Source organism: Sorex araneus, chromosome 7 (assembly GCF_027595985.1).
Source record: "Sorex araneus isolate mSorAra2 chromosome 7, mSorAra2.pri, whole genome shotgun sequence".
Classification (NCBI taxonomy): Eukaryota; Metazoa; Chordata; class Mammalia; order Eulipotyphla; family Soricidae; genus Sorex; species Sorex araneus.
The window spans coordinates 9,172,037-9,243,027 of NC_073308.1; the positions used below are offsets into that span (position 1 = coordinate 9,172,037).

Here is a 70,991-nt window from a genome sequence, read left to right on the forward strand (position 1 = left end):
TGGTCATACCTAGGGATACTCAGGGGTTACTCCTGGCTATGTGCTCAGGAATCACTCCTGGTGCTGCTTGGGGGATCATATGGGATGTGGTGAATCAAACCTGGTCAGCCGCATGCAAGGCAAGCTTCATGCCCCTTGTATTAGCCCTTTGGCTCCTAACTTTGCCATTTGTAAAAAAAAAAATTAATATTTCCTGACCACACATATTTAAATTCCAGAAGGAGAAGAACAGTGAATTAAATTTGTGTTCAATACATTTCTAAATTGTATCTCTGAATCCTACTGAACACAGGCTTGCAGGCTGTGTGAGCCTCAGCCCTGCCACACTCCTTGAGACAGTGTTCCACTCACATCTCCTTCCGAACTCCGGGAGCTGGAGCCACCCACCCGGGGCTGCTGTGGGTCCGTGGGCTCAGACAGGGACACCCTGAAACCCTGCCGTGAGAGAAGACCCTGATGGCCCTGGAATGAACCAGACTAGAGAACAGAGACGGTGGGAGGTACCCATGGTCCGAGTGTCTGTTCTGTCTGTCTGCTCTTCCCCAGGGGCCTGCGGGGAGTGACAAAGGCTGTCTCCTTGGTTTTCCTCCTCCCTTTACTCTAAGAAGCAAAGAGTTTGATGTCAGCCAATATCAAACGCTGAAAGGTAAATCCCTCAATCTCCCTTGAGCTCCAGGGAACCAGGGGCCCCCTGCAGCCTCGGGCAGCTGCACAGTCGCCCTGAAGGGGGGGGGAGGCGGCTTCTTCCCAGGTTTGTGAGCTGCTGAGCTGACATGCAGAGGTGGAGGCTGGTGCTGGCTGGAACTCCAGGGGCCACCCGGTCCCCAGACAGCCCTGAGGATGTGACAGACACTAAGATGCTGAGCAGAAAAGCAGGTGGTCTGTGCACTGCCATGCTGGAACACCGGATTCCCAGAGCTGCTCGCCTTCAGGGAGCTTCCTGGGAGACACCACCCCCTCCCGTGGGAGCCTGGTGAAGGGTGCAGACACCGCACGCTCAACCAGTAGTCGCCAACTGTGAGTTTTGCCGGCCCACTTTGTGTGTGACTGAGGCAGGCAGGGCACTGCCCACAGAGCCCTTTGCTCCTGCAGCCTGGCAGCATCAAGGTGGGGTGGGGGGCGGGGTGGGGGGACGACTCTGCTGCTGCTCTTTGTCCGAGCTGTGTCCCTGTCCTCTCCTTTAGGAGGGTGGGAGGGCTCAGGGGTGTGGTCTGTCCCTCAGAGCTGATGGATGAGGAGAGTGACCAGTTCTTGAAAGGCAGGTGTCCGCACACATGTCCCCCTGCCCGGGACACCACAGCCCCTCTGTCCTCCAGGCTGTGCACTGGAGGTGTGGATGATGGTGGGCTGAAACCAAATGTCCACCTATGCTTGGAACCTGCAGCGCAAAGGTGATGACTGAGCTCAGAAAGGAAGGGACACTCTGTCCACTCCTGCGAGTCCATCAGAGCAGAGAACAGCTCCCAGCCAAAGAACATTCCAGGCACTGCACACTGACTCTGGTGGTGTGGGAGAAGCTGAAATCTTACTGGCCTTTACCTTCTCCTTGGGATTTGCAGGCCTGGGGTAACTGTATCACTGTCATCCCGTTGTTCATCCATTTGCTCAAGCAGGCACCAGTAATGGCTCCATTAGTCCCAGCCCTGAGATTTTATCAGCCTCTCCTTACTCATCCTCCCAACAGTGCCGTATTGGAGGCTCTTTCAGGGGCAGGGGAGTAAGACCTGTCATTGTTACTGCTTTTGGAATATCGAATACACCACAGGGAGCTTGCCAGGCTCTGCTGTGTGCGTGGGATACTCTCCATAGCTTTCCGGCTCTCCGGGAGGGATGGAGAATGTATAGAAGAAAATGCAAGCAAGTATGTTAAAACCAAACACATGTGTGCTGCTTCAGGCACATCAGTGGGCTAGACCCTAAGAGGTTGTGTGCCCGCAAATGCAGCTACGAGCTTCCAGGAGCTTTGTTTTATAGTCTCTGGATCTTGGCCATTGACGAGATTACATGGGGCCGGGGGCAGTTTGTGGGTGTGAGTGCCAAGCTACTGGAAAATGGGGGATCTGGGAGAGGTGGCCAGTCCTGATTCGAGCAGGCTTGGAGATCTCAGCCCTGGGTCCCGCACAGCTGGGATCCTCTGCCGGTTCCTTCATGCGTGATGCTCACTGAGCGTGTGGAGAGGGGCTTTGAGCATGGCTATGGCTGGGTTCTGGAGGGTTTTGGCTGCTGGGGCTCTGTTCGGTTCAGGGAGGGAAACTGAACCCACTCCCCTCCAAGGGGCCCCGGTGAAGACAGCCTGGTGCGGGGGCAGGAGATTCTGCCCCCTCCACATACTCTTGTTCCCAGAGATGCCCCTTCTCTCTGGGGGGGGCAGAAGAGGCCTCAGGGAGATGCATGAAAGGACCTTGGGCTCACAGGTGCTCAGGTCTCTGGTGCCCTGGTATCGTGTGGGCAGTCTTCCTCTGATGTGTCTCTGCAGTGGTGATGTTTGAGACTCGGTCACATCACCTTTTCACATCACCTGTAATGATGGCAGAGATTGAGCTCCTCAGCTAAACCCAGGGCTCTAAGGAGCTCAAGGTTGCCATCCTGAAGGTCAGACGAGAGCACTGCTGAGTGCTGGGGCTCATGTTCCTCCTCTGTGCAAGTTCCTGAGGTGAAATTGCTGGGCTGAGAATTCTGGTCAAATCCTCATGAGGCCATGTGAGGTCACTGCCCTGTCCCTCCCCGCCCACCTAGCATGCAAACCGAGTCCCTCCTGTCTCAGGTTGAGGACTGTATGATGCTGACCCTGGGGCAGGAACCCGGGGGGACTTTCTGGCACCTGACTTCTCATGGAGAAACAATTTCTGTGTTGTTTCTACCCATATAATTTTTACCATAAACTTGTTAAAAGTTTTTGTCACTTTTTTTATTGAATCATTGTGAGGTACAGTTATAAAGCTATCAGGACTTAGTTTCAGTCATAAAATGTTCCAACACCCATCTCTAGACCAGTGTACATTTCCCACCACTGATATCCCCCCATATCCCTCCTGCCACTCCCCTCCCCCCACCCCAGCCTGCCTCTGTGGCAGGCACCTTTCCTCTCGCTCTCTCTCTACTTTGGGGCATTATGGGCTGCAATACAGATACTGAGAGGCCACCGTCATGTTTGGTCCTTTACCCACTCGCAGCCACATCCCCCATCCAGAGCCATCCCTTCCAACCATCACTGTCATCATGGTCCCTTCTCTAGCCCGACTGCCTCTCCCCCGGCCTTGAGGCAGGCTTCCAACCATGGACCAACATTCCTGGCCTTAGCTTTCTACCATAAGCCTTCTCCACACCTGGCCTTCCCCATCCCCTCAATCCCTGGAGCAGGTGGTGCTCAGATGAGAGTGCTCCCGCCAGTTCCCGGGCTCCTCCAGTCTCTAGCTGTGTGTCCTGGGAAGGTCCCAGTGCCTCCCCTGGGTCAGCTGATTTCTCTGAAGGGAAGGCGGGAAAGGATGAACCATACAAGGTTCTTGAAGAGAACATGGGATCTGTCATGTAGAGGCTTTGCTGACGCCTGACTTCCCCAGCACTGTATTAACGGTAATGTTGATTTCTCCCCCGAAAGGCTCTCCCGCCTCCTGCCACAAAGCTCTGTGACCTTTGATGATTCACAAAGGCATCTGGGTGTGGAGAGTCGCTCACTGACTGGGCACAGGCTCTCCACGAAGGTCCTTTTGATTCGATGCCTGGAGCTGTACATTTCCCAGGATCACCAGGACCAACCCCAGCACAGACCAGGGCGTAACCCTGGACACCTGCTGATTGGGCTCCTACATCCCTAAGTCACACCAAAGGCAGATTCTATAAAATTTCAAGAAGCACCTTTTTATTCATTCGTCTGCTACCATGTTTGCCTTTGCTGGGGCTAGTTTAGGGGTGTTTGTGGGACAGAGACAACTCCAGGTCTCAGGGTGCTTATTCAGGCACTCTATGAAGTGAGCACCTACTATGCACATGTCATGGGACACGAAGGTCGTCACTGAACAAACCAGAGAGTTGCCCTGAGTTTCATTCCTAATCTAAGGGTAGGAATCCTGAACAATCCTGTCTAGAACATTCCCTTCGCCACTATCTTGGCTTCCTCCAGGATGGACATTTTCCTCAGGCTTTGAACTTGACATCAAACCACAGGTCCTGCTGGAGCAATAAGTGGTCTCTGAAGTTAGAAGGGGCCCTCCTGTCCCCACTGGCAGAGAGGACACACGGTGCTATGTTGGGGGACTGGTTGAAATTGGAGCTCACACATCATTTCTCTGAATGCAGGGCCCCCCTAACCCCTTCCAGGGTCACTGAGTCACGGAGAGTCCAGGAACCAGAGCAGGCTGGGAGCGGGCAGCCCCTGACTGCCCCAAACTCCCTTGCCTGCCTCTCACTCCACCTGCCCCGGTCCAACCCTCCGGAGTGAACCCTCTGGCTCCAGAGCACAGCTGCTGACAGCTGCCCCCAACGGCCCCCAGCCCCAGGGAGCAGGGTCGGGAGCTCGGCATGAGCAGCAGAGCCCCGACTTCCTAGGCGTCCATCTGACCCTCTCATGCCCCGGAGCCCAGAGTAGGAGGGTCGCGGAGCCGCGGGGTGGGGCCCCCGCAGGCAGAGCAGGGAGGCTCGGGTGAGGAGGGACAGTCCAGCGCTGCCTGTTTCCACGTGACTCCGCGGTGTCCTGCCCGCACCGTGGGGCCGGCTGGGTGCTGCGGGCGGGATCCTGGCCCGGCAGCTCTGTCCCTCCTCCAACCACACGCTGGCCTCTGGATCCCAGCTTCATGCCAGCCAGCACCAAAACATGCTATGCCGGGAGCACGGGGCGGAGCAGCTGCTTCCCCGTGGAGGCAGGGAGGTGGAGGCCTGAGCGGAGAGGCTGAGAGGGAGGGGCCCGGGCAGTGGGGTCTCACGGAGTTTCTGGGGACTCTCCCATCTTCTCTGCACGTGCAAGACAGGCCCTGGGGAGGCATCGGGAGGGTGCTGTCGGGGAGATGGGGCGGGGGCGGTCTGCTGGAGGGGACAGTGCGGGCTCAGGACAGGTGTGCAGGGCTGATGCGCTCCAGAGGCCACCAGCGGGGTGTGCGCAGGCGCTCTGCGGACGGAGCGCACTCTGTCCGGGGGTCCTGCCCAAATGGGAAAGGGCTGGTCCCATCCTAACCCTGGTCCTCGCAGAGCGAGAGCCCACACTCGCAAACGGAGGGATTCGTGGCCTCTGACCCGGGCACTGGGCCGCTGGGGGAGGTGGAGGGGGAGCCGGACAGCGGGGGCCCACACTCACCCCTGCATCTCAGCACGGGGCCATCGCCAGTCTGAAAGGACTCGTGGGATGCCCCTGAGTCCCGAGGGAGGAGCAGCCGAGTCCCCAGGCCCAGGAAACAGCAGAGCCCCCGTGCGGAAACGCTCTGCAGGACCCCTCAGGCCCTCTCTCCCTCAGAGCCCCTGAGGCAGAGGGACGCCCGGATCCACCTCGGAGACGTATGCAGTGACACCCCAAGCACAGGGCGGGTGGCCTTGAGTCCCTGACACCCAGGACCCTAATACCTGATGCTCAGAGCCTGGCCCAGGGTCCCGCTGCTCTCTGTGTGGCGCCCCTGTGGCTTCGGGCCGTAGTGCAGGCAGGGCTGGGCAGAGGAGCTCTGAGGCCCAGGGGCCCTTTCTCATGCACTTGGTTGTTTGCTTGCAGGGAAAGGAGATAAACATGAGAGGAAGGCAAAGGGGAGCAGGAGGTGCCTGAAGAACTGTTGGACGTGTCAGAACGGGGGAGGCTGCGTGAGCCTGATGGAAGAAGGGTCCTCTGTTAGCAAAGTCCTCGCCCCCTCCCTCACCTTGCACCCCCAGAGTGCTGACACCCGTCCCCGGAGGCCCTTTCTGCAGCCCTTCCCGATGTGACCAGGGAAATGTACTCCTGACTGGGATCACGTTGCCCTCAGAGGCCACAGCGAGTCACACCCTAGAGGAAGAGCAGTTTGTAGCCCGCTTTTCGGACTTGGAGGGGCTCTCCGTGGGCCAAGGTGAGGAAAGATAGGATTGAACTTGGCCAGGCCATGGGTCCTGTCCCTCAAAGAGTCCAATGACATATCATGGTCCTGGACAGCTCAGACTTCCCAGCCTGCCGACTGCTGGACACATGGGCCGGCTGCCAGACTGACCCTGAGAGGGACATCATTGATGTGGCTGCTGGTCCCCCACCACTGCCCCTCTGCCCCACAGCCGTGTCCTGTTCGGCCATAGAACCCAGGGCCCAGGTGGTCAGTTCAACTGTCACCAACAGAAAGACCCTTATGAGAAGCCAGTGTCCACACTGGCAGTGTCACATCCTCTGCTGTATGTCCTCTGCCCCATGCCATGGTTCTTCTGTGATGTCGGGGTTTTACCCTAGTTATACAGACAGATACACATGTAAAATGTAAGCCATGAAGCACCTTTAAAATGTAATATTTACATTGGAACACACAATTGTTTGCCATGGTCCTCACTGACTTAAAATTGAAAACCTTAAAGCTTCATTTTCTAGTTTTTACTTTTCATTTTTCAGTTTTGTTTCCTTTTTTAAAAATTTACATGGCATTCCATCCTTTTCTGTTTCCAGTAGTGCTATTGTTCACAGTTACGGTGAACACAGTGACATTTCATCCTTTGATATTTGATTCAGGTCCCCAGAGGAGTAAGTGACAGAAAATGGCCTGGGCTGTTCCTCTTGGGGGTTTCACTGACAGGCACTGTCATGTCTGTACTGCACCTGAAAGATGCTGAGTGCCATGGCAGGTGACCTCGTGCAACCCAGCTGCTCCCTGGGGACCACGTCTGCTTCCTCTGTCACCACCCCTGCAGTGGCCTCCCTTTCCTCCACCCCTTGCTTCCTTAGGCTTGTTCTGAGGGCACGGCTGGGGTGTCCCTGGGACAGCGCAGGGCAGCTCTGTTTGAGAGAAACCTGCAGGAAGGTGCTGCCAGAGTCAAGGAGGCGGGACGCACCCAAGACTGAAGCTGAGCCTGACCCCATGACAGAGGCTGAGCCTTTCATGTGACCTTCAAGTCATGATGCTAAGTGTGGCCCCACAGTCCCAGCACCTGCTGGACAGAGACCTTAGGGAACAGGGATCAAGGATTGCCTTGTCTTCCTTCCAGAATCCCGCGCCCCCTCACTCTGCTCCTGGGCTTCTCCCGGAGGGGTGCCCGGGCCAGGCCCTCCGAGCCTGTTCTCTGGAGCTTCCTTATACTCTTTAATAAGGTTTCTGGACTCAGCATTGCACATTACTGTTGTCTGAAATAATCTAGTGACTGCTGAACTGTTAGAGTGATTCATGTCCTTTGTTTATGTACATATAGATGCTCAGAAATATACACGTAATTACCCTGTTCAAATAATATTCTCTCAGTCTGTAAGTTAAGTTTCTTTCTTTTTTTTCCCAGTGTTTTTGATGCGGTTGATTATCTGTTTCCAGGACCTGAAGCAGATTCAGGAGGAGGACAGGTAGGGGAGGACACTCTGGGTCAGGCAAGGACTGGGGGCCTGTCCCTGACAGAGTCCAGTATTCACAGCTCCCACAGCCCTGACTTCTAGCCCGGCTACTGCTGGACCCCCAGACCGTGGGAGGGACACTGCTGGTGTGGCTGGCGGGAGCCCAAGCACTGCCCTCTCCCTCAGCTGCGTCCTGTCCTCAGGCCCCAGGCTGGCAGCTCAACTGTCCACACCATCAAGAACCCTCATGGATGTCTGTGCCCACACCCAGGCTCTCTTCCTCAACAGCAGGGTAGTGGGTCACTCAGGGCTCAGCAGCCCCTCCCTCCCACTGCTCCTGCCATGGTCCATAGTCGGGGTGCCCACGTGTTCCCTGTGGACACAGCCTGAATTTGATGCTGTTCTAGTCAGTTCTGTTCCTGTCCCGTGGGGTCTGTGGTGATGTGGTTGGTTCTGACCCTTTCTCTGCTCCCTAGAGGGAGGTGAGTTCTCTCCTCTCCTGCTCCTCTCTGCAGCCACGGGCTGACTTCACTTGGGGATGAAATGAAGTGCTCCCCCGGGTCCACCTTCTGAGGGGAGCAGGTCCCCTTCCTGGATGTCATGGTCAGGTCAGTGCTGTCGTCGTGAGCAAGAGAAGCAGCAGCAGTGGCTCCCCTTGACCTGGAGTTTCACCACCTGTGTGATTCCTGGGAGACCAGTCGCTGCCTCTCAGCCCCCAGCTGCATCCTGCCCTGCTAGCTGAGGCTGCCAGTTCAACTGTCACCAGCAGGGAGAATCCTCAGGGGACGGAGTTGTCCAGGCTGGACGTGCAGCTGATTGCACAACAGCATGACACAGTGGGCCAAAGGGTATGCTGGGGACCCCTCTTGCTCAGATGTTAAGAATGAGCCTCTAGGGCACATTAATGATGGGGAAGGTCCAACCTTGCCACGTTCTCCCCACATTCTCCCCACTGGTGGGCAGACAGCTCTCATCTCAGTGAAACACCCGCTGTACTGGATGTGGTCAGAGTAAAGCTGCAACTCCCTGGACTGTGGTGATATGTGGGTCTCTTGCTTCCTGCGCTCACTGAAATGCAACTGCTTCCCTGGCTCCTGGCTCTTAACTCTTCAGCCTCAGCTCATTGTCTGTGACAGAGGAGAAGGGCTCCCCTTGGCCCACCCCTCTGAGGGGTGCCCTGTCCCAGCTATCCTGCTCATCTGGTAACTGTGAGCAAGAGCAGACAGTGCTGGTCCTCTGAACTGTAACTTGTCAGACATGAGTGTTCATTGGCTGGAATAAGATCTGCTCTGAAACCACTTTCTGCCCCAGGACATTGTCATTCCTTGGCTATTTTTTAGGTGTGGAATTTTTTTCTAGAAGCCAATTCTTTGAACTAAACTTTGGAAATCTTTCTTCCCCTAGCATACAATCTTAGCTTTCACATCACCACTAAATGAGGATAAACATTTCAGGATATAAATCAGGATTGGAGGAAGCAGACAGAAGCCATTGGAAATGGACTCCGCATGGGAGAACTATCAAGGCCCGTTTCCCCTCCTGAAACTAGATCTTTTCTTCCACATCTAGATTGGAATCCTCCTTTGATCCATGTCCTTGAGCTCTAAATTAAGCTTTTTCCATTTTCCTACCCAAGGGAATTATGAGAGATATGACATTGAAATCAGTACTAAAGAAATGCATCATGACCTCAGAGATCCCCACAAACTAGGATGTCCCACACATCCCTCTTGTCTTTGTGCAGTGACCTCCCCCGCCCTCTTCCCTTTGCTGTGTTGTCACCCTTGTGTTGGCCATGAGCAGGATTTCCATAACTGTTGCCGTGTTTTCCAGTTGGCCTGGGGTTCACCCAGTTTGGGGTCTGGAGATCAGTGTGCACAGTGAGGTGTTGCACTAGTTAATGTGAGCTGGTGCCGAATTGAACTCTTAGTCTCATGCACTGCAGGCAGGTGCTCTGCTAGAAGTCCCATTTCTGTGACCATGCATTCCTTTTGGTTTTTTTATTTGTTTTTTAAAAAAATTTAATTCATGAATCACCATGGGGTACAGTTACATACTTACAAACTTTCGTGTTTGCATTTCTGTCATACAGTAATCGAGTACCCATCCCTCTACCAGTGCCAGTTCTCCACCACCAATGATCCCAGTGTCCCTCCCACCACCACCACCCCTCCCCCACCTGGCCTCTGTGGCAGGGCATTCCCTTTTGTTCTCTCTTTCCTTTTGGGTGCTTTAGTCCATGCATTCCTTTTAGAGAGACTTCCCTAGTAGTGTCAGTCCTCTCCGCCAGGTCTCTGGCTGCTGTGGTTGCCGTTCCACTTGTGACATTTGGATCCCAGTGAAGGTTCTCAATAGCTTGAGAAGTTGAAATGAATCTTTTCGATAAAGTTAGGCAAGAAAGATAATAAAGCCTTTCAGACTAGAAAAGTAACTAAACTCTCAGTAGTTTCAGAGGACATGATATTTTACCTAGGAACCCCTAAAATCTATACCAAAAAGCTGCTAGAAACTATGAACTTGTTCAGTAAAGTGGCAAGCTAAAAAGATCAATTTGCGGGGCTGGAGAGATAGCACAGCGGGTAGGGCGTTTGCCTTGCACGCGGCCGACCCGGGTTCAAATCCCAGCATCCCATATGGTCCCCTGAGCATGGCCAGGGGTAATTCCTGAGTGCAGAGCCAGGAGTAACCCCTGTGAATCGCCAGGTGTGACCCAAAAAGCAAAAAAAAAAGAGATCAATTTGCCAAAACCGTGGTCCTATTATTAAATAATAAAACAGAAGAGAGAGGATTTTTGTTTTTTTTTGCTTTTTGGGTCATACCCCAGCAATACTCAGGTGTTACTCCTGCCTCTGCACTCAGGAATTTCTCCTGGCTGTGCTGGGGGACCACACGGGGTGCTGAGGCTCGAACCCAGGTCAGCTGCATGCAAGGCAAATGCCCTACCTGCTGTACTATCTCTCCAACCCAGAGAGAGAAAGATTTTTAACATCCTCATTCACAACTTTGCCTCAAATAAAACAAGTGTTATGGAATTAACCTAACAGAAGAACAAAATTCTCATATAAAGAAATGTACAAATCACTGTCACTGTCACTCCATTTCTCATCGATTTGCTCTAGTGGGCACCAATAACGTCTCCATCGTGAGACTTGTTACTGTTTTTAGCATATCGAATATGCCTCGAGTAGCTTGCCAGGCTTGCGGCTGACCCGGGTTCGATTTCTCCGCCCCTCTTGAAGAGCCTGGCAAGCTACTGAGAAAACAAATCACTACTAAAATAAATTTTGAAACACGGGAGAAAATGGAAATATGTCCCCTGTTCATGGATGGGAAGGATTAATAATGTCAAATGACAACCTAGCCCAAAGCATTATGCATATTCAATGTAGTCCTTATTTTTTTAAAAAACCCTTGACATTCATTAAAGATACAAATCAAACAGTGTAGAAATTTATATTGTGTAATAACACCCTCTCTTCACAATAGCCAGAACAATCTTAGGGATAAAATAAAATGAGAGACTTCACTCTCCCTAAATGTCCAACTGTAGTATAAAGTTACAGGAATCAAAACCATGTAGCATTGGATTAAGGACAGACTCAGACCTTGGAATAGAATCAATAGTCCAGAGACAGATCCTAGGTATATGAACAATTTATTTTTGATAAAAGACCAAAAAGTATGAAGTGGTCACAGAAAGCCTCTTCAACAACTGTTGTTGGGTAAGCTGGTTGGTCACATGCTAAAGAACGAGCTCAGTCCCCTTTCTAACACTACACATAAAAGTTAAATTAAAATTTAAGATCTTAATGTCATACAGGATTCCATAAATTATATTGATGAAAACATAGTCTGAACACTTTTGAACATTTGATTTAGAGATATCTTCAATGATTCAATGCATTTGGCCAAGTAAATGGAACCAAAACTAAGTAAATGGCACTGCATCAGAGCAAGAAGTTTCTACACAGTGAAAGAAGCGACGAGAATATAAAGATACTACACAGACTGGGAGAAAATATTTGCCCACTATACATGGTACAAATGGTTAGGATGTATATATACATGTGTATATATAAATATATACATCCCATTACATACATATAGGTACATACATATAGGTATACATACATACCTATATATGTAGTCACACACATACATATGTATCCTCCTCAGTGGTAGAACTTTACAAGAAGGAAAATAATCAACCAATTCAAATAAGGGGGTGAGTCATTTACAAATACTTTTCAAAGAAGGCATGCAGATGTCCAAAAGGTATATAAAAAAATATACTGTACCTCTTATTATTAGGTAAATGCAAATTAAACCAGCAATACGACATCTCATAGAAGACCAGTACATGTCATGTTGCAACAGTCAAATGACAGTTTGCTTAATCACGCTCACCAAGACAGAGTCTTGTGGCTGACCAGACCCCAGCAAAGCACCTGAAGCTCTCAGTGCCAATCAAGGCTCTCAAGAGCATTTATAGGGTAATCGTACGAGCTCCCCATTCTTTCACAGTCTATCACGCATCAGCAAGGCAGGGCAGGTTACAACATGACTCTTATCAGGCGACAGGCAGCACAGCTCACAGCAAAGGAAGGGAGTTTCCTGAAGCCAGGGGTTTTGTGATTTGTATTCAAACTGCAAGTTAAGACCTTTCTCAAAGGTAAAATTGGTCACCCATACCAGCAAAATCATAAGTCCAAGGAATACCTGCCATAAAATTTTAAAAACACATGATAGAAAACTACATTTATTATAATTCACACATCACAATCACAAAGAACAAAAGTGATCAGTGTTGATATAGATGTTGGGAAATAAGACCATCATTCATTGCTGGAGGAGATGTCAATATGTGCAACCTTTTGGGAAAACAATATAGACACTTCTCAGAAGAAAACAGAAATTGAGCTTCTATTGCTGGGGGTATGACCCAGTAATCCCACTTCTTGGCATGTACCCCAGACGCCCAAACTCTACTCAGAAAAGACATATTGCTCTCCTATGATCATTGCAGCACTATTTACAATAGCCCAAATCAGGAAAGAACAAGGCAAACGCCCTTCCCGCTGTGCTATCACTCCAGCCGCAATGTTAAAATTATTTTTATTTTTTATTTTTTATTTTTTTTGCTTTTTGGGTCACACCTGGCGATGCACAAGGGTTATTCCTGGCTCATGCACTCAAGAATCACTCCTGACGGTGCTCAGGGGACCATATGGGATGCTGGGAATTGAACCCGGGTCGACCGCGTGCAAGGCAAACACCCTACACGCTGTGCTATCGCTCCAGCCCCCCAATGTTTTTAATAGTGATTTTTCTCTAACGAATAGCTTACAGTTTGATGAAGCAGGTAGCAGAATACTTACAATATTTATATGCTTATATACTTATATAAGATGATGATGAGGAGGAGGCTAATTGCGAGAAGTTGGCTGTTTTAGAAACATTGATATTACGGTTAAAGTATTCTTCCCTGACATAACAAAAAGGCAGTGGTGGAAGGTCAAGGGAGTTTTGGAGGTGGTAGCACATAGTAACTTTGTTTATAAATACTATGAGCTTAAACACCATTACAACCATATTATTTAAACTTAATAAAACTTAAAATAAGTAGAATATAATAAAATTATTGTCACTGTCACTGTCATCCTGTTGCTCATCCATTTGTTCGAGCGGGCACCAGTAACATCTCTCATCGTGAGACTCATTGTTACTGTTTTTGGCATATCGAATACGCCATGGGTAGCTTGCCAGGCTCTGCCATGCAGGCTCGATATTCTCGGTAGCTTGCCGGGATCTCCCAGAGGAGCGGAGGAATCGAACACGGATATGCAAAATATACTTTTTCAGTGAGGCAGAAATTTTTTTTTTGTTTGTCTTGTTTTGTTTTGGTTTTGAGCGACAACAGCACTCAGGGGTCCCTCCTGGCTGGCTTGGGGGCCCATACGGGAAGCTGAGGAATCAAACCTGTGTTGGCATGTGCACCCTACCTGCTGTACTATCACCTGACCCCCAAAGAAAGATAGTTTTTCTTGAACAAAACTTACTTAGAAAGATGTAAGGAGGGAGAAAGAAGAAACATGTGTTAAAGAGAGAACACAGTCTTCTCCAGAGAGGAAAGAAGCCCAAGCAAAGAGACTCAGAGATAAGCAAGTGGGATGCATGTTTAAGGGAGAACACGAGCTTGGAGAGCAATTAAGCAAAGAAAGAGACATAGAGGCAAGCAATAAAGATATGTGTCCAGGGGAGAGGACTGGAGCAAAAGCACAGCGGGTAGGACGTTTGCCTTGCACGCAGCGGACCTGGGTTCAATTCCTCCATCCCTCTCAGAGAATTCAGCAAGCAATGGAGAGTTTCCCGCCGAACTGGCAATCTACCCGTGACATATTTGATATGCCAAAAATAGTAACAAGAAGTCTCACAATGGAGACGTTACTGGTGCCTACTCAAGCAAATCGATGAACAACGGGACGACAGTGCAGTGCAGTGTAGCTCAGGGGAGAACACAGACCAGAGAACACAGGCCTTCAAAATTTTAATTAAAAAAAATAAAGAGAAAAATGTAGACATAACTCTCCAAGACATTGAAGCTAAAGGCATCTCTAAGGGTGAAACACCACTAACCAAGTAAGTGGAAGCAAAGACAAACAAATGGGACTATATTAAATTAAGAAGCTTCTGCCCCTCAAAGAAAATAGTCATCAGATAGTCCACAAACTGAGAGAAATTATTTGCTTATCTGCAACTAATAACGAGCTTATATCCAAGAGAGCTAAAGCACTGGTAAAACTGTACCACTGTAGCACTGTCGTCCAGTTGTTCATTGATTTGCTCGATCATGCACCAGTAATGTCTCCATTGTGATATTTGTTGTTACTGTTTCTGGCATATTGCATACGCCAAGGGTAGCTTGCCAGGCTCTATCCTGTGGGTGGGATACTCTCGGTAGTTTGCCGGGCTCTCCAAGAGGGATGGAGGAATTGAACCTTGGTCGGCCGCGTGCAAGGCAAACGCCCTACCTGTTATGCTATCGCTCCAGTCCCCAGGTAAAGCTGTACAAGGAAAAAAAATCCAACCCCATCAAAAAATGGCAAGAAAAGATGAACAGAAAATTTCTCAAAGAAAAAGTATAAATGGCAAAAAAAAAATCATATGAAAAATAAACTCCACAAAGCATTAGAAAAATGCAAATCAGAGTCCCCACCAGGGCCGGTGCTGGGCTCCGGCCGGTTTCGGCCCGGGTGCCCACGCCTCTGCACAGCCGGTGGATGTGGAACGAGCGGGAACCAGAGACAATTTAGGATTTGGGGTTCCAGCAAGTGCTTGCACCCATGTATGGAGACTGTGAACTAAGCTTTTGCCACATGCTGGTCCAGGAAGGGAAATGATTCATTTTCCAACTTTAATCTCCGCGGACTTAATTACTATAATACAGAAATTGTAAACCGCGCGGCCGCAGTGGCCACGGGACATTTTATCTCTTCATTCTCATCAGTGGAAAACTTATTATCAAATATTTCCTTGTTAATAGAGCTGTATTCTTGGGGGATAAATTCCAACAAAAATAGTGAGTCTGTATTGAAACTCTAACAACAATAGTGAGTTGAGTGTTGAAATCTGGAATGTAATCAAGGTACAGAGAAAAGGAAGTGAAATTGTCACTCACTCGGGGGGGGGGGGTTGGGGGGTGAGGGGTGGGATGTATACTGTTTTTTTTGGTTTTGCCTTTGTTTTTGTTTTTATTGGTGGTGGAATATGGGCACTGGTGAAGGGATGGGTGTTTGAGCATTGTATAACGGAGATATAAGCCTGAGAACTTTGTAACTTTCCACTTGGTGATTCAATAAAATAAATTAAAAAAAAAAGAAAACTGCAAATCAAAGCAATGAGATATCGCCTCACACCAGAGTCACACTCATCACGAAGAACACAACCTCCTGTGCCGGCATGGGCAGAGGGAAAGAAGGACTCTCTTTCACTGCTGGGGAATGTCCACTGCTCCAGCCTTTTTGGAAGACAATCGAACATTCCTCAGAAAACTAGGAATTGAACTCCCATACGATCGACAAGTCCACTCTTGGAAACATACCCAAGGGCCCCAAAGCACAAACAGAAAGGGCATCAGCATTCCTATGTTCATTGCAGCACTATTCAATAGAACCGAAATCCACAAACAACCCTGAGCAGATCTCCTAGTCATCAGGAGAACCCTCAGATGAGACTTGTACCTTGAGTTCATCTCCTAGACCTTCCCCTGAAGGGGTGGCTTTACCTCTGTTTGTTGTTCTGACAACACTCAACCACACCTATGAGTACCCCACCCCTCATGGTGTCTCTGTAACTGTGCTGTAAGGGGAGAGAGGGGACGAAAAGACAAGATGAGGACTAGGATGAGGGAACTATGATGCCTGGGACTACGACCACGACTACGATTGTGCAGTGAGGGGAGAGATCGAACTATGCTGGGGAGGGAGAGAAATAAACTGACTCCCAACAGGCTGGGGCCCTGTTTCTCCGTTCCCCAGGTCCTATGTCCGTCTCTTGCCACCGTCTGGTCTGGAGAGGCGGCTCTCAGCCACTGAGCCCCCGAGTCCCTATACATTTTGTTATATAGATCTCCCACCTCTTTTGCTAAGTCCATTCCTGGTACTTAATGTTTTGGGACACTATATTAAATCTGTTTCTTCTCTGATTCAATTTTTGCATATAGAAACACAACCAATTTTTTGTCTATGTTTATGTGTTTCTGTGCTTTGTGTTTATGTGGCTAACTTTAAAGCTAGCCACATTGCTGTGTTGCTTTATTGTTTCTAGGAGGTTTTTGGTGAATTATTTAGGGTCTTCTATGTATATTATTATGCCATCTGAAATTGATGATCATTCTACTTCTTTTTCAATTTGAATATCATTTTTTTTTAAATTTGAATATTTTTGATTTATTTACCTTGCCTGATTGCTGTTGCTAGAACGTCTAATACTATACTGAATGAAAACTGAGACAGTGAACATCCTTGCCTTGTACCTGATCTCAGTGGGAATTCTTTCAGTTCTTCACCATTAAGAATGAGATGTGGAGCAAAGAGATAGGACTTGCCTTGCATGATGCCAACCCAGGCTTGATCCCCAGTATCCTATATAGTCTTACAAGTCTCACCAGGAGTAATTTCTGTTTGCAGAGTCAATAGAAAATTCTGAGCCTCGTGGGTATGACCCCCCCCCCAACACACATACCAAAACAAAACAAAAGAATGATACTGATGAGAAGAACCCCCTGCCTGTATTACAAACAGTCTCACTTCAAGGAGGTTAACCCCAAAGAGCAGGACCTGCCAAGGAACCACTGAGTCTGGGCTGTGCCATAGAGCCATGGGGTGTATTTGGGATGGTCATAAGATGGTTTGAGTCTCGCTTTGTCACCTTGGCCACCTGTCAAATGTGCTCAGGTCCTTGACGTTATCCAGACCCAGCTTTGCAAAATAACACACTTTGGAATTTCAACTTCTGTCCTCTCCTGCCAGGTGCCTGCAAATGCCCCAACCTCCATCAGATAGGCTATCAAACGAAGCTTTTGCCTTTGGACTGGAGCCAGTTCTGGAGCACAAGCTCACCGGATCTGCTGGCACATTTTCCTACTTCTCAGTACGTATTGTTTGTTGTGTCACTGTGATGAGGTCACTGTCACTGTGATGAGGTCATTCAGATGTAACTGATAAAAAATAGAAGAAAGGGAGGTCTCTGGAAGTCGCTCTTCGCCTCGAGCCAGATCGATGCCTTGTCCCTTCTTGCTCTCTACATTTCTCTCGTGTGTCTTGCCTCTGCACCTCCGACTGACTGATATATCGCTTCACAGAACAGAGGTTCTTTGCACTTCTATTTTATTGAGAATTGTTATCATTAATTCAAATTGGAACTTGTCAAGGCTATTTTAGCATCTTTTGCTATGTTCATATGATGTTTGCCTTGCCTTTTACTGATGTGGAAAATATGTTAATTGATTTGCGTATATTGAACCATCTTTGATGAATCCCACTTGATAATTATATATGATTTTTTGATGTGCAGTTGGATTCAGTTTGCTAAGGTTTTGTTGACGATTTTTGCATTGATGTTCATCAAGGAGATTGGTCTAAATTTTCATTTCTGGATGTGTCTCTATCTACTTTGGTTATTAATGCAATGTGAGGTTAGTAGAAGCTTTTCGAAAGCACTCCTGATTCTTCAATATATTGGAAGAGTTGAAAAAGTAAATGCAGTAAGTTTTCTCTGAAGGTTTGATAAAACTCACCAGCCAGCCCATCCTGATGGAGAATTTCATTCTTGGAAGATCTTAATCACTATTTCAATTTCATTATTTGTGATTAGCTTGTTCAGTTTTCTACTTTCTCCTCATGGGAGATTAGATGTTTCTAAGAATCTGTTCATTTCTTCTATGTTCTCCACCTTAACATCACAAAGTTGTTTGTAGTAACCTTTCATAATATCTTGAATATTTGAGGAGTATGTTGTAATTTTTCCTCTTTCATCTCTGATTCAATTCATCTGGACATTTTCTTTCTTTCCCTTATGAGTCTAAGGGTTTGTCTATCCTGTTTACTTTTTTGGTTTTGTTTGTTTGTTTTGTTTGTGTTTTTTGCTTTTTGGGTCAAACCTGGAAATGCACAGGGCTTACTCCTGGCTCTACACTCAGGAATTACTCCAGGCGGTGCTGAGGTGACCATATGGATTGCTGGAAATCGAACCCGGGTCGGCCGCATATAAGGCAAATGCCCTACGTGCTGTGCTATCACTCCAGCCACCTTGTTTACTCTTTTGAAGAACGAACTCCTGGTTTCATTTATTCTCTTTTTTTCTATAATATTAATTTCTGTTCAAGTTTTTATTACTTCTTTCAGTCTATTATATCCTATGTTTATTTGTTGTTTCCTCTACAGATTTTTGAGATATGTGCTTAATTCATCTATTTGGATGCTTTCTTCTTTCTTAATGTAGGCCTGCATTACTCTGAATTTCCCCCTTAGTACAGTTTTCAGTGTATTTCATATATTTTGGTATCTTATATTTTCATTCTCATTAGTTTCAAGAAATATTTTTATTTCTTCCTTTTTTTCTCTTTGATCCAAATGCTGTTTAACAGTGACTTGTCCAGCTTCCAAAAGTTTGAAGTTTTCCCTTTTTTTATAATCATTTTCTACTTTCATGTTATTGTGGTCTGAGAGAATACTTTGCATGATTTCTATATTTGTAAATTTATATATAGTGGGTTATGCCCTAATATGTTATCTATCCTGGAGAACATTCCACATGCACTAGAGAAAAATATATCCTCAGTTTTGGGGAGGTTGGTGGAGGTGCCTGAATGTAGGATAACATTGGTTAGTCCTTTCTCCCTGGCTGCAGGGAGCTTAGGTTTGTTGGGTTACACCCATCACCATGCTCCTGAGGCACTCCCATTCCTCTATGTTTATCTTTAACTTCTCTGTGCTCTCTTCCCCAATCACCTAGATCCCTAAATCAGACCCTGTGACTTGTAAGGTCAGATCCCTGTAACAACTCTGGATTTTGTATTTTAATTGAAATATTGCTTTTCTCCTTCCTTTATGTCCTTTGCATAGTTTACTTCAGAGCAATGTCCTTTTTTGTATAAACATAGGAAGACAGATAACTCTATGCTTTTGTAACTTGGGAGTTAATTGATTCCAAATAATATTGATTCCTGGATGTCTGTAGTATATATTACGTGACTCAAGCCTTAGTTCCCCTTTAGTTCCTAGCATCTCAGAAACAGAGTCCCGATGAAGGGACTGGATGAAGCCAGGGCAAGCTGTGAGCTACCCTGGTATGAAAACAGGACAGGCCAAGCATCATAATACTTAATTATAACTTAAGGCAAGGTCGTGGATGAATTCTGTCATGGCCCAAAGAAAAATGACTGGACAAGGACCCTGCTAGGGTTAGGAAGGACTCATCTGGCTTGAGAAATGCAGTCTGGGATCTATAGCCAGATGTCCCCAGCAGAGTCACCCTATAAGATTAACATATCTCTTACTGTGTCCATACAAAATGACTAGAAAGATTATTAAGAAGTAAGTAGATCTAAGATGATTGTTTGTGGACTAAGCAAAGGAGAAGTGTGTCCTTAGATAAAATCAAAGCCCTTGGGCTGATCTCCTAGCAGGAGGACATCTTTGTCTTAGAAGAGCTTCCCCAGAAGGAAGGGCTTTCAGATGTTGATTGTGCAACCTCACCTAGGTGTCCTTGCTACCCTGAATGCTGGAAAGCTGGGCTCTAGAAGAGGCTGCAGGAGTGTGTGTGGAGAGACTGGCACGGGGGACAGGAGGAGATGGGAATGAGGGGCAGTGTGAGACTGGAACGGGGCGCATGGGGAGAATGGAATAAACAGCAACTGGTCATCAACTAACCTGGCAACCCTGTGCCCTCCTTTATTCATCTGCTGGATGCTGTTTGGTCTATTATAAGTATGGCTACTCCAGCTTTATTCTGTCTCCCACTGGCTTGTATGACAGTTTTCCATCCTTACACTCAGAGTCTATATTTACCTAGTGAGTTTAGGAGTGTTTTCTGTAAGAGCAATAGAAGTTTCTTTCCTAATCCATCCAGCTACTCTTTGTCTTTTGGTAGGACAGTTTAGTCCACTGAAATACAGAAAGCTTATTGATAAAAGGGGCTCTGTTGCTATTTTATGTATGTGGGTGGGGGTTAATTTTTCAAATGCTTTTTATCGGAAACCTTTCAGTAATTCTTGCAGGATTTGTTTACTTTGTCTTGTTTGTCTGAAAAGATTCTTATCCATCCCTGCAATGTAAATGACAGCTGGATGAGGCAGCTGCTGTAGTCCAAGATGAAAAAAAATTTCTTTTTTCATTTGGTACGTTGAATACCTCCATCAACAATCAAGAATCAGGGTTGCTGCTCATTTGCCAAGGCATCAAAAATCAGATGGGCCAGACACGTAATGCAATTTAGAGATGACCACTGGACTAGAGCTGTTACTGACTGGATTCCACGGGATGTCAAAAGAACGTGTAGCCACCCACCTACGAGATGGTCACACTTCTCCGTCAGTACCCTGAGTGAATGGTTTGAGGCTCCTCGTGTTCCTGGAGTGAGCAGATGCCATTGGACTACACTAGCATGTGACAGGGATGAATGGAGACATTACTGGCACCCACTCGAGAAAATTAATGAACAACTGATGACAAGTGGTACAAGTGATACGTTGAGTATGTTATTCCATTCTTTTTTTTTTGGCCTGAAATGTGTCATATGGGAGATCTTTTAGTTTTTTCCCTTGTACCAGAGAATTTTATTCTTTCTTGATGCTTTAAGTTGTCTGTCTTTTGCTTTTTTCATTTCTATTACTATGTGCCTTGGTGTTAGTTTGCTTGATTCTATCTTGTTTAGTCTCTGAGCCTCTTGAATCTCTGCAAAAGCCTCCCTTCAGAAACTGGAGAAGTTGTCAGTTATTTTTTCTTCCTCTCGTCATTCTTCCCCTTTCTCTTTTTCCTCTCCATTTGCTACTCCTATAATATTCCATTTGCTGTTATTCATCAATAATCTTATTTTATATTTTATTTCTTGACCTCTTTTCTTTTGCAACATCATTATCATGGTTGGCTAGCATTTTGTCTTCACTGTGACTGATATGGTTTTCTGCATGCAGAATTCTGTTTTTTGTGGCTTGCTATCCTTGCATTCTTTATTTCCTTTAATTCCATTTGTATAGACTCTTGAATAACACGTTTCAATTCTTCCTTGATCTGATTGAGTTTCTCTTCCAGTGATTCTTTTATTTCTATTGCCATTTCATGAAGTGTTGATTTGAGGGTCTTTTTAATGAGGCTCAAAATTTGAATTGAGCATGAGAATTTGCCTGGACTTCCCTCTCTTTCTGCCATTGCAGATGAGTTTTTTTGGTATCCCCACATTCTTAGAGCTTTGTGGGTGCTGCAGGTGAGCTTTAGATTTTCGTTTATCTGAATATTGACTTTATTTGTTATTAAACTGATCTAATTTATTATTTCCAGGGCTACCACTTGTGGTCTGTTGTTTTTCTAACTATTTCCATGATCTTGAGGTGGCATTTCAGTTGATAGGCAAGTGTAGGTCTAGTTACTCCCATTTAGATACCAGGGTTATTGTGGAAGGATTGTGGGAGAGAATTATGAACATGCTGTTAGTGGAGTTGAAGGAATAGAGTTGTTGCAAGGATGCTGACATGCCCACGTGTTGGGGGGTATTAGTACAGCCACTGGGTCCACTTGGGACTGCTTGGGCTTAGAGACAGGGTCAGCTTAGGCAAGTCCAAAGGGATGGTATCAAGGCACAGGGTGGTGGTAGTGGGTCCCACAGTCCAGGTGTGGGAGGAAGGGCTGTCTCAATGAAGGCTGAAAGGAGACGGGGTGGGTAGGCAGTAGTGCCTCACCATACGCCTCACAGATCTTTAGACCTACATATTATTTTCATTCCCTATAGAGGGATTTATTTATAAATTCTCCCAAATACGCTTACAGATTTGAAATTCTAGGAGGAAAAGACCATAGAGAGTTCTTTGTATAACAAAAGCATCCTTCAAAAATGAAAGAGAAGTTCAAAGAGCACTGAAAGAAATTTAATCTAGCAGGTCTGCCCTACAACTAAAACCAAATTCACTGTCACTGTCACTGTCATCCCATTGCTCATCAATTTGCTCAAGCAGGCACCAGTAACTTCTCCATTTTGAGACTTGTTGTTACTCTTTTTGGCATATCAAATACACCACGGGTAGCTTGCCAGGCTCTGCCGTGTGGGCAAGATATTCTCGATAGCTTGCTGGGCTCTCCAAGAGGGGCGGAGAAATCGAACCTGGGTCAACCGCGTGCAAAGCAAATGCCCTACCGCTGTGCTAGTTATTAGACAAGTATTTCTCAATCAGAGACCATAAGATATTTTAGAGGGTCATAGGTTAAAAAGTCTCATACCTGGGGAGCCAGAGCATGAGACCAGGAAGCTAATTGGTAGAATGGGGTGGGAGGGAGACACAGGAAGGAAACAAGGTCAAAAGCCGTCATGATCAGAAAAAGGTCAAGACACAGTACACTGGCTGGACACTAACTCACATTTTCATGAAGAAATGTAGATGAGTAGACAATTACATGGGCATATATAAAAATTCTATCAATTTTTTTATAACTTTTCTCTAATCTCATTATAAAATAGTTACGTGCTTGCTAACTATAAAACCATGTTGATGGGTTATACTGTTTAAAGATGAAATGTGTAAGGTAAGCAGCAAAAAGTAAAATGAGAAAATAAAACAATAATATTTTTTAAAGCTTTTTAAAATCTTTTTTTAAAACCTTTTTTATTGAATTAAAAAAAAGCCTTTTTTGTTGAATGTGAGATAGACCTTTACAAAGCTGTGCATGATTGGATTTCAGTCATACAGTATTCTAACATCCATCCCTCCACCAGTATATTTAGAACACATTGTTTTTTTCCTTTTGGTGATGCACAGGGATTATTACTTGCTCATGTGCTCAAGAATTACTCCTGGTGGTGCTCAGGGGACCATATGGGATGCTGGAAATTGAACCTGGGTCAGCCACGTGCAAGGCAAATGCCCTTCCCTCAGTACTATTTCTCCAGCCCCACACAATTTCTTAATACGTGAGATGAAATCCCAGAAAATAAAAAACATTTATGGTGGAAAAAATAGCAAATTCATTAAGATTAAGCAAAATAAGTATTTAACACAAAATGAAAATCCCAGAGGAATAAAGGAGCGAGAGAGTGGATGAGTAGAAAAGTAATTATAAAATAAAATACAAAGATATTGTTTAGCAAGTATATTAAATGTTTATGGAGTAAACATTTCAATAAAAAAGAAGAAATTTGAAGAAATGAAAGAAAAACCAACGCTTTAACTTTCTACAAGTTGTAGGATTTAGAGTCAAAGAAAGAAATAATTGAACATATGCAAAAGAATAAATTCATACAATATATGAAAGGAAAAGCTGTACAATGTAAAACTAACAGTAATAGAGTTTCTATGGGCATATCAATGCTGGTAAAATAAATTTCAATATGAAAATATATACAACAGAATTCCACTAAAGGAAAAGATGACAGAAAGAAGTGAAGAAATACTCCAAAGGCTACTTTCAATTGTGGATAGGACAAATAACGCAATATATACAATGATATAGAAGATATGGCAACACTACAAATTAGATCTAACGAACACAAAATACTGTCCCACACAACAGCAGAATAGATCCATTCAAGCACACATGGTAAAGGCCATAAAACAAGTCATAATAAGTGTAAAAATGCTGAAATTATTCAAAGCACGCACTCTAGGATTAAAAAAATAACAATAATTAAAATTAGATATTCACAAATACATAGAAAATTAAAAATGTTGGAGTATTTACAAATGCATCTAAGAAATCATATGGGAATTAGAGAACAAGTTAAGATGGATACAAGAAAACCACAATGTACAGGGTTTGTAGGATGCTGCTAAATCGGTGTCTGGAAGGAAATTCACATCTGGAAATGCTTATGCTAGTGAAGAAGAAGCATCTCCAGTCAATATCTACATTTCCATTTTAAGAAACTAGAAAAAAGGAAGTGAAAGTTCAACCCAAATCAACCAGAACCAAAACATGAATATTAAAAAGAAACAAATGAGATAAAGTCGACAATGGGAGAAAAAAAATCAATAAAGTCAAAAGTTGGTTCTTAAAAAAGATCAACAAAATTGACAAGTATTTAGATTGGTCAAGGAAGAAAATGGGGGTATGGTGCCGCCAGCAGGTCAACCTATACCTGCAGGGTGAGTGCATCAGCAGCCTGATGGTGCCTTCAGGCTTCCTGATACCCCGAAATTGCCACCATATCTTTGGCCGGACCCCAACAACTTGGGATCAAGTTTCCCAAAAAATTAAAAGGCCAAAAACTCTGTGTGAGGGAGCCACACCCACAGACCACCTCTGGCTCAGCTATACAAGCTCAATTATGGGTCTTATTTCAGAGACCCATAAATAAATCTCGAAAGAGATCAAAAACCACAATTAATCTCATACCTTCGCATGGCTGAACAGACCAGGGTAAATCAGAGGGGAGGGGGGGAGATTGGCCTGGTGACCACCCAAGCAGAGAGCCCCCAACAGCCACTTGCCTCCACAATCCAAAATCACTGCCATACCCTGGCCTGACTCCATGGTCTCAGGATGGACCTTACCAAGATATAATTTGCTGAAAATTCTGATATGTGGGTTTTTTGACTGAAATCTCCAGGCTTTCTTGGGGGTCAGGATGGGCTACCCCCCCCACCTCCCTGTACTTCCAGAAGCCTTGGCAGTCACATCTACACCCCAAAGCTGCCACCCAGTTAAAAAGCTGCTCCAGCCTTAATTTGGGAGCCCCAGCCGAAATTAGAGCAAAAGTAACTGCCACCCCCCAACCCGGAGTGGGGCTCTCCTCAGGGAAGAGTCTCCCACCAAGAACTGGGGGCTTCCACCGCCATGACCCAGGCTGGGAACTTGGGACTCAGTCCCCTTGCAAGTCCTGCACTGCCGTAGCCTAGAAGGTCCAATGGGGGGACCCCCAGGATGGGGCGCAGGGAAAGTCTAAAGGGAACGTGGCCCCAGGGCGCATGGTGCACCCCCACGCCACCCCACCCTGCACCGTGCACCACTACCCGGCAGCCTGCACCCCGCACTGCACCACACACCCCCAACTCGCACACTGCACCCCCATTCCTCACCGCACACCCCCACCCAGCCCTGTGCAGCCTTCATCTTGCATTCTGCACCAAGATTCCCACACTGAGCACCATGCACCGTTCACCCCCAACCTACACTCCGCACCCAAACCCGCCTCCGCACTTGAATCCCCCACCGCGCATCCCCACCCAGCCATGTGCATCCCTCACCCTGCACTGCCTTCCACGCACTGCGCACCCAAACCCTGCAACGCACACCACGCACCCCCTCCCAGCACCCCCACCCCATAAGGCGCACCCCGATCCCGCATCCCCCATTCTGCACCATGCACCTCACAGCCCGCACAGTGCACCCCCATCCCGCACCATGCACCCCCACCCCACACCCCGCACTCGCACCACTGCCTCACACTCACACTGGCTCCATGGCAGCAGTTCCGAGTGGTCCAGGGCAAGCTTATGGGAGGCTGGCCTCAGCCCGGAGTCTGGCAGGAACAGGAGAGACAGAGTTGCAGGGGCAGAAAGGGACATGGCAGCGACCTGGGCATGGCACTCAAGCAGCTTGGCAGCGACTAGGCAAGCCCAGGTGAGGCACTTTCCAAGCTGGAGAACTAGCAGCCCGCCTCAAGTAGGGAGGGGGCGGGGCCACGGCGCAGCTGCCACTCTCAGGGATGCTGCCCTTCTCCTAGGCAACCTACACAGGGGAGGGGGAAGGACTCATGAACTCTGGGCTTCCCTGGAGAACGCTGAGGGATTCCTTTCCTACTGTGCAGCAAGACCAGGGGTGATTCGGAGATCACAGTGCTCTCCTCTGATGACTGAGATTAGTTATCTAATCAGTGTGCTCTGACTTGTGCTGTGCCCTGAGCAGGCTCAGACTCACTCTCTGGCTGCCAGAATCACCACTAAATTTCAGGACTTCCTCTTCCTTCAAAACAGTTTCCTGCTCTCTCGGCTCTGGTCTCTTCAGCTCCATCTGATACAGAAGTTGTTTTTGGTTTGAGGGTCACAGCCAGCAGTGCTCTGGGATAACTCCTGGCTCTGCACTCGGGAACCATTCCTGGGAGGCTCTGGGACCTTACGGATGCCTGGGATCGAATCCTGGTCGCTAGCGTGCAAGGCTACTTCTCCAGCCCTTAGACATGCATTGTTTTATCAAACTCTCTCGGTGTAAACTCATGACTTGGCACATGTGAAGCAGGCTCTCATCCACAGCTCCAGCTCCAGCTCCAACATCATCTGATTAAAAAATATATATAAGGGGGTCAGGCAGCCTTGTCTGGACCCAGCCACAGTGCGGTCTTTCTTCTGGAGGGGCTCAGTAGGGGTGTCTCTGGGTAGGGACAGGCCCGGGCAGTGGGTAACTGGAAACTGTGGACTTCGCTTTATGCTCTGGCACAGTTCCGGGACCCCTGAGGATCCAGCCGCTCCCTAGGTAACCCCACTGGCTTGGAGGTGCTGGGAATGAAAGGTCCTTGCAGGACTGTTTGGCATCTTGGAACCTTGAGGCTCAGTACTGTTTGGGGGCCTCACCTGGCCATGCTCAGGGATTACTCTTGGTTCTGGGCACAGATCGCTTCTGGCAGACTGGGGGACCACGTGGGTGCAGAGGATCAAACCCAGGTGGACCACATGTAAGGCAAATGCGCCCCATGCTAAACTATGGCTCTGGCGCTAACAGCTAAAAACTTAGGTAATAAGTCATGAAATTAATAGGCTTTTGTTATGGTTGAGGGTGGCACACTTGGCATTGCTCAAGGGTCACCCCTGGCTCTGCACTCAAGAATCAATCCTGGCAGTGCTCAGGGGACCCTTAGAATGCTGGGGATCAAACTCTGGTCAGCAGCATGCAAGGTCAGCACTCTACTTACTGTACTATTCTGCCCACCCTTGACCTAGAGATGTGTCCTGTGACACGCACTTCATACGCAGCACCCTGAGGCCAATGTGAACCCAGAGCCTCACCCTGAAAGCACAGTGCCACCCCCTGGCCCCGTAGACCATCCATGAGTGGTGGTTGTGGGGGGGGGGCGGGTGTTCTGGCCTGCTTTGACAAGTGCCAGCTGGCGGGTGGAAGTGTGCGTGTGCGGTCTGGTCCTCTGTTCCATGGTCTGCTCACTTCAGCAGCCCACAGCTCCTCTGAGCTCGTCTCTTTGATCATGAACCAACGTCTCAGCTAAGATGTTTCAGTATTTCTGCTGAAGCAAAAGAAAGCAGGACTGTAGGAGGGCCCGGAGGGGCCACTGGATGTCCTCCTATGGCTTTCAGAGGTGACTGAGCTCTGGGCACCTCAAGTTCCAGAGTTCCAGGCTGAGGAGCTGGGGTTCTGTTGCTCTTGGATGCTGCCCTCCTTGCCCGCAGACACTGAGGCCGGTCTACTTTGAGACACCGCCTCCTCCTCTGGCCCTGCAGCCCAGTTTCCAGCTATTCCAGCTCTCTGGTGGGGATGTAGTGAACTGTCTTTGGAGCCTTGCTGAGCACCCGCCTGACTGCCAAACTGTGAGGGACTGCAGGCTGCTGGACCCCTCCAGTCTCAGCCCCCAGCCCACAGACCAGCTCCCTCTGCAGGCCAGAGAGGCAGGCTGAGCCCGGTGGGGGATTCCCCCCCTTCCTGCCCCAGTCCTGTCCTGGATTGCACCTGCAGTGTAGAGAGGTGGGAGGGTCGGTCAGGGCCTTCTGCAGGGCACTGAGTACTGTCCATTCCCTGACCCAGCTCCCCACACCTGCCAGGTTCTACTCAGACCATTCGCCCTCCTTCCTCCCACAGAACTGGGACAACAAAGTGCTCTGGACACTGTTTATATGAACCATTAACAACACACCAAGGCCAGCAAGCACAGCCTCCCCTTCCCGCTCCTGGGAACACCCAGACTCAGCCACAGTCACTATAAGACCAGTGATTAGGGCTTCGTACCACCCGCCCCCTCCTGCCACAGTCTCCTCCATCCCCTCCCTCTCCCTCTCCTTCCATTCCCTCCATTCCTTTCATTCCTCTTCATCCTCCTACATATCCCACCTGCCTCCTGTCTCTCCCCTTCTCTCTGCCCCTCCCTTCCCTCCCTCCCTGCCCTTCCTCTCCTTCTCCCTCCCCTCCTTTCCTCCTTTATCTGTATTTGGAATCTTCTTCGTTTGAATCTCCCCAGCCTCATACACATCTTTGCCACCACATCACAGCATAGTACCTCCATCCTTTAACTAATCCCTTCTGACACAGATCTAACAGAACATCTAAAGGATTGTTTCTATACTCATATCTCTAGTCTCTGACTCAGCATTCCAAGTCTGCCCTTGGAAAGTCAGCCAGGAAACTGCTTCGTTAGATGTTCCAGAACCCTGAGCTACCCTCCCTGCTTGCAAAACATTGTGAACCATCCACTACCCTCCACCTGTCTCATGGAGTTTTCTTTGTTGTTGGTTTTTGTTAGGGTCCGTGATTCGAGGAACGAGACATAGTAAAAATTGTGAGCAGATTTCCTTTATTCACGCCAAGCATATGTGACTGGTCGACCAAGTTCCCCTGCATAGAGTGGAACCCTGCCTTGCTGTAAGCAGCCCCTTTTATGCCCTCTTGGTTTGCACCTGCCTTCCTTGGACTGGCTCCCTCCCAGTACTCAGGGTGGTGTTTTTGTCTGATTGGCTTATTCCTTCTTTGCAACCCTGGCCCTAAATCTCAGGTAACTCTACCTGACTTCCTTTCCCCTGCCCTGTCTGCTGTTGGGTGTTTTACCTTTTATGGTCTTGGACTCTTGCTTATTCTTCTGCTTTTGCATGCCTTCCCAGGACTTATGCCAGTGATGGTCTCAACTAGATTAAAGATAAACCCGGATATTCTGTTCACTATGCCTGTTCAAATTAGAGCCATTACTAACACGAAGTCCCTAATGTCAGTCACTGCAGCCTTTCAGCTTTGTTTAGCTTTGTTTGATTTATTTATTTTGGTTTGGGGGCCACACACAGCAGTGCTCAAAGAGTACTCATAGCTGGCTCTGTGTGGGGTGTGGTTCTTGTGGGTGTGGGTATATGGGTGGTGTGGGGTCGGTTTGGGATCTGGGGGTAGGGGTGAGTGGTCACCCCAGGCTTTGCTCTGGGAACATGCAGTGTCAGGCTCGAGGAGCTATCTCCCTGTCTGTGGTCATGTAGCTATGATGGTGCTGTCTTCTGTCCCACAAAAACCCAGATCCCCGAAGTGCTGTGAGGAAGCCTCACTGTTAAGGCGTGAATAGGTCGGGCAGATTTATTTTCATTAATTTGGGGTGGGGCACATCCTCAGGAGCCCAGGGCTTACTGCACTTCATTCAGGGGTGGCCTCTGGTGGGTTCAGGAGACTCTGTGGTGTACTGGGGATTCAATTCAGCTTGGCTGAATAAAATAAAGTGCCCACCCACTGTACTATGTCTTCGGTTCCTTTTCTTTTCTCTTTTGTTTTTACCTATTTATTTTTAAATTTTAAAGGATCACAATGAGATAAAGTTACAAATTTACAAGCATTCGTGATTACGCTTCAATCAATGTTGGAGTACCCATCCCTCCACCAGTGCCCATTCTCTACCACTAATGGTCCCAGTGTCCCTCCACCACCCTAACCCCTTCCCACCCCCTGCCTCTGTGGCAGACACATTCCCTCTTTCTCTCTCCTATCGGGTGTTATGGTTTTCAGTATAGGTACTAAGCAGCTATTATGCTTGATCCATAGTCTACTTTCAGCACTCATCTACCAACCTGAGCTATCCCTCCAACCATCACTTACTTAGTGGTCTCATCTCCATCCCACCTGCCTTTACCCCCCAGTACATGAGATAGGCTTCCAAGCTCTGGAGTGAACCTCCTGGCCCTTATCTCTGCTATCCTTGGGTGTTAGTCTCCCATTCTGTGACTTTATATTCCACAAATGAGTGCAGTCCTTCTATGTCTGTCACTCTCTTTCTGTCTCATTTCACTTAGCATGATACCCTCCATGTTGATCCACTTACATGCAAATTTCATGGTTTCATTTTTTCTAACAGATGCATAGTTATTCCATTGTGTAGATATAGCAAAGTTTCTTTAACAAGTCATCTGTTCTTGGGCATTCGGGTTTTTCCAAGATTCTGGCTATTGTAAATAGTGCTGCAATAAACATACAAATGCAGATGTCATTTCTACTGTACTTTTTGCATCTCCAGAATATATTCCCAGAAGTTATTGCTGGGTCAAATAGGAGGTCAATTTCTAGTTTTTTGAGAAATATCCATATTGTTTTCCCAAAAGGCTGGACCAGTCTGCATTCCCACCAGCAGTTAAGGAGAGTCCCTTTCTTCCCACGTCCATGCCAACACTTTTGTTCTTATGGATATGTCCCAGTCTATGGTGTGAGATGATATCTGACTGTTGTTTTGATCTGCATCTCTCTGATAATTAGTGATAAAGAGCATTTTTTCATGTGTCTTTTGAATATTTGGATTTCTTCTTTGAGAAAGTTTCTGTTCATTTCATTGCCCCATTTTCTACTGGGGTTGGATGTTTTCTTCTTGTAGAGTTCAACCGGTGCCTTTTATATTCTAGTTATTAGCCCCTTATTGGAGAGCTATTGGGTGAATATCCTTTCCCATCCTGTAGACTGTCATTGCATTCTTTGTAAACAGACTGTCACTGTTTTTTGGTTTTTTTGGAGGTGCAGAAACTTCTTAGTTTAAGGTAGTCCCATTTGTTTATCTCTTTTTCCACTTACTTGGTCAATGGCATTTTGTCTCGAAAGATACCTTTAAGCTTCAGTATCCTAGAGAGTTTTCTGATCTTTTCTTCAATGTTCCTGATGGATTCTGGACTAATGTTAAGGTCTTTAGTCCTCTTTGATCTAACTTTTGTGCATGGTGTTAGGTAGAGGTCTGAGGCCATTTTTTTTTAATGTAGCTGTCCAGGTTTGCCAGCACCATTTGTTAAAAAAAAAAAAAAAAAAAAAAGCTTTCCTTTCCTTGCTCCACTTTACATTTCTTGCTCCCTTATCAAAGATTAGATGATCTCATATTTGAGGGGATGTGTAAGAATATTGAACCCTATTGCACTGGTCTATGGATCTGCTTTTGTTCCAACACCATGCTGGGTGTGGAATAGTAGCTGGTTTGTCTATCCCGTATATTGTTTTCTCCAGAGATCAGTGGTTTCCAGAGGTGGCAATGTGTCTGTAATGGGGAAGTGACAGGGATCAATAGTCTCAAGAATTACCCATAGACCTCTGGCCACTGAGTACTGGTCCTGGAAGCTCTATTTTCTCCAACACAAGGGATGTAGAGAGGGATCTGAGCCTTGCAGCTTCTTGGGAAATGATTGTGCAATCAGCACTAAGACCAGGTTTCTGTTATTTTTTTCCTGATATTGGAAAATTGCTGGGACCTGGGAACTGGTTGGTTTCATCTGAGTTGAAACTGCTACACTTTCTCTGTGGCAACAAAGTCCCAGCCCTATTAGGTAAACACAAAGTATCCACCAAGAGTGGGGAGGTGGGGTAGGGACAGGCATCTGCAGCACAGGCCTCTCTGTCGGAATCCTGGGGTCTAGGACGTGCCAGAATATTAAGACTTAATTCTCTGCTCAGAAGTTAGTCTCTTGTGTAGAACCTTCTAGTGGGCTCAAACCACGCCCCGCCCTTCCCCATTCCCTCCCTGTGGTGGAGCTTTTCTATGGAATGATTTCCTATAGCATTGGCTTATTGGAGCCCTGCTGGTGTTTCAAGGGGGAGCAGCGCCCCCTGGAGACAGCGCTGCAAGTCGACCCTTCAGGTAGAACCTGTGGCACAGCAGGTGCCCTGGGCGCTGGGGGTGGAGGCCCAGCTCAGGATCATCCTCACAGGGGACTCGGGCCCATGCCAAGTGCTTTGGGCACACTGTTTCCTTTCCCTGAGTCTCACATTATGTTTGATCCTAACCTGACAAATTTCCCATTTGTTTTTGACACAGCAGTTGCTTCAGAGAATACTAAACCCTGCACCCTTTCCTTCTTCACCATGTCTAGCAGTTTTGTGCTGAATTGATTACATCAGAGTATTCTTTTCAATTAATTGTACTTAAAAGTACTGTTTTCAGTGATGGCCCTTCAATGAGTTCCGTTGAAATGAATGTGATGATAGAATTGCTGTTATCAAATTATGTGTCTGAATTGCAATTACTTTGTAGCAGTCATTGCAATGTCCGGTTATTTTATGTGACTATTAAAATATACCTCAGCCTTCTACTATGTACTACTATTAGCCATTTTCTAGTGGGATTTCTTAATGGCAAAGCAGGTTTTTTCTGAAGTCTGTTTATCCACTGCTTAGTATCTGAGATTTCACTAGCGAGCTCTGAAGCTAGTTGCCCCCACATCAGATAGCTTATTGCTGTGTCAAACACTCAGGCAGAATTTCCTTCCATCTCTCTGTTCACATATGAACCAGCGGCCCCTCATTCTTGAATATGGAGTTTTCCACCCCAGCAGTTGGGCCATTTCATTTTGGTCCTGGTGTGTCCTTTGGTAGTTTCCCGACCTGCCCATTTCATTCACATCTCCCTAGGTGACCTCTGACTTGCTTTTGCCTTTAGCCTCTTGTGAGTGCAGCTGCTGGCAATATTCCTGTGTACCTTCAGCCTGAATGGGCCCGTTTGATTCCACCACCAGCAATCATTGGCCAAAATTTCCCCCTACCCTTCTCCCATTCGTGTTCTGGGCAATGCTTGGGAAACTGGTAGCTACTCCCAGTGACGTTTGTTCATCTGGTTGGAAAGTTTAGTGCTTGTTGGGAACGTGAATTGAATGCTGCTCAAGCCCAGTGATGTTTGGGGACACTAGGGCCACGCCTGACTGTGCTGGTGTAGGCACACAATGCGTCATGGATTTAACAGTGGAAAAATCGGTGATCATTTTACATAGGGAACTTCAGTATTTAATGATCCACTCACTAGAGTCTGTATCCGTATACAGTGGCCCTGAGTACTCTAAACAGTTTTGGGAAACACACAAGTCAGAAGTCACTGTCATCCTGTTGTTCATTGATTTGCTCGAGCGGGCACCAGTAAAGTTTCCATTCTGAGAGTTGTTGTTACTGTTTTTGGCATCTCGAATACGCCACAGGTAGCTTGCCAGGCTCTGCCATGCAGGCTGTATACTGTTGGTAGCTTGCCGGGCTCTCCAAGTGGGCGGATTTGGGAAAGAGTTAATTTATAAGTTATACACAAATTGACAAAATTTTGTCATGTTTTGATGTCAAGAATTTCATCTTCTCTTGCATATGTGCATAATCTGGGGTGTCATGAGTTGCCTTTTTCACGCCCATGTAAAAAGTATCAAAGTATCTTTCTCGCCAAGATTTTTTTTTAATGTAGGAGTACTGCTTTTTATTCAGCCATTGACTAAGCTGATTGAATTGGGCATGAACTCCACATTACTTGTTTTTAATCACCCTGAGACACAGTTACAAAACTTTCATGTTCGAGACTCAGGCAATGACAGAACACCCATCCCTCCACCAGTGCACACTTCCCACCACCAGTCCTCACCCTGCCTCCATGGCAGACAGTTTCCCCAATACTCTCTCTCTACTTTTGGGCATTATGTTTTGCTCAACTTTTCCCACCACCATTCAAGCCTGCCTGCCAGGGGCAGATGCTACATCATTTATTGTCCATTGCTCATTTTGAAAATCTTGGGTGCTGCGGCCACTCGCTTCTAGAATCCTAGATTGAAATGGTTGGGTTCAAAGATGTTTCCGGAGGGCAGTAATTCATTTGGGGATTCGGTTGGGCGTCTCTGTACCAGGACTGTTTCTGCACTAAGGTGGCACCAGGAGCCACATTTTGGGTGTAACACCCAGGCCAATAAGAAGTCGGGGAGTCGGGGAGGAACAACCTCTGCCGCCATGCAGCATGGATATTTAGTCCTGGAACCCGCATACCTGGGTCTTGCTTGTGGAAGCTCTTGGTTGCCAGGATTCCATTTGGAGTAGGTGGGCACACAGTACCTGCTCCATCTGGGATGCTCCAGTGAAATTGGCTCAGTTTGGGGCCTGGAGAGATCTCCAGTTTTTTAGAGTTGTTTGGAACTCATTCCTGTGTCTCTGAACCAGGGTTGTTGTTGCGCTAAAGTGGCACCCTGAGGCACATTGTGGGCAACAAGCAGGAGTGGAGCCAGGGAGGGACACCAGCACCTCTGCCATCATGTGGCATGGAGATTTAGTCCTGGAACCATACTGGGCCTTGCTTGTGGAAGCTCTTGGTTGCCAAGATTCCATTTGGAGTAGGTGGGGAGATTGCACCTGCTCTATTTTGGGTGCACCAGTGAAATTGGCTCAGTGTAGGGCCTGGAGTGATCTCCAGTTCTGTGGTGTCTTCCGGGAATTGCTGCTGTGTCTCTGGCTTTTGATCTCTTGGAGATTTATCTATGGGTCTCTGAAATACGGTCAATAAATGAGCTTGTCTAGCGGAGCCAGACGTGGTTTGTGGGCATGGCTCTCACATACCTAACTTTTGGCTGTTTAATTTCTTGGGAAACTTGGTCCCAAGGTCTTGGGGTCTGCCCAAAGGCACAGCAGCAATTGTGAGGTGTCAGGAAGCCTGAAGGCACCATCAGGCTGCTGATGCTCTCGCCCTGCAGCTACAGGTTGACCTGTTTGTGGCATCATACTCCCGTGGCCAAGATTCTTTGTCAAGGTCCTGGTCAAGCTGCCTATGAGGCTCACATGGACGCACACTTCCTTATACACAAGGAAGGCATGCTTTGTCAATCTTTCCTGCTTCCAGCAGATCACTAGGTCTTGCTCCTTTTTCCCCCTGGTGGTGGACAGTATGCAGTGTCAGGGAAATGAAGAAAGAGCAAACTTTTTTTTCACACCCGGCTGTGCTCAGAGCTGATGCCTGACTCAGTACTCAGGGATCCATCTCTGGTGGTGCTTGGGGTACTGGAATTTCAACCTGGGTTGGCCACGAATGAGGCAATAGCCCTACCCTCTGTACTGTCTCTCTGGCCTCTTCTTTTTCTTTTTTCCCCATTCAGACAATTTGTATGCAGAAGCTGCTCTCTTCCACTTACCTGTACTCTGGAGGACTGAGGGCTGTAGCCTCCCATTCCAGTTGCCTAGGGGTGTGGCCTCCCCTGTGTGACTGCTGAGTGGGTAGGCTGGACTGTGTGACAACTGGCAGGGTGTCCTCATTTGTGTGATGTAGGGGTGTGGCCTCACCTGTGTAATGCCTGGGGTGTGGCCTCACTTGCCTGTTGCCTAGGGGTGTGGCCTCACCTGTGTAAGGCCTGGGGGAGTGGACTCACCTGTGTAACTACTGGGGGTGTGCACTCACCTGTGTAAAACCTAGATGTGTGTGTGGCCTCGCCTGTGTAATACCTAGGTTTTGGCCTCACCTGTGTAATGCCTTGGTTTTGGCCTCCGTGTATAATGCCTGGGGGTTTGGCCTGGCCTGTGTACCGCCTGGGGCTGTGGCCTGGCCTGTGTACCGCCTGGGGCTCTGGCCTCCCTTCCAGCAGTGCCTCAGGCTCTGGCCCACTTCTGGGCGCTTTCATGCTTTTCAGGGGAGGGGGCTCCTTCCCGCCAGAACCCCCTCACAGGCCTGTGCCTGGGGGTGGGGGTGGGGCGGCTGTGACTGAGGGGCTGCTGTTTTGGGCCAACCTCCTCCTGTGGTTTGGTCCCTTATTTTCTCGGGGAGGGCTCCAGACCCTTTAGCCCTGCCCGCTCCTCCACGTGGTCAGAGTGGCGCATCCCCTCAGCCTCCACAGACTGAGGTCCTGCCTGGCGCGCCTGACGCCAATGCCTGCTCGCTTTCCCTGGGCTCTGAGTCCCGCTCACCGCCTCTCCAGACCCGCTGTCCCTGCAGTGACGCCCCGGGAGCGCTGGCCCTCCCCGCACAGTGCTCAGCTGGGCCCACAGACGGACCCGTTGGCCCCGACAGACGCTGTGCTTTTCCCCCTCTCCGAGGCAAAGTGGATTTTCTGAGAAAAATTTGGAGATGTGGCGAGAGGAGAGAGCAAGAGACCACCTGCTTCTCTTGAAAATGCTCTCGGGCACCCCATTGTGTGCTCAGTTTATGCCTCTTTTTTTTTCTTTTTGCGGTCACACCTGGTGATGCACAAGGATTACTCCTGGCTCTCCACTGAGGAATTACTCCTGGCGGGGCTCAGGGGACCAATTGGGATGCTGAGAACCGAACCCGGTTGGCCGCGTGCAAGACAAACGCCCTACAGCTGTGCTATCACTCCAGCAGCAACACCTTTTGCTTTATGCATCCTTTTGTTCTCTTGGCCTGCCAAGTTTCTCTACAGAGTCCAGTGCAATATTATTTTCATTTCATATTCTTTAAGTGTGCTTCAATCAGGGCCTGAAGCAAGGTTATAGCAGCTAAGACACTTTGCTTTTACAAGCCCATAATAAGTTTGATCCCTGGCTCTCCATATGCAGTGTGGTTCCTGAGCCCTGAGCCAGGAGTAGTCCCCCAGTGCTGCCTGTGTGTCACAAAGAAATGAAACGAAACAGTCACCGTTACCAATATTTGTCATTCATTGACTTACTTTGAAGTTGTCTGATGGTCAAGTTGCTCTTCTGAGACTATGGTTGATACTTGCAATCCTTTCGTAGTATTCATTGGCTCTCTGAATTCAATATCTACTTAGAAAACCATCTATCTAAATGGGCAGTCTGCTGTTACATACTAGTCCTATAATTTTCTAACTACTGCAGATACTAGAGACACTCAAACGAATCTCGCAACTGAGCAGCTAGCTGCAGAGATGCTTCCAGATTTTGTAATAGGCCACTTTCACTGGGCTACTCCAGATGGGAGCAAGTGCTGTCCCTCCGCCTGCCCCCTAGGAAATCCAGCAGCCGCCATCTTCCAGAACTCAACAAAAAACCCAGGTATGTGAGAGCAGTAGCAGCAAACGCCACGCCTCACAGGACAGGGGAGGAGCTGGTCCCTCTCCTTCCCACTGCCCTGATGGGACTCTGAGATGACACCCACAAAATGCCCCCAGCTACTTATTAAGCACCTAAATGACCATGATCCAGAGACATACAAATGAACCCCAGAACTGAGCAGCTCGCTGCAGAGATCTCTCCAGAACCTACAAATATGTAAAATAAAAAAAAGTTTAGAATTCCAGGAGAGAAGCTGCTTGATATTATATTGCTTATTCATAATAAGCAATATAAAACAAATTGTCTAGCATTGCTTTTTCGGCAGGTTTGAGTGGTGTTGGGAAAATTCCCAATAATAATGTGGCCGAGATGTGATCCCGGGGGCCGCACGCATGTGCGGCCTCTCCGCAGCTGCACAAGCGTGAATCCAGACCCAGCAAAACCTTTCGGCGTGGGCAACTCCTCGCAGAATGTCTCCAGCCTGAGAACTAAGCCTCGGCCCCGTGCCTGCCCAGGAGGGGAAAGGTATTTCTCTCTCTCGCCTCTTTCTCTCCGGGGATGAAGGGCGCAGTGGCCGCCATATTAAGACGACCACAGATTGGGTTTTCAAGCCTGCAATTATCTAATATCTGGAAGAAATCTCCCTGGACTTCTTGTTAAAGTACAGAAATTCAAAACCGCGCGGCCGCGGTAGCCCGTATTTGTCTTCACAGTAGGTCTGAATCTAGTGGGGTACTCCTAACAACAATAGTGAGGTTTGTGTTGAAATATTGAATGTAACCAAAGTAAACAGAATGTAAAATGAAACTTATCAGTTACAAGGTAGGGGGTGGGGGGGCGGGATGGGAGGTGTACTGTGTGGGTTTTTTTTTTTTTTGGTGGTGGTATATGGGCACTGGTGAAGGGATGGTTGTTTCAGCATTGTATAACTGAGACCTAAGCCCGAAAGCATTGTAATCTTCCACACGGTGATTTAATAAAATAAAAAAAAATAATGTGGGACTGATATCTAAATATTAAATGTAATCAAAGTAGAGAAAGAGATTGTCTGTCACACAGGCAGGGAAAGTGTTGGGCTGGGGCAAGGGCAGAATACTGGGGATTTTGGTTGTGGAAAATGTGTAATGGTGGAGGGATGGGTATTTCATCATTGTATGATCGAAACTCAAACACGTAAGCTTTGTAACGGTATCTTATGGTGATTCAATAAATGAAACAAATAAACAACAGAACAAAACAAAACAAAAAACCTATTGCAGATACTTTGACGGTAAAGTTCACTTTATTACTCATATTTAAGATTGTATTACCATGCTCAAGAACACAGTTGGATCGCTCAGTCTCATTGAGCCCCCATTTCTGCAGTCCTAGGACTGATAGACATAAGTGGTCACTCACACAGCTTTGGAATGAAACACCAGACTCTGTACTAACTTGACTCACCTGGCTTCTGGTTGAATGAGGATGCAGTGCTGCTTACTACCTGAGGTGCCATGGAACATCAGCGCGACTCTGATGATTTTCAGATGCCTCTAAGGTCACATCCAGTGGTGTTTGGGGGGCCTCCAGAGCTTCACTTAGCAATACTTGGTGTGGGGGTGCCATGGGAGTGGCATTGGGATTGAGCTGGGGTCAGAAAATACAAGGCATATGTCTTAACCCCTATACAGTCTCCCTGGTCCCCCATACAGAACTTTTATAGGCAACTCTCTTTGGGCCTGGCTTCAGAATTGTCTTGACTTTGTGTCTAATTGAGGTTCCTGGATCTCCCCAGACTCACTAAGTCAGGGACTGGAGTGCAGGCCTGTCCTGTTTGCCAAGTTTCCAAAGCGTTTCGCCACTTGTTCCCACTGGAGAAGCCGGACGTGGAGACAGACTCAGGAAGATGGGTGGCTCATGCAGAGGTTGGAAGGGGCCATAAAGGTGCGTCAAACGAGGATGCACAGGAGCCTTCTGAGCAGGGAGAGTGAGCGGTGCTGCAGATGGCCTGGGCTGTGGTCAGTGAGGAGAATGTCTCGAGTGCCTGAGAGGGTGAGCAGAGCGGTGGGATGTTAGGTGGGCACAGACATGCTAGCGTGGGCACCGGAAAGGCCTGAGTGCTGCTCGAGCCCCCTGTGACACTCTGAGAACAGGAAGGATGCTGTCCCAGGGGCAGGTCCCTGCGCTGCACTTTCCTCGGGCAGCTGCTTCTGCTCATCACAGCCCCCCTCAGCCTACTTCATTGCCAAGTCATTTGACAGCAGATTGTTCCAGGACAGGCAGACCAGAGATGGTTCAACACCCTTTGGCAGTTCAAAGGGGCCCCAGGGTAGACAGCTCACAGTTGCACCAGAATGCAGGCAAGAATGGGGTGTGTGTGTGGTGGGGGAGGGTGGTGGTGGAAAGTCAAGCGACCCATTTGATTTCCCGCAGATGGAGGGAATTCAGAGTCTTGAAACCAGTTATTCAAGAAGCATTAGAAGAGCTTCTGTAAAGGACAGGAAAGATTTCCCTTGTGTTTTGCAACTCTGAGTGTGGCTCTCATTCAAAATGCTGATGGTTGCCCTCTACTAGATTAAGAAAGGTACGTTTATTCCTAGCTTCCTAAGGGGTGTTTTAAAGAGTTTTAGTGATGAATTAACATCTCACATACACTGAAAGTTCTATGTTTGATCAGATTTTTTTGCATCCAATGTGATTTTTCATTACAATCTTTTACTTATGAATACAGACACTTAAAATCTGTAACATAATATTTTCTAGGGGGCTGGAGTGATAACATAGTGGGTAGGGCGTTTCCCTTGCACGCTGCCGACCCGGGTTCAAATCCCAGCATCCCATATGGTTCCCTGAGCACCGCCAGAAGTAATTCCTTAGTGCAGACCCAGGAGTAACCCCTGTGCATCGCAAGGTGTGACCCAAAAACCAAAAAAAAAAAAAACATTATATTTTCTAGTATAAAATCAATCTTCCCTTTCTTAGGATAAAACACTTTAGTACATTTATAGGCCTATTCAGAATTTTTCCTTTATATTTTCTTAATTCTTTTCACTTTTACTAAATTTATGTTTGAGGTTTTACCTATTTCAAACTTTTGAGTTCATTTTAAACTCTAGAATATATTATAACATAATTTAAAATGTTTTACTAATGGTGGGGAATATAAAATAAATACAAATGAGGTCCAAGTACATATTAAAATCTAATGCAATATATTTTAGATTCCAGAGTTGGAAACTTATTTATGTAAATGAGAATAGGCTTTATATTGTGTTAAATGATTTTAATTTCTCTACATAGGTTAAAAACATATAGCACTCGACCACCACAAATCGACTTATTTTCTGATAGTCCCATTTACCTTTCTTTCACGTTTTGTGGGAGGAAACAATGTGAAATAAATTTGCTCTGTGCCTGACTGGGGTGCAGGCTGATGGGTAGAAGGGAACCTGGGGACACTGGTGGAGGGAAAGTCACAATGGTGGTGGGGTTGTTCTTAGGTATAGTATGCCTGAAACAACTCTATTATGAACAACTTTGTAAATCATGGTATCTTAATAAAAATAAATTACAATAATGAATTAAATACATATATTTAAAAACATTAATTAAGAGCAAGAAAATCCACTCATAACCCTGAGTCCTTCTCATCATTTATAAATGTCATACGCATACAGGGATGTCCTGAGATAGGTGTGACATCCTCAGTCCTGTGATTAGGGTGCCTAATACTTGATGACAGATGTGTGATGATGATGCTATGCTGGGAGCCATGCAGGTGAGCCATGAGGAGGATGTGGAGAGAAAAGGTGAGAAATAACTGAAACTTTCCAGGTAGATGATTCTCGGGATAAGATGGAGATGATATGCAGGGAGAGGAGCAGGAAGCATATCAATGAGGGCCACGGGGAGCTGAATTAACTACTATGTGCCAGAAAGCAGGAGGAAAATCTGTGGAAACCCAGTAGGAACAAATCTGGGTGGTAAAACTCATTACACTATTTTGCTTTCTTTCTTTTTATTTTTATAAATCAATTTAAAACCATTTTATAGTGACCAGAGAGACAGCACAGGGGTTAAGGCTCATGCCTTGAAGTGCCTGACCCTGGCTTGACCCGAGCATAGTGTGGCCTCACTAGCATGACTGGCCCCCAACCTCTGGTAGCACCACATCCTTGGGCCTAACCTTCAGATGAATCACTTGGTTGACGGAGAGTTCCAGGGAGGGCCCCTGAGCTCCCTAAACATCACTTGAGAGGCCCCTCCACTAATATTTATTTCCCCTCGTGGTGCTACTATGATTCTGGGTCCTGCACAAGGGCAGTGCTGGAGAGTCAACTGGAGGGGTCCTCAGCCGGTCAGGTGGGCGTCTACTGCTGAGCACCCCAGGCCTCGGCCTCTTGGTCTGTGATGGTGCATCCAGTGCTGGAGGAAGAAACACTTGCCCAAGCCCATTTCTCCTCTTCTAGGATGCCAAACTGTAGGCCAAGAGGAAGAGGAGGAACAAAGGTGCCTGGTTTAAGGGGAGAACGAGACCACAGACTACTGACAACATCATGATGTTCCCCTCCAGCCACAAGACCTGGCAGTGGATGGGGAGACAGGGACCCCCGAGACGCTGGTGAGCACAAACATCAGAAATGCAGATTTCAACTGGGCTCAGGAGTGCAGGTACCTGCTGGAGGATTTCCCCACTGAAGCCTCATCAGGGTGACAGAGATGTTGCAGAGGCAGGCCCTGGGCTGTACTGTGTGTGGTCCACCTCTCAGCCAGGGAGCCCATAGTCCTTACCCTCTGCCGAGACTGCCAGGGAGCACAGGGGAGTGTTTGCGAGTTCCCCAACAGGGAAGGTTTGAGAGGAGGCTGGGCCCCAGCCAGTGCTGCTCTAGCCACAGTGAGGGCTGCTGCGGGAGAGAGAAGCCCTGGGGTGGGGGAGTGGGGGGTGGCTCCAAGCCTTCATCAGTGTCCCGGGGAAGTTCTAACCCTTGCTGAGAACTTCAGAGCTCCTTTATGGATTTTGGTCAGTTCAACAGTTCAACCAAGAAAGTTGGGGCATGAGAGGTAGCTCAAAGCTCAGGTACAAATGCCTTACCTGTGTGCGACCCCAAGTTTTACCCCTGGACAATCTCTCCCCTGTATTGTGGTTTCCAAGCATGGCTGGGTGTGACCCTCTTGGCCCCTGTACACTCCTGGAGGGAACCCCAGAATAAGACAAGGACAGTGTACTCTGTTCTTCCAAAACTCCTTTGCTCTGTGACTGAGACGCTGCTGGGTGACAGTAGTGACAAGGCTAATGTGTCGAGCACTCGCTGGTTCCCCTTCACAGTGACACTTGCCCTGGTCCTTGCATACATGAAGCCCCAGACAAGAAGGTGTCTCTGTGTCTCTGCCCCAGGGAGATGCAGCTGGAGCTCTGCAAGCCCGTTTGCTTCATTGTCTTTGGTCCACCCTGGTGGTGGGCCGAGTGTGGCCGACCAAAGTCTGTCTCCTTTCAAGGGCCTGAGTGAGCAAAAGAGGGATTTTGGTTACAAAGCCAATGAAGTGGCTCCTCGCTGCTTGCTCATCTTTGAGGGGACTGTCACATGTCCTCCTTCTCTATTTGCATACCTGTCTACCCACATGGGACTAGAGAGCAGGAAGAGAGTTCAATTTTGATTTGTTTGGGAGCCACACTTGACGGTATTCAGGGTTGACTCTGGCTCTGTTCTCAGGAATCATTCCCAGAAGACTTGGGGTACCATATGGGATGCTGGGGATCAAACCCAGATTGGATGTGTGCAAAGCAAATACTGTATCTACCAAATTATTGCTCCTTCCCCATAGATCCCAACATTTTTGCCTCTTGCTTCTCCATAAACAAACCTTCTCTCCTTCCACAACACTATATTGAAATATTGTGGTTTGCAAAGTTGGTTGTGATTATTTGTTATAGGCATGTAATATTCTAACCCCAATCTCACCATCACTGTCACCTTCCCTCTACCATGTCTCCATTTTCCCAGCCACCTTTCAAGCCTGTCCCTGTAGCAGGCCCACAATAATTTATTTTATATTGCTTGTTACACTAACTGGCTAATGGGATGATAAGAAAAATACTTAAGTAAAAGAAAATTTGTGAAAATTGTTGTATCTCACCATGGGGATATTAAGTCCTTGTCTGAGAGTTTACTAAGCTCTTTTGCTAGTTAAGTCTTTTGTATGAGTATTTTTGTTAGTCGAAATTAGTTAATGTCTACTTACGTTCCTATCCAATCTAATGTGTTCCTTCTGGGATGTTAGTATTCTAGAGTTTGGTGATTTCAAGCTTCAGAAAATTCAGGATATGTAAGTGGGCAGTCTGGCCCAAGACTGTGATCTCGTCTGCCGGGGCTTTGGTAGGGCAGACACTGATGCCATCCGCCCCTGAGATCACCTTCGAGGTCCCAGCCGGGATTGGGTACATGAGAGATGTTTGTGGGAAGTTGATCTCTTTCGGGATTTAATCATGAGTCTCTGGAGCAGGGCCAGTAGATGAGCTTGCATGGCAGCAGAAGTCGGATAAGGTGTGGCTGCCAGAGTTTCCGGAAGTACAGGGAAATGGAGGGAGGTCACCCACCCTGACTCCAAGAAGGTCTGGAGTTTCAGCCCCCAAATCACCCAGTGTACCTGAAATTTTTGGTAGGTTAGCATCTCTGTGGGGTTAGTCATAAGGCTGTGGAGTCTGGTAGAGACATGGTGGCATCTGTTGAGGTGTGAGTGTGGCTGCCAAGGTTTTGGTATGGTGGGAACTTCGCTCCTCCACCCCCAGATCACTCTGGACATACCTTCCTTTGAAGACAGTGTGTAGATGAAATACTGGAGCAGAGGACACCCTGATCTATTTCCTGCTGTCCTCCCCAACCCCAGCACCCCTGCCCCTGCTTCCCGGGCCCCTGGCCCCTGCCCCCATGTCTCTGGCAGGGCAGAACTGGAGTAAGTTCAACTTCACAACTCTATACTAGACAGATGCTGGACCTAGTGGACCAGGCAGGGCCAATGTTCAGCTGCCTAAAGACATCACTCACATCCAGCTAGGTCATCTTTGGTGGCACAGATGTTAGTAAAGGGCTGGGGATTTTATTCTGTTACATGAGTTATACCCCTTTCACCCATTTCCTTGATGGGTGAACTCTTGGGTTCCAGACATTCAGTACAAATGGTCCTGGAAGCTCTTCCTCCAGATGTGTCTCAAAACAAAAAGTAAGAGACATAGAGGAGAGGGAGGGAGGTATAGGAAGAGAGAAAGAGACAGGGAGGTGAGAGAGAGGGAGAGAGAAGAAACAGAGAGAGGGAGAGAGAGGGAAAGCACTAGGCAAGCAGAGATGCCCTTGAGACCTTGTGGTCTCCATGGAAGAATGGGATTCTCACAAAAAATACTTACTGTCTCTGTCCTAGGTTTCCTGTCTGTACAACTGGGACGTTAATATAGCTGCAAGACAGGGTGACTGTGAGGATAAAAGGCAGTGATAAAAGGTAGAGTTTAGGACACCACCATTCTGGAATAAGTATGAATAAGAATGCTGTATATAATTATTACATGATGATGATGATAATGATGATGATGATGATGATGATGATGATGGTGATGATGATGATGACAATGGTGATGATGATGCCAATTATGATGATAATGATGATGGTGATGATGAGGATGATGTTGATGGTGGTGATGATAATGATGATGATGATGATGATGATGATGATGATGATGAGATGACGATGATGTCCTGATCTGTAGTCTGGTGATGTTCTACTCCTCGGTGGTTCTTAGGTAGTTGGCTACCAATATGAAAAATGGGTAGTGAACGTTTGTTGATGATCAGTGTTTATCCATAAGAAACAAAACAAGAACAAAATTGTTTTCAGTCAGCATTGTGCATTTGAGATACCCCTTGTTACTAAACTAGAAATCTAAGTGTTCAACATTTGTACTGCTTTGTAGGTGTTTGTCTACAAAGTGATGTGAGTGCAGGATTTGAATTTCTCCTAGAAATAGACACCAAAATTGCTTTACTATGTGACTTCTAAGCAAAAACCAATCAGACAATGGATGACGAAAAGCAGGCTAGAACCAAGATCTCCATTGGTGTTTTCAGAGTAGACAAATTAGAGCTTTATAGAGCATAGTCCCAGAGACAGAAGGATGACAAAAAGCCTAGGGGAAAAATGAGACATTTTGAAGCACCCAAGTCTGAGCAATTTTCCCATCACCCCAAGGATGTTTCTGAGAATTAGAGGAAGGGAAACTTTCCATCTGAGGCACCCCAAGGATGTTTCTGAGAATTAGAGGAAGGGAAGCTCTTTCCATTTGAGGAGAGTGATTAATTAGATATCTTCAGGGGAAAATAGAATTTTATCCTTTTCACACACTGTTGGGCTAGAGCGATAGCACAGTGGTAAGGCATTCGCCTTGCACATGGCCGACCTGGATTCGATTCCTCCGCCCCTCTCAGAGAGTCCAGCAAGCTACTGAGAGTATCTTGCCCGCATGGCAGAACCTGGCAAGCTACCCATGGCGTATTCAACATGCCAAAAACAGTAACAAGCAAGTCTCACAATGGAGACATTACTGGTGCCCTCTTGAGCAAATCAATGAGCAACGTGATGACAGTGACAGTGACAGTGACACACACTATTGATAAAATGTATTCCCAGTGTATCAGTGACCATAATATCATATTCATAGACTGAACATGACAGGAATCAAGAGTAGAGATCAAGAGTAGAGACTTGAAAAGAGAGAGAGAAAATAGGACCTTGGTGTATGTTTATTTCCTGCACTGGTCAGCAAGGCAAAATCAAAACATATGCAGGAAACCCTTGATTTCCTGCCATTGTAAGAACAACATGCTGATTTCACACCTAAGATCCAGATTGTTCCCCATTCCTGAAACTCCCAGCAGGACTAGAGGATTCACACTTTATCCCATTCCATCCAATACCGAGACCATGTCCAGTTTTCATTTCCTACCATCTGATGAGTACCAGGGCTACCTCTGTGACCTAAAATCAGGATTTCTCTAATAATGATGTGGTCAGAATCTATTTATGGACTTATTCGGTGTTTGGAGGCTTATTGCATTGCATCTTCTACTTCTGTTACTTTCCCTATTAGATTTCCTTCTTCTGATTTCTGATTTTTAATAACCCACCTTCATTTTTAGAGATTAAGCCACAGTCATTTCTAGGCATTGTAAAATCTTCTCTCAGCCTGTCAGCTCTGACTTGTCAAGCTCACACCAGACAAGTGAGATAAGGACCAAGGTCTGAGTTGGCTATTAGAGACTCAATGGAAGTCCTTTAGAGTAGACCAGTGGTCAACAACGCTGGTCAGAGGACTATGCTGGTCCCCAGAAGTTTCCACAGGCTTGGAATGATTCCTGAAGCTTAACATTAACTTAGATACACCTGCATTAGGTGGCAGTGACATCAAGATTGACGTATCCGTGTTAATATATGTTTCTTTCTTATAAATCATTAGAAAATTCTGCTTTAGATGTCCATTATTTTTCATTGGACCTGAAGAGGCAAATATGTGTCCCACTTTCACTGATTTGTAATGCCAAAGGCCAGGTGCACTGAATGAGACATTGATTAGATCCTGAGTCAGGGAAAGAAAGCTTAGCCAAGGGGCTGTCCTTGCCCAGGAAGGGGCTGGAGGATCAGCAAAGCCTTGTGTTAGCCACGGTACTGAGGGACCCCTCCAGGACCCTCACTGGCCTACAAGTTTGCAACTCTCTCTCTCTTTCCTTTTGATGCAACTCTCTTCTGGGGTGCTTGGGGCACGGAGAAAGCCTCCTCCAGCACTCAAATAAGGAGATATTTGAACTGTCCCTGGGGAGATTGAAAGGGGAGTGAGAGAGGTGGGCAGGTGCCTCCCACCCTCTGTTCCTAAGGAATCAAGTGACATTTGCCTCCCACCTCAGATCTGCTGAGGTTCTCTCCTCCCTCGTGTGGTTCTGGGAGGGCTGTAAGGGAGCCGGGGTGTCCAGACCTGCTCCCCAACATTGAGGTTGTCTACAATGTCCTCACAGGAAATATTATTTCTGTAACCCGGGCTGAAACCATCTCTGCCCCAGTCTGTGCAGACCCTGCGAACTGACACTCACAGGTCAATGTGAGTCTCTCTGGGCTTCCCCTGGTCTGGTCAGTTCAATCTGGTTCTTCTTGGTGTTGTCCTGCCCAAGTGGGCATTGGGTTGTTCATTCAAGGAAGTTTCCAAATTCCTATCATCTCGTCCATAGAAATCAGCAACAATAACGTCCCTTGAGGGTTCTTCAGGTTCCTGCCTCAGATACGCATCTTGTTTCTGCCCGCCCTGGCTTTAGAATGCCTGCTGTGCCAGCCTTTGGGCCCACGGTCTCTATTCAGTGCCCATACATGTGCTCCACAGCTGGGAAGTGTGACCCGAGGTGTGTCCATGTGTGAGCACTGTGGTGACCTCTGGGGAGCACTACAACCTGACGTGAGACCCAGCTAGCATGGCTAGAATTGTGTGAGCCCCCGAGCCAGGCCTGTGAGCCCTGGGCAGTCACCATGCAGCAGCCACTAGAGGAGGGGACAGGGTCATCCAAAAGCAGTTCATATCTGCTGTCTGGAGCTCTGCTCTGATGCCCTGGCTGCTGGCTCAGGTGATTTTTGCGTGTCAATGAACCACATTGAAGGAAGAAGAAAGATTTGGGCCCTCAGTCCCATCTGCACCATGCCAGTGTCTCAACTCCCAGAGGTGAGGCTGGCTACTGTGTGGGACAGAAAGGAGTGAAATATTATATTCCCATCCAAGCAGGACTGCTTGTCAGCAGGATTGTTCAGCTTCTACATCACTGTATCACTGTATCACTGTCATCCCGTTGCTCATCGATTTGCTGGTGTGAGCACCAGTAACGTCTCCATTGTGAGATTTGTTGTTACTGTTTTTGGCATATCGAATATGCCATGGGGAGCTTGCCAGGCTCAGTCGTGTGGATGAGATACTCTTGGTAGCTTGCTGGGCCCTCCGAGAGGGGCGGAGGAATCGAACCCGGGTCAGCCACGTGCAAGGCAAATGTCTTACAACTGTACTATCGCTCCAGCTTCTACATGATTTTTGGCTAATAAAGATTTTGCTTCTTGTTATAAATTTTGCTGGAGCAGCCCACATAATACGTACGTTATGTATATTATATTTGATCCCACTTAATTCAATCCATGTTTTCTCATAACCAACCATGCTTCTGCAGTAGGAGAGGGCTCAAGGGCTCAGTGCATGCTCCGCTGAGCTCCAGCTTTGCTTGCTGGTCCCCAAGGACTATTAGCACGATGTGAGTGTAGAGCAGCCAGTTGACTTCGTATCAGCGAGTCACTTAAATGACTGTGGTCACTATTCCTCATGTCCAGTGAGATCAAGTTCACATTTCTCGGGCTGGGGAGATCACACAGTGAGTAAGACACCTTGCAGCCATGTTGGATCCCAACCCTGGATTTCGCCCCCAAGCACTGCCAGAATCCTCCCTGAGCACAGCACCAGGATAGAACCTTGAACACTGAGGGGTGGTGCCCCAAACAACCCCTATTCCCAGGGACACACACAAAAGGTCATACACATATATTTTTGTGTGGTCACTCTTACCTTTTGGATGAGTCTTTTAAAACAGCTTTGGATTTCACGAGAGTTCCAGTACCCCACCCGCAGTGGCTCCTCCTAGTAATGTCTGATATTGATAGAAACGTGTGATAAATGTGAAGCAGTCCTTCCTTAGAGGTTACTTGGTTTGCCCTATTTTCTCTGTTCCGTCCCAGGTTCCCACTGTGGCCTTCTCAGTGCTTTTAGTCACCTGTCTCAGACTCCTTACAGCTATGACTGTCACCAGAGTTTAATGTGATAGACTGAGTAAAGATGGCATTGTTTTACATCACTGTAGGTACTTCAGGAAAAACAGATCCATGCCCAGACCACTGTGAATGACAAGCACTCTGCCACCGTCCAGTGGAACCCTTTACCATGTCCACGGTTGTCAGTCTCTCTGTCCTCAGATTTAGGATTAGGCTCACTGGCTTTCCACTGCACTTCTTTCTCTTCCTGAGAGCAGTGGAAGCATTGAGTATTTCTGTTTCTTTTGGAGACCCTCCAATTCTCTCTGGGTTCTTTTTAATGGTGAGGTGCCCTCTTTTATTAGGAGCTGACAGATACGACTGTGTATGTACCACAGATTCACATTAACTTGGGCACTAGCCAATGGTTGCCTCCTGAACATGACTTTTGTCACAGACACCCTTACAATGGCAACGAACATGGCTCATATTTTGGATGCAGTTAGCAAGCAAGAGTCACTGCCTCCCACTGGAACCCCGCCTCTCATCCATGACTCCACAGCAGCTTCCCAGCAGGCGCCCTTGCAGGGCCATCTCTGTTGGCTCAGGGAGTCTCAGCCTCAGAAAAAGCTCCTGATCAAGCAAGATGCAGGGACGGAGAGTGTTTTAGGGCAGGAGAGGTTGGTGTCCCTGAAGGAGGGATGGCTGAGTCATATCCCAACAGGGGACAGCCAAACCTCTGCTCCCACCCTCTGAGTGGGCATCTGGAGACTCTTGTTCCTGTAGACCATCCAGGAAGGCAGCCCCCTAAGAAGTTCCCAGACACGGGAACTATGTGCATAGACACAAATTGCGCCAAGTTCCTCAAGCATTATGGCCTTATTTTTGGGGAAAGGCAGTCCCTGTGTGCTATGGAATTTGGGTGGAAACATCTAGAGTAGAATGAGGAGAGACGAGTAGGACACCAGGGTCCTGGACACTCTGACGCACAGTTGCCTCCACTGTAGCTGAAGAGAGGGAGGAAGTCGTGAGCTGACAGGGGGCTGAGGTTTGGTGCTTATGGGGGACACCAGCAGCCCTTGTCTCATACACAAGTCCTACCTCCCTGAGCCTGCAGGCTGTCCCAAACTTCAGTGACATTTGCTTCTGCAGAGGGGAGGGAGCCAGAGAGGGGAGAGGATTCCCAAGCCTGGTGGACACAACTCTGGAGTCCAGGGCCCAGGGGTCTGGACACGGGAGACATGAAAAATCCAGTTCCACTGAATCCTCAGAGTTAGGACCCACGTTCTATTTCCAGATAGTTGGGGAAAACTCTCAACTCCCTGTTTCAGTCTGTGGTGCCATAGCAGGGGAGGGCATTTGGTCAGGTGGAAGGAATTCATCAGCTCATGGAACCCTGGAAAATGACCTCACTTCCCTGGTGACCATCCCCAACTGCCATAGAACCCTGGATCCCCTGTGAGCTCATTCTCGAGAAAGTGACCGTCTAGTTCACTTGCACTGAGAAGCAATAGACATGTTTTCATGTTGTATGCCCAAGATCAGAGGCTCTGGGCTGAGGCGAGCCCAGAGTGAAGGTGATCGCTGTCCCTGCAGACTGTGGAGGAGGGCTCGTCCCCACCCGCAACACCTGTCCCAGGTGAGGAGGAACTCAAGGGTAATCCGGGCCCACAGGGTCAATAGTTCACAGTTGTGATGCACCTCGGTAGATTCACATCCCTGTTACTGCGTGTGTCTGTGTGTGTGTCTGTGTGTGTGAATGAAATTTGATTGTGTGAGTTGTGGGTCATGGTCCAAAGGTGTCTGAGGGGAATGAGTCCTGTTCTTACGGGAAGGAGCAACTGCCTCATGAGGGAAGGCTGGTGTGTGTCATGGACTCTTCTTGACAAAACAGAGTTTCTAAAAAACGGAACCTTCTCGAGTGTATATTTCCCACCAGCAACGTTCCCAGTTTCTCTCCCACCACGCTCACCCCACACCTAACTCTATGGCACGAAATTCTCTCTCTCTCTCTCTCTCTCTCTCTCTCTCTCTCTCTTTGTCTCTGATTCTCTCTGTTTTCTCTCCTCTCTCTCTCTACTTTGGACCATTATAGACTGCAATACAAGTACTGAGAGGTTATCATGTTTGTTCGTTACCTACTTTCAGCTCACAGTTCTTATTCATAGTTAACTACCTTTGTCATAGTGGTCCTTCTCTACCCTAACTGCCTTCCCTGTCTCTCCCAAAACTTGTGGACCAGTCCTGCTGGCCCTGTTTCCAATCTCCTTGGGAACGAGTGTCATCCTAAGTGAATATTATGACGTTTTTCCTGGTGGCTGTGTAGTATTCCATCGTGTAGATGTACCATAATCTCCTTATTTACTCCTCTGTTCTCGACACTCGGGCTGTTTACAGATTCAGGCTACTGTGAATAGTGCTGCAGTGCAGATGATGATTCAGCTCTGTGCCTATTTAGTCTGGGGTATATCCCCAGAAGTGGCATTGCTAGATCCTATGGAATTCAATTTCTAATTTTGGGGAGGGGGGAAATGGCCATATTGTTTTCCAAAAAGGCTTGGCCAGTCGGCCTTGTCACCAACAATGAATGAGACCCCCCTCTCTCCCTGCATCTGTGCCAGCACTGGTCGTTCTTATTCCATTGGCTGTGTGTAGTCTCTGTGGTGAGAGATGTTATTTCACTGTTGGACCAAAAAGACTCTTCAAGGGGGCCCCCGTGTCAGGTCCCTCCCAGGGGTGACAGAGGCTGTGTTACAGAGTTCAGCTCGGGACATCCCGGTGGAGCCCCTGGTGGGAAGCAGCTGTTCTACCTGCCAGGACACGAGCCCGGGACCGCACAGATGCAGTGACACCCAGTGCCCGGCACAGGTGAGCAGGTGACACTCAGGGTCTGAGATGGGGAGGTGGGTGCAGAGCCCAGTTCCCAGCCCAAGACACCTGAGACTCTTCCATGGTGACCCTTCAGGGTGTCCACAGCCCATCTCAGAGTGATCCAGTCCCCAATGCTCCTCTGGCACAGGGTCAGCTGAAAGTCCATCCCCACACACTTCAGAACAAGGAGCTGACCCAGAGGGCCACGCCCACGTTCCCCTCAGTCACACTGTGTGTCTGCACTGCTGCTGTGTGACCTTGTCCTCATGGCCCAGGGACACGGGGCTCAGACAGCTCCCTGTCTGGCTGACTCTCCAGGCAGGAAGCAGCTCAGGTTGGGGGTTAGAGAGAGAAGGAGCAGAGGGCTGCGGTGTCCGTTTCCCTGAAACTGCCATCCCTGGGATGCACCTCCAGGGAAGGAGGCCCAGAGAAAGGAGCTGTGTTGGCTGAGTCCCTACAGTCTGTCAGGACACGTGGGGACAGGACTCAGCCCACAGAGCAGGTACAGCTCAGCTGGCATCAGCCCCTGAGCATCTCAGCAACAGAGCAGGGCCCTCCTGTGGCTGCTTGCTGCAGTCTGGGTCTGAGGCTTCCCCAGCACAGGCCCAAGGCAGGAGAGGCCCCGCCTCCTAGTGGCCAGGGACAGAGTCTGTGGGCTGGCCCAGGGACTCCTGGAGGGGAGATTCGGTGGCACATGCCAGCTCTCTCCACTAGGGGCAGCACTGGAGCACAGTGGCCACTGGGCAAAGGGGGGCCTCAAAGGAGGGGCCCAGAGGGTAGGGGGAGACCTGGGGAGGGATCTGCCACACTCTGAAGCCCCTCAGCGGGGCTCCCCAGCCCCTCACCGGGGGGCAGAACAAACTGAAAAGGAGGCAGGTCCTGAGAGCAGCTGCAGGAGCTTCTCTGCTGATGAGGAGGGACCTGCCCAGCTGTCCCCCTGCTGTCCCTCTGCAGGGGGTGGGTTCCTTGAGACCCTCGGGGCCATGCCTGTCCTCTGGCCTGTGAATGCTCCCAACTGACAACAGCAAACTTCATTGGTCAGAAGGGCAGTCCTCAGCCCGATTCCTCGCACATGTGGGCGCTCCTGTTTCTGCCCCAAGAGCTGGTTTTCCCCCAGTTCTGAGCTCCAAACCCTCAGCACCGGCTCCATGGGGAACCTGCTGACCACCTTGCACCCCCTGCCCACCAGCAGGAGGAGCCCATGTGCCCGAGCTCTCTGGATGAGGCCTGCACGATGCTGACCCTCGGCGAAAGAACTGTGGAGATGTTGGTCTCCCTGATGCAAACCTCCCCTGGGCGGAAGTTCTCCTCTGTTACCACCATCCTTCCTACCGGCCTGGCCTTCCCCATTCCCGCGCGGATCCTGCAGCAGATGCTGCGCTGGTGAGAGCCGCCCCGCCAGCCGCTGGGCCTTGCCTGCCTCCCCGCCTGGGGTGCTCAGAAGGAGCCAGGGCCTCTCTGAGCTTCTGCTGGTTCTTCTGAACACAGCGTGGAGAGAGTCACGCAAGGTCCTGGAGGAGGACATGGGATGGGCCGTGACAGTGCTGGGCTGCTGCCTGGTCTCCTGGCCATGAGCTTCCTGTTCATTCTTGTTCCTGCCCATGGAACAGCAGCCGCAACTCTCAGAGCCTGTGGCTTGGGACTCCCAGAGTACATGCACAGGAAACCCCCTCTGAACTCCAAAGCATTTCTGTCCATCCATGCCCTGGTCTTCCTCTCGGTGTTGCTGTGGGCGAATAGACGTCTCTGGGGGCCACACACGTGTCCCAGCACCACGGGACAGGAGAAGGGTTTGGTAGTTTGGTCTTTCCATACGTCAAAGCAGCACCTGGTCATACAGCATTTCTCCACACATTGTCACGCAAAAACAGAGCTACTCCCTGGGACTGAGTCCTGGTCTGAGCCTCAGGATCCTGCCGTGTGTCCCGAACACTCCATGGACACTGTCCTGCTTCCCATAGGTCTGGATGCCTCCTCCCGTACTTGGAGCAGGTTCTCAACTGCGAAAAAACACTGAAGCAGTGAGTGGTCCAGGGTCCCCGATATCCACAAGGGTCAGCCGGGTCTGTGTTGGGTGCCGTGTGTGGGCAGAAGCCAGAGCTCAGGCATCATTTCCCCAACAGGGAACCTCCCTGACAGGGTCCCTGCATCACAGAGGGCTGAAGAGGGGTCCCAGGGCTCAGGAAACAGCAGATTGGGCTGGGGTCTCCCTGAGTGGCCCACACTTCCTGCCCCACTGCCCTCGTCTGGCCTCCTCTCACCTCCTCCTGCTCAGCATCCCTGGGCCTCAGCAGCAGACGGGCCCGGCAGGTGCTCTAGAATTCCCAGCAGCTCAGGACAGGCCCAGGTGGGGAAGGTCATTCTCACGACATTGGAGTCCAGGGCATGGGGACCCACTCACAGGTTCTCTGTTAGATCTTCTCAGTGGCATGATGGCTCAGCTGGGCTCCACGTGAGGGGACCTTCTGTGGGAGCAGCGGAGGCACGTTCCAGGGTCCTGACTCTGCTCCCTGCACTCCCCCCAGCGCCCTGAGTCCCATGTCGGGGTCCTGGCCTGAGGGCTCTGCTGAGTGGCTGTGCTGTGTCCCCGTGCAACCGATGCTAGGCTGCATTCTGGTGCATTTTTCTGGCTCTGGCCTCCAAGTTCATCTGAGGAAGGAACTTCTCCTGACCGCACTGATCAGGGCTCAGGGTAAAGGCCCTGCCCTCTGGGGTGGCCGGGCTCCTGCACGCCGTGGTCTGGGGACAGGGCTCTGCTGTTTCTGGTTGTGGCTTGGCGGGACCCTGAGGCGGGGCCCTTCTCTTCAGACATTGCTCCAGCCCCAGCAGTTGTCCCAGAACCACCTGAGGAGCTGGGCCTGCCTCCGCGGGATGCCCCAGAGCCGGAGCCTCTCGAAGCCTCAGCTGCGGCCGCAGCACAATGGGCAGAGCTGGAGGACGCCGGGCCCGGAGACACGCATGATGCCAGCTCGTGGGCAGCTGCCAGCCGGGCCAGCGAGGCAGCTGACGGCCCTGAGCCTTCCTGCCCCGGCAGCAGGCCCTTGGAGGAGCCGGGGAACGAGCAGGTCTCCGTCAGCACGTTCCCTGCCCGGCTGGTGGCCGAGCAGCTGACACTCATGGACAAGGTGAGAGGCAGCGTCGCCCACACCTGCCTCCCCGGGCACCTCTGCAGGCATCAGGCCTGCTGGCCCACACTCGCCCTCTTTACCAGCTCCCTGAGCCTGCCCTGTCCCGGGATGGCCATGATGGCCCGTGGCAGGGGAGGCATAGGGAGGGGTTCATGTCCGTGAGCTTAACAGAGAGCAGTGTCTGAGTGTGTGTGTGGGGGGGTGGAGGGGTACTGGGGTGCCTGTGGCACAGAGACTAGTGTCGCGGGTTTGTGTGTCTGCTATGGTCTGAGCATCCTGGACTCCATGAGGCCCCTGAGGGCGGTCCCCTCAAGGGGGACGCAGGAACCAGCCCCCAGTGCAGCTGTCACAGAGGAATGTGCCTCTGAGGGGTGCAGAGAGGGAGCCGGGGAGAACCCCGAGTCTGGTAGGGCCCAGGAGCAGGCAGAGGGGTCCTGTTCCTGCACCCCGCATCAGTCTGGGTTCCGGGGTCCTGAGCCCCTCAGTGCCCAGCACAGCCCAAGGGCCGAGTGGGACTGGCCCTGTCCTCTGTTCTGTCTCCTGGGGTGTCTGTGGCTGAACCTGTCCCTCTCCCTAGGAGCTGTTCCTGGAGCTGGTGCCAAACCACTGTCGGGGGGACCTCTCATCTATCAGGAACAAGCCGGGCTACGAGCATGTGTGCCCCACTGTGCGGGCCATCGAGAGCCAGTACTACACTGTGGCCGCCTGTGTCCTTACCACCTGCCTCTCGGAACTGAGCCCCCCCGCGCGGGCACGGATGCTGGAGTACTGGATCCTGGTGGCCCAGGTATATTGGGGGGCTCCCTGTGGAATTGGGGTCCCTGGATCTTGGGGATCCAGGTATGTGGTAGCTGGGTCCTTGTGGAGTTGGGGGCACTGGGTCCTGGTGGCCCGGTATGTTTGGGACGGGGATCCCTGTGGAGTTGTGGGCACTGGGCCCTAGAGGCCTGGGTATGCAGTGGGTGGGGGTCCCTGTGCAGCTGCCTGTACTCCTGTGAAGTTTGGGAGAGAAGATGGTCTCCTGCTCCAAGGACCGCGGGCGTTTCCTGCAGGGACTGTGTCCTGGGGCCGTCCCAGTGGGGCCCGTCGTCCTGCCTGCTCCTTTCTCGAGTCATGCACACATTTTCCCAAGGTTCCTTGGGGATCTCTGTGCCCCCCATTGACCCCAGATTCTCAGTGTCCCCCATATGGGGATTTGCACCGAGGCCTGCAGGGAGCTCAGACTCCAGCTGCCCTGTCCCCTGCTCTTGTCTCCCAGGAGTGCCAGCGCCTCCGCAACTGGGCGTCCACCTATGCCATCATCTGTGCCCTGCAGAGCCCCGCCATCCGCCGACTCTGCCAGACCTGGGGCCACGTGTCCTGGTGGGTGCCCCCAGCTTTGCGGCCTCAGGGCTCTGTCTGCAGAGCCCCTCAGTGAGCTGAGACCCCTGGGGACAGCAGCCTGGGGGCCAGGTGCTGGGCAGGGAGTGGGACCCTGGCTTCCCGCAGCTGAGTGGGGCCCCAGGGATGCAGGGACAGCTCCCTCGGGACAAATGTGCTCCCTCCCTAGGTGGAGCCGGAGGAAGCTGAAGGCCCTGCGCAGACAGGCCCGGAAACATAGACGCTGCAAGCCCCTGCAGGTAGTCTGCGGGTTGGAGGACTGCATGGAGGAGGCAGGGAGGGAGGGGCGGGTTCTCTTCCGGTTTCTGTGACATTCCTGTCTTCTCTGTATGGGCACAGCAGGTGTGTGGGTTGGGTGGAGGCCTGTTGGGGGTTGTGAGGGCAGGCAGCCCTGGGGGCATTGCATGGGGCTGCTGCTCTGGGTGGGGGCTGCAGGCTCAGTGCTGTCGCTGTTCTCTTCAGTCTGGGCCTGAGGGAGGAGAGTGGGGGCTGGGCGTGCGGGTAACAGAGGCTCAGGGTCGGGTGCTCATCCCCAGGTGGAACAGCGCTGCAGCTTTGTGTCCTGCTTGAGGAACCTCGGGAGACGCCAGGTGAGGGGCGTGTGCGGGACCCAGGGACAGAGGGGTGGCCCCCACAGGGGTCTTCCCTCAGAAAGGAGGCCCGGCCCAGCCCTGCTTCCGGCTGACCCCGTCCCGACCCAGGGTGGAGTGGGTGGCTGCAGAGCTGGTGTGTGGAGGGTGGGTGGGGGAACCAGGGAGAGGGCTGGGACCCTGGGACCCACGGGAGGGCTCTCAGCTTTGCAAGGAGGAGGACATTAGAAGGTCCTGGAGGGGCTCCTGCTCACCTGGAGCCTCGTGGTGGGAGGCTGAGGCTTGGGGGTGTCCTGGGGACCCCAGAGCAGGGCCCCTTTCTAACGGCCCCTTCGGCACAGGGTGTGGTCCCCTTCCTGGGGCCCTTCCTCCAGGAGCTGGAGAGTCTGGACAGAGAAATGGAGGATTTTGGGGTGAGTGAGCTGGGGGCTGGGCGGGCTGGAGCTGACACTCCCCTGCACCTCAGCCCTGGGCAGAGCCCTGAGGGAAACTCCCCTGGCGCTGGGCTGATACCCGAGGCAGGAGCAGCACGGGGCACTCAGGTCTCGTCACCCAGTTCCCAGGGATCAGCAGAGCCGCTGGTGCAGAACCACCTGAGGTCAAGGGCATCCCCAACCTCTCCCTCAGCAAGAGGCGTGGGGCAGAGGGACCTCAGCATCCACCTCAGGGACAAGGTCTTTGTCCTTGCTGGACACCCCAGTGTGTCACAGGGCGGGAGGGTCGGCATACCTGACACCAGCCACACGTGTCCTTTGAGCTCAGAGCCTGTCACAGGGTCCCCCAGAGGCCCTTTCTCATGCACTTGGCTGTTTGCTTCCAGGGGGAGGTGATCAACAAGGAGAAATTAACAAAGGTGAGCAGTGGGACTCTGCAGGGGAACAGAGGAGGGGACCCGACTTCCCTGTACCCTGGCCCCCTCTCAGATCCTCCTTGTCTCTGTCCCTCTGGCCTGACACTCACAGTAGGAGAATGAAACAATGGAAACTTATATATGCGTGTGGGAGGGCAGAGATCCATCAAGGGGAACTTCCTGGTGGAGGGTGTTTTCTGATCTCAGACAAGTGGAGATGCTGACGGGCAGAGTGAAGGGGGGATTCCTGTGGAAATTCTCCTTCTAGCCTGCCTTTGGGCAGCCCTGGCTGGACGGCGCCACAGCCCACCCAGGCCTTTTCCTTCCTTCCTTCACAATGTCCCAGGAAACTAAAATCCTCCAGGAGATTGTTCTGCTCCAGGAGGCCGCAGAGAACTACCGCCTGCAGCCCCACGACCAGTTTCTCACCTGGTTCCAGGACCTGGAGCTGATCTCCATGGAGGAAAGGTGGGAGGGACAGGCCTGGATCGGGGAGGGCCCGGGTTCCGGTCCCTGGGACATCTGTGTCGTGTCCCTGCACCACAGTCCAGATTGATTTGCAGCCTGGGCCCTTCTGATCCCCTGATCCTGGGAGGGACCATGCTACTGTGGCTTCTGTCGCCAAGCGCTGCCTCTCTGTCCCCAGCTTCGTCCTGTCCTTCCAGCGGGAGCCCCCGTTTGAGGCATTCTTCTACCACCTCCGCCAGGAAGGAGCTTCACTGGAAGCCACTGTCCACCCTTACTTTAACATATCCTTCAGTTGTGCTTGTGTTTAAACAATCTCAACTATATTGTATTTGTTAATAACATTGAGTTAGTTTAGTATTAAAACAATTGACCGAAAGAATGTGTCATAGTGCAATTTCCTAGTGATACAATGTCCCTCCCTGGCCGTCCCCACACACTCGGCACCCACACCAGCAGCAGCCATGTCATTATCACAGGGGTGGGGGATGTGCAGATACTTATGCAGAAACTTCCTTCATCTCCTTGGTTTCTGTAACCTCCTTTCTGCACAGGAACCTTAGGTGGACACCACTGTCAGGAAGGCTCTGCTTCTTCCTGTGTGCATTCCCCTGCAACCGGGGCGGTTCTCATTGCTGGGGAATCTCTTGCACTTGTTCGCGGTATCTGCGGGATATCTTCTGGTATGTCCTCAAGCGGGGCAGATGCAGTCTCTGCAGCATCGTCCTCTGGTGAAGGTTTTAAGCAGGAAAGAACTGGTTTCTGTGGCTCCCAGCCCCTTCGGGTGAAACTGAGCTGCTCCTCCCTGTTTCTGTCCTCCTGCTAGGCACTAAGTAAAGAGGGTACTGTTGTCTAGAAAAAGCGCCGAGTCGTGTTTAGTCCCCATCCCAGCAAGCTCACTGCCACCCTTCCTGGGTGATCCAGAGTCTGGCGTCACAGATGAGGGCCCACACATGGCTCATGACCCCCCACACTTCCCTTCCTTCCAGGGCCAAGGTCAAAGCAGGGGTTGACCAGAGTGAGGGTTAGGTGGGGATGTTCGGGTGGGCAGCAGGGCAGAAGAGAGCCCAGGAGATCAGGAAAACAAGAGTAACCGCAGGCCCTCAAGGTCAGAAGGAGGAACCAGACTGATAGTACAGAAGGCAGGGTGCTTGCCTTGCATGTGGCCGAACAGTGTCAATCCCCGGCATCTTCTATGGTCCTTCAAGTCCTGCCAGGAGCAATCCCCGAGTACAAAGCCAGAAGTAACTCCTGAGCACTGCAGGGTGTGACCCAATAAGCAAAGAAACAAACAAACCAGTCCTGGTCAGCAGAATAAAGGGCTCAAGAGCAAAGGCACCCAGGAGAGCTGAGGCTCCCTCATGGCTGGGGGGTGCTTCTTCCTCAGCACAGGGGGCCTCACCTCCAGGGCACAGAGGTCACTAGAAATGTGGGATTCAGTCTTGCCTGCAAAGAGAATGGTCTAGTTGAAAGAGGAACCTTCCCCAAGTTTCCCCTGTCCCAGAAATCGGGAGAGGGGCTGCATTTCCTTTTGACACAGGGACCCTGAAGGAGAAGAGAGCAGGGCTGGTTGGGAAGCACCTTCCTGCCCCCTCCCAAGGGAGCATCCAGCAGCCAGAATGTCTAGGGAGCGAACGTAGGGTAAAGAGGCCATCCAACAGCTGGCATGTAGCACATTGACATCACAACCATAAAAACAAAATTCAGGTTGCTGACAATTCCGTTCCATATTCCAATGTGTCACATCTGCCTGATGAGACAATTTGGAAGGACACAATGAGAAATCATTTTATACCCACATATATACACCATGTACATAGTCACATACATATACACATGCTCCAAATAACGATAATAAGAAAGAATATTTATAATAATTATTATATTAATAAGATAAATAATACTTATCCTTACAGTGCATAAAGTGTATGGATAGGTTGTTTTTCTGGCATTCCAAGAAAGTCAACTGTGAAATAAGACAAATATTTCACTTCACTTGGAAAGCAAAGTGTGTATAAATTGTGGGGGGGTGTGTTTGTGTTTAGAAGTGAACCCAGGAATTCACTAGGCGAGGCAAATGCTTGGCCTCGATGCCTTGTCCAAAACATAGAGATGAATTTTAGAATGCGTTTCTACTTTTGGAGTTTTGAGTTCACAAATCAACCTGATTGAGGCTCAGTAGAGCTCTGAACTGCTCCTGCTCTCCGGTCCTCTCGTCAGCAGACAGATGACAAGGTGACATGGCTAATGAAGCATGTCCTGGGCCTGCGGGACAGCCCCACAGCAGAACATGGCTAGAGTCCGTCAGGAGATGTTGCCTCGTGAATCCTCTGCAGCATACTATGTGTCTGCCTAGAACCATTGCTCAAGACTTCAATATTTCTAATATGTAAATTCTGAGTGTCTTAGAAAACCATTGGAAAGACAAAGCAGTCTTTAAGAAAAAATACCACTAAGGAGAAAAGTCTTTTAGAGACACTTGCCCAAGTGTATCTTGTAAAGATGCACTTAAAGGTACAAGTGTATCTTTAAGATACACTTATTCTTAAAGAGGGCCTGGAGAGATAGTGCAGGGTTCAGGCTCCTATGTGCCTGGCCCATGTCTGCACCCCAGTATTACCCCTGATACTGTCAGAGCATCCAACCATCATGGGTGCAGCTCTGAATCTCTGGGCGGAGTCTGTGGTACCCTGAACCCTACGTGGAAGCCATCATGACAAGGTGTCTTGACTAAAAAGATGGTAAAGCATAAGATTCCAGATGTATGTAGAATGCCAAATTTTACTTATTTATTTTTATCAAATTAAAAAATTCTTTTGGGGGCTGGAGTAGCTCAGCGGGTAGGGTGTTTGCCTTTCACAGGGCCAACCAGAGTTCGATTCCCAGCATCCCATATTGTTCCCTGAGCACGCCAGGAGTAATTCCTGAATGAAGAGCCAGGAGTAACCCCTGAGCAGTGGATTTTGGTGTTTTTGGTGTATGGTGTGACTCAAAAAGCAAAACAATAAAGTAAATAAATAAAAATTATTCTGTTGCCACATTGAACAGTGTTCAGGGCTTATCTGACTGTTCTCAGGAGTCACTCCTGGCAGAGCATGGGGCATGAAAGGTGTCAGAGTCAATTAGTGGTCATTCACATGTATGGAAAGTGCAGGGGTGAAACAGTGGTCAGTCATATGCAAAACAAGACCCTTGACTCTGGTACTGGCTCTTGGGTCCCAGAAAGCCCAATTTTAAGCAGCACAGTTGAATTGTTTCAAGGCACCTGACCTCAGGCTCTAAAGAGAACTAATTGTTGAGGGTTGTACGAACCCCTAAGCCTGCTAGTCTGGCAAACTCAGGGGAGAGGCATGTGTGCTAAGGAGGTTCCTGGAGCCAGAGCCTCGGGTAGGTGTGGAGGCTTCTCCTCACAACACACAGTCCTCAGGCACTGGCACAGCCTCCAGGGAGTCAACGCTGAGACCATCTCCTCAGAACCAGCCTCAGGCTCCCCAGAAAAAGGTCCAGGACCCCCAAACCATCATCCCTTTGGGACTTTGATTGTTGCTTTGGACCTGCAGGTCCCTAACATGGGGGTCCCCTGACCGCTGCCTTGATGGACACGATAATTGACTCAATTTGCTCCCGGGATTCAGGAAGCCAATCAGATGGCTACCAAGGCTGCTAAAGCATAGGGAGCGACAGCCAGATGAAGAGAGAGAGATGGTGAGATTGCAGTTATAGTAGCACTGGTCTTCACAGAGTTTGGGGCTCAGCAGAGAAAGAAGTGGAAGGGTTCAGGGCAGAACCTTAGTACAGCAGAAAGGGCACTTGCTTTGCATGCCGCTGACCCAGATCTGATCCCCACATGGTCCCCAGAGCTCTGCCAGGAGTGAGCCCTGAGCATAGAGCCAGGATGAAGCCCTGAAACAGCTGGGTATGATACACACACCCAGAGCCACCCCATCACCCCCCAAAATTGGAAGTATTCTGGCTCCCAAATCTAAACAGCCTCAAAATACTTTCTTTTGGGGCCACAAGGCGTGACCTATGAACTCACCCACATTTAAGAGAGACTCAACTTCCTGGGCTTCTGCCATGCCCTGGTAGGGCTGGAAGCAGAAGCTGTAACTCTCTATTTCAAGATGCCTCTGCCCAGGGTTGTGGCCTCAGGGCCCTTAGGGAAACCCTGGCAGTCACTGCACTCGGATGGCTGTGTGACTGTTTCCAAGAGCCGAGAAAATCAGAGAACAAGAAAAGAGAACAGCAGAGGTTTCTGTTGCTCTGATCCTTATGGAAATCCCAAAGGTTCAAAGTCTCACTTGAAATCTGTGAGCCGGAAATCATGGAAGAAAGCCAAGTAAAAGGGAAATATAGTTTTTGGCTTTGAGATCATTTGAGTGGTCCTAGGATTCATTTCTCTTTCCTTCTTTGTTTGGTTTTATTTTGATTTTGAGGGGCTGGAGCGATAGCCCAGCAGGTAGGGCGTTTGCCTTGCACGTGGCCGACCCGGGTTCGATTCGATTCCCAGCATCCCGTATGGTCCCCAAAGCACCACCAAGGGTGATCCCTGAGTGCAGAGTCAGGAGTGACCCCTGAGCATCGCTGGCTGTGACCCAAATAGCAAAAAAACAACAAAAAATTATTTTTGAGTTTTTCTTTGTGGCCCACGGCCAGAAATGCTCATGGCTTCCTCCTGGCTCCCCACTAAGGGATCAATCCCTTCTAGTGGGCTCAGGGGATCCTATGTGATGCCAGAGATGGAATCTGGTTCAGTTGCTCAAGGCAAGCGCCTGACCCGCTGCCTAATCTCTCTGGCCCTGAGAGATACTTCTTATCAACCACATCACGTCAGGAGCTTGGGGAATCCTGGTCAGTTCACCTCAGGACCTCTGTGCTCTTGTTGGTAGAGTGGGGGTGATAATCCTTGAGCCTTCAATTGGGGTAAGCCTGTTGGTGCTGATTCCTGGGAGTCTGTTCTGAGCCGGGCACAGGCTCCCCGTGGCTGGTGCTGCCCCAGGCTTTCCTGCAGCCCAGGGTGAGGAGGAGGGCGGTGCCCATGCACAGAAATGCAGCCACTGAGATGGAGAGCGGGAGCAGGAGCTTCTGTGGAGGGAGCAACAGCCAGGTGAGGAGCACGGGTGCACGGCCCAGCCTCCTGCCAGGAGTCCCTCCCCCAGCCCAGCTGTTGGGAGAGTCCTGCTGAGCTGGCCAGAGGCAGCCCTGGGATGTCTCGGTGCTCTGAGCCCTGTCCCTTGTCCCTGGCTCAGGCTCGCGTCCTTCTCTTGCTTGGGGATGGGGATGTGACGTGTGCTCCTCCTCCTCCCCTTCCCAAGTCCTTTGTCTTATTTTCTGGGACTCAGCCCGGCCCTCTTGGTCCTCCTCGATCACTTCCTCCCATAACCCATTTTTCCCCACAGTGGGTTGCTAGTCCTGGAAGGGTCAGGACTCACGGCACAACCACAGATTAGATACTAATGTTTAAGGTGGTTCTGCAACTGTGTGGAATGGAACCATTATGTAAGTGTTGATTCATTCTTTTGAAAAATCATGCCCTTCTGACTTTCAATAGTGAGATGAGTATCACTGTATCACTGTGTCGCGCGCCGCTTCGTCCAGCGAAGAAACACGCAACTCGGAGATCCTTTTGGCTGCGATTTATTCAGGAACTTTCTCATGCGTTAGAGAAGAAATCAGGAACGGGGACGTGGAGTAAGGAGGAAAAGGGGACGCATGAGGGAGAACCGACTAGCTAGGTGACTTCCCCCCTTATATACTTCTCCCTGCCTGTTTGCCCTAAGTGTCTGCAGCTGATAAACCAGCCATAACTTGTGAGCGTGACAAGACATCCTGATTCCCCATCAGCTGTTGTTCACGAAGCACGGTGCAAACAACAAGAAACAGGTGTTCACGAAGCACGGTTCCATGGAGGCTCTCCACAGTTCCCCCTTTTTGTTTTAGAACAACAAGTCTGTGTAGCGACCTCGGCCCCCTTGGCCTTACCCGTCATTGGGAGCCCTCTCGCTTGTAGGTCCCTGTCTTAGGTTGGTCCAAGGGTCAGGTGGGGTATAGTGCACCCTTTCAAACTCAACTACAGGAGGTCCCCTGCAGTTAAGGGCTCTCAGCTGCACAATACCTTTGCTACATCCAGCTAGACCTGATTGTTCCAAACGAGATTATTGTTTCAAAATTGCAAGCCAAAGCTGCAGGGATTGCTGCGCCTCCAGGGCCACGAATGCCTGTAAATATCACGCCTTTGTAAATAGTTGTTCTTGCTACATTTTGTATAGACACCAGGCAAAAAACCAAAGCAGCGAGAAGCAATAAGGATAGTAGTACTCCCACCTCCACCCACTCTTTGATAAAATAGAGGGGACTTCTACTCTGGTCTTATTAAGGTGGGTACCGAAGGGATTAAAGCAGGCCAAGTTGTAGCAATGGCCCAAAAAGCTGCTTCTTCAGCTCGTATCATCACAGAAACCAGGCTGAACAGAAGCACCAGTTTCCACCTCTTGGTCTACTTGAGGCGCGGTCTTCCGTGTCAGGCGCTCAGGAATCCACACTGGTTCTGCCCTGTTCTGTGGAAAAACACAAACAGAACCCCTGGCCCAGGTTAACACGGGGTCCGGGCCGTGCCATTCACCAGAAAGGATATCTTTCCATTTAACATATCCTTGGCACACAGGGATCTTTGAAGAATGCCTGTCTGCAGAGGAGGTGCCCTTATCATCAATGATCAAAAAATTTAGAGTAAAAAGTGCAATAGAGGTTCTTTCTCGAGGGGGCCGTCCCAGGCCAACTCCCCCTTTTTGTTTTATTAGGCATGCTTTAAGGGTGGAATGGGCACGCTCAACGATGCCCTGTCCTTGTGGGTTATACGGGAGGCCATGAGATAAAGAGACTCCCATCTGGGCACAAAATGCGGTGAATTTAGCAGAGGTGTATGCCGGACCGTTATCTGTTTTCAGTTGGGCTGGGATGCCCCAGGCTGCCCATGCTTCAAGGCAATGAGAGAACATTTGTGGACCGCTCTCCAGAAAGGGGAGTGGCATGAATGATACCGGAGCACGTGTCCACGGATACATGGAGATATTTGAGCCTGCCAAATTCCGAGAAATGTGTAACATCTATTTGCCAAATGCGTAAAGGCACAAGACCACGAGGGTTTATGCCCATGGAGGGGGCAGGAAGAAAAGGGACACAGTGTGGACAATGTAAAACAATTGCCCGAGCTTCGGCTCGAGGGATTTGAAATCTATGTTGAAGGGTCCGAGAAGAAACATGGAAATGGTCATGAAAATTTTTTGCTAATTGTAAAGGAGACTGAATAACAAAACAAGATGGTCTAGAGAGTGCATCAACACAAGCATTGCCTTCTGCTAAGGGACCCGGAAGGCCTGTATGAGAGCGGATATGTGTGACAAAAAATGGTTTTTCACGGGTCCAAAGAATTTGCTGTAAAGCAGATAACAAGGAGGCTATCGAGCTGGAGGCCTTTATGGGTCCTGCCACCTCAAGTGAGCAAAGAGCATTTACAACATATCGTGAATCAGAAATCAAATTGAAAGCAAAGGAGCAATGCTCAAACACTGTCAAGACAATGCGGAGTTCCACAACTTGAGGAGACGTAGTTGGAAATTGCATACGAATAGGATCTTGACCCTCTATCATATAAGCCCCCCAGCCTGTACTTGAACCATCAGTATAAATGTTTGGAACATCCCGAAGGGGTACATAAGAGGTGACTTTGGGGAAAATTACCGGATGAGTTTTAAAGAAGGTCATTAGTGGATGTTTGGGATAATGATTATCAATAACATTGGGAAAAGAAAATCGGAGAATCGCCCAATCATCATGTAAGTTACACAAAGAAACTATTTGAGTGGAATTATAGGGGGTAATAAGAGTATCTGGAAGTTTTCCAAAGTATTGCAAGCAGTCCTGAATACCAATCATAGCCAAACGGGCTACAGCTGCAGGGTATAATTCCACGGCTTTTGCCGGAGAGACCCTAGGATGAATCCACAGAAGGGGTCCCTCCTGCCATAGGACTGCAGTAGGTTGCCCATATGTTGAAAGCACACAAAGTAAAATAGGAAACTCAGGCTGCACGCGTGTATTCCCAGCAGCAGTAAGAGCTTGCAATTCCCATTAAGAAGGTGCGCCAGTCCAAGTATTGTCCAGGCATCAACACCGCTCTAGCCACCTGTTGCCAATCATTTGGGGTCATACAATATCTGAATAAGCCTTCTACTTGGGTTACAGTAAAGGCTGCGTTGGCTCCATACATCTTTACTGATTCTGCCAAGGACTTGATTATTTTAAAATCTAGGGACTCGTGATATCGCTGTTGATTATTATCTTCAAAAACAGGATAAGTTAACTGTAGCTCTCGCCTAACTTCTGCCCAGAGCCCGGGTTTTGCAAAAGAAAGTCCACCTCCCGCTTTGTTATAAAGGGGCGGATCATCCTCAGACCTCTTTAGCGGCAAGTATCGGTCACTATCATACGTCGCAGCTTCCTCTTCAATAGGGGGGTCAGAATCCCCGTTAGCCCGTCCCTGCTGAAATTGACATAGCGAGGGATAAAGAGACGGACGGGTCATGGATGGTTCTTGGGGCCTTCCTTTCTTTTTTGGGGCGCGTCCCTCCATCAGCGGGGTTCCCCTAGAGGCCTCGCTTTCCACGTCCGAACCCTCCTCTGGCTCAGAGGCTATAATGCCATGACGGCTGCCTCTGTCCTTCTTTGTCTCTTCTAACACTACTTGTCCTGGTTGTATGGCCTTATCGCACTTCTGATCCTTAGAGTAAGCATAGAAAGCAAAAATGAAAAAACAAAGGGAAAGACAAACAAACATCCAACCAACAAACAAAACATACACATCCATGGATATTATTGTCCTGACTCACCACAGGAACTTGATCGTCATGACTTCTCGTGAACCTTAGTCCTGACTTACCACAGGAACCTCATCGTCACGACTTCTCGTGAACCTTAGTCCTGACTTACCACAGGAACCTCATCGTCACCATTTCTCGTGAACCTTAGTCCTGAATAAATCGCAGCAAGTTCTGAATCCACCGGGGGGGTACTGGAGGTCGGGTTCCCCGTACGGGCCACCAGCTGTCGCGCGCCGCTTCGTCCAGCGAAGAAACACGCAACTCGGAGATCCTTTTGGCTGCGATTTATTCAGGAACTTTCTCATGCGTTAGAGAAGAAATCAGGAACGGGGACATGGAGTAAGGAGGAAAAGGGGACGCATGAGGGAGAACCGACTAGCTAGGTGACTTCCCCCCTTATATACTTCTCCCTGCCTGTTTGCCCTCAAGTGTCTGCAGCTGATAAACCAGCCATAACTTGTGAGCGTGACAAGACATCCTGATTCCCCATCAGGTGTTGTTCACGAAGCACGGTGCAACCAACAAGAAACAGGTGTTCACGAAGCACGGTTCCATGGAGGCTCTCCACATCACTGTTATCCCGTTCTCCGTCGATTTACTCAAGCGGGCACAGTAACGTCTCTATTACACTTAGCAGCCTCTCCTTACTCGTTCTTCCCGATGATTGGAGGTTCTTTCAGGGTCCGGGGAATGATACCTACTGTTACTGTTTTTGGCATATCGAATATGCCATCGGTAGCTTGCCAGGCTCTGCTGTGCAAGCGGGATACTCTCTGGAGCTTGCCAGGCTCTTCGAGAGGTATGTATATATCTGTTACTGTAATTTGGATATGAATATGCCAACGGGGGCTTGCCAGGCTCTTCCAAGTAGGCAATAAACTCTCGTTAGCTTGTCAGGTTCTCCAAGAGGGAGAACTAAGCTATTAGATGTTGTACAGCTGCATTGCGGCTGCATGCTTCTCAGAGCTTGGTTTTATAGTCTCTGGATGTTGGCCGTTGATGGGATTACATGGCTCTGGGGGCAGTCTTTGGGTGTGACTGCCTAGCTACTGGAAAATGGGGGATCTGGGTGGGAGAGGCCCAGTCCTGATCCGAGCAGCCTTGGAGATCTCGGCCCATGGTCCCGCACACCTGGGTTCCTCCAATAGCTCCCCCTTGCTCGAAGCTCGCCTGAACGTGTGGATATTTGCCCTGAGCATGGGCGTGGCTGGGTTCCAGAGGTCTTCAACTGTCGAGTTGAGACTCTGCAGGGCGGTGGGGGAGGAAAACAAAACCTATCCCCACTGAGGGGGCCCGGTGAAGACAGCCAGGTGCAGTGGCAAGAGACTGTGCCCTCTCTTCCGGGAGCTTGGTTTTATAGTTTCTGGGGTGAGATGAGTATGTGGTGACAAATTATGCTATAAAATAAGGTGGCTCCGTGCACAATTGCTGCACCCTTCACGGGAGATTTCGGAGGTGCACTGAGTGTCGTGTGTCCCTGTGGAAAGGAGGACGCCAGCACGCTCCCTCGTCCTGGCCCACTGCGCTCCCGTGTGAATTGCTTCCGCTCTCAGGCCGCCAGTGCCCTGGACGAGCACTGCGGCAGACCACGGCTCAGAATAGTCCTCTCCTGGGTCGGAGGAGGAACCCCAGGGTGGACTTCCTTACACCACAGCAGGCTCTGAGGGGTGATGTCTGGGCTGTCCTGGGTGACGGGGCTGAGAAATGGGAGAGGGTGGGGGGACTCAGAACGTGCCTCTCCCTAGGCTTCTGGAAAGGGTCAGGAGCTCAGCAGCCCTGAGCGTCCATCTCCCTCCCCGACCCGTCCCCACCTCTTCTCGCACGGAGCCTCACACAGCCGGGTCTTCTAGCGGGGGTCCCTGGTGTTGCCCCCACACAGCACAGCTGCCAGGGTCTGTGCTTGGTGCACAGCCAGGGGCCTGGACAAAGGCTATTGGCTACTCTCATGGCCAGAGGCCGGTTCAGCTGCTGACCTGGCCATGCACAGCCCCCCAAAAAATGTGTCTGCTGCCCCAGGGAATACACCATGGCACAAACTGCAACCTTTGTCCCCATTTTGCAGAGGCACACACTGAGGCTCAAAGAGTGTCAAACTGCCTGTGCTGTGCGGTGAGGAAGGAAAGGGAGGGTGAGAGCACAGGGCGACAGGGGACAGGGAAACTCCCTGTCAGTGATAGGACGGGGGCTGAGGTCCAGCCTGCGGTGTTCCTGCTGCCCCTTGCGCAGAGTGGACGCTGTGAGAGTGGACAGCGATCTGCATGACTCTCTCCCCAGTGCTCTCCTGCAGGAGGAACCCGCTGTGGGAGGGGCCCTAAGGGAGACACAGCCAGACCCCAGCGGGTGGGTCTCACGTGCTCAGCCCACAAGCCTTTCTGCTCCCCTCGCTGTTTCCGGTTCGGCTCAGGCCCAGCTATACCCACAGCCTCCTCCTAGCTCTGCTCAGGAGTTACCCCCAGCAGTGCCCAGGGCCGCGTGGGGACAGGGATGGAACTCGGGTCTCCTGCGTGCTTCACAGCTGGCAGCCCGCCGAGCTCTCCGCAGCGCCTGCTTGGCCTGTGGCTCCAGCATGCCGCTCCCTTCCCCCCTCTCCCTGTTGTCTCTCAGGATACAGTTCTGCTCCTCCCACAAAGCCCATGTGATGTCACCTCCTCCGGGGAGGCTTGCAGGCCTTTCCAGGCTGGGCCTTGCCCACAGTCCCCTGTCCCTTACTTGCTTTAGTCTCTGCCCCAACACTCTATCCTGTCACCTGCTGTGCTGCCTCTGAGCCTTAATTTCCCTGTCTTTCCCCCAGCACTGAGTAGGGACCTGAAGGGTGTTTGATCTTCCTCCTGGGGCCTAGCCCTGTGCTGACAGGGAGCAAGCAGGCAGTGAGCCCAGGCTGTGCCGGAGATCAACCCTGCCGTCGCCCCGTCAGACTCAGTCCCTCTCAGGTACCTGGTGCCTAGGTATCACCACTGAGACCTGTGGGGAGGGGACTTTGTGATTCTGCTTTCAAGAGGAATAACAGGGAACTTGGGGGCAGTGTAACTCCAAAGCCCAAATTCCATTTTTTTTTTCTTTTTGGATCACAACCGTTTATGCACAGGGGTTACTCTTGGCTCTGCACTCAGCAATCACTCCTGGCGGAGCTCGGGGGACCCTATGGGATGCTGGGAATCGAACCCGGGTCGGCTGCGTGCAAGGCAAACACTACCCACTGTGCTCCCTAAAATTTTAATTTGAGGCTTAGTTCTGTCTCTGGGAGAAGGCTGGCTCTCTGGGCCGGGGATGCACATGTCCCAGTTTGGCCCCTTCAGCCTCTGCTGCCTGTTCCCCACCTGTTGCTGTCTGTCGCTTTTCTTGAGTCCAACCCAGCTACCTGTGTCCCATCTCTGGAGTAGCTGGAGAGAAAGTAGGGCCAAGGCAGCGCTGCCACGGGCACAGGTGGGGCAGTGGTATGGTTGAGCCACCGCCGTTCCCAGCAATGTCTGGAAGGAAGAAAGTGAAGGTGGAAGCAGAGGGAAGAACTGGCCCGAGGCCTGTGGGTCTGCGAACAGGCACCGGCTCAGCCCTTAGAGCCCAGTGAGCTGGGGCAGGTTGCAAGTAAGCCAAAGGGAACAATTCCCGGGGTCCCTTGCACTCTAACACCTTGTTTCCATGGGGCAGAGTTACCCTGAGATACCACGAGCCGGAAGCATCTGAGACCAGACTCCCGGGAGTTGGGAGGTTCCACAGCAGTAAAGCCCCGAGTCTTCCACCCTGAGGGCAGCCGCGGTGATGGGGAAGCAGCCAGGGTCAGGGTGGTGCTGGATGGAGAATCGAGACCTTGCCTTGGACCTCGAGCGCGAGGCCAGTAGGATGCAGCAGCAGCATTTCCGTGTCCCCTGACCCCAGGACAGCAGGCTGGGTGTCTCTGCATCTCACAGACAAACTCTTCCCTTTCAGCTTCTGCAGCGACTCAAACTGCCCACAGACCCTGAGAATAAAC

The 70,991-nt window shown here is 49.6% G+C and overlaps 1 protein-coding gene across 5 annotated transcripts; it reads left to right on the forward strand.

The window, feature by feature from the left end:
* The first annotated feature begins 41,521 nt into the window (after positions 1-41,521).
* LOC129406582 (ral guanine nucleotide dissociation stimulator-like) lies at positions 41,522-56,928 on the forward strand. Of its 5 annotated transcripts, XM_055144751.1 has the most exons (5): positions 53,746-54,424; positions 54,541-54,857; positions 55,438-55,647; positions 56,410-56,479; positions 56,777-56,928. In XM_055144751.1, exons 1-4 carry the CDS (start codon positions 54,271-54,273, stop codon positions 56,458-56,460), a joined length of 732 nt encoding a protein of 243 aa, XP_055000726.1. In that variant the 5' UTR covers positions 53,746-54,270; the 3' UTR covers positions 56,461-56,479; positions 56,777-56,928. The 5 variants fall into 5 exon arrangements, 1 of the variants encoding a protein (XP_055000726.1); XR_008631079.1 differs by lacking the exons at positions 53,746-54,424; positions 55,438-55,647; positions 56,410-56,479; positions 56,777-56,928 and adding exons at positions 41,522-41,674; positions 51,619-51,729 and having other exon boundaries at positions 54,541-54,672; XR_008631078.1 differs by lacking the exons at positions 53,746-54,424; positions 54,541-54,857; positions 55,438-55,647; positions 56,410-56,479; positions 56,777-56,928 and adding exons at positions 41,522-41,674; positions 51,619-51,729; positions 52,922-53,085.
* Positions 56,929-70,991: the final 14,063 nt, after the last annotated feature.

Coding starts and splice junctions, on each gene's coding strand:
- LOC129406582 (XM_055144751.1), top strand. CDS start 54,271: ATGTCGGGGTCCTGGCCTGAGGGCTCTGCTGAGTGGCTGTGCTGTGTC. Junction 54,858..55,437: donor AGCTGACACTCATGGACAAG/GTGAGAGGCAGC, acceptor CCCTCTCCCTAG/GAGCTGTTCCTGGAGCTGGT. Junction 55,648..56,409: donor ACTGGATCCTGGTGGCCCAG/GTATATTGGGGG, acceptor CTCCCTCCCTAG/GTGGAGCCGGAGGAAGCTGA.